At 37.5% G+C, this 62,916-nt stretch overlaps 1 protein-coding gene across 2 annotated transcripts; it reads right to left on the reverse strand.

Moving 5' to 3' along the window:
• Window positions 1–9,662: 9,662 nt before the first annotated feature.
• LOC145985148 (BTB/POZ domain-containing protein KCTD3) lies at window positions 9,663–33,133 on the reverse strand. 2 transcript variants are annotated; one of them, XM_083118811.1, is made up of 12 exons: window positions 33,031–33,133; window positions 31,281–31,594; window positions 27,967–28,395; window positions 26,872–26,965; window positions 21,227–21,420; window positions 20,194–20,397; window positions 18,950–19,066; window positions 18,163–18,302; window positions 17,457–17,643; window positions 16,441–16,537; window positions 12,063–12,244; window positions 9,663–10,540 (listed from the first exon to the last, which is right to left on the reverse strand). In XM_083118811.1, exons 1-12 carry the CDS (start codon window positions 33,114–33,116, stop codon window positions 10,320–10,322), a joined length of 2,265 nt encoding a protein of 754 aa, XP_082974937.1. In that variant the 5' UTR covers window positions 33,117–33,133; the 3' UTR covers window positions 9,663–10,319. The 2 variants fall into 2 exon arrangements, with proteins under 2 accessions (XP_082974937.1, XP_082974938.1); XM_083118812.1 differs by having other exon boundaries at window positions 32,788–33,133.
• Window positions 33,134–62,916: the final 29,783 nt, after the last annotated feature.

Below are 62,916 nucleotides of genomic sequence, written 5' to 3' on the forward strand. Positions count from 1 at the left end.
AAACTTGTACATGAATCTGATCTTAACATCACTTGGACTGGACCGGACAGCTCTATGAAAATATATGAAACAATCACTACATTTAGGATGTTTTATCGAAGTGGTATTTATAAATAATGTGTGCGTAAGATAATTCTTAATGAAGTACATAGCATGTAGTAGTACATAATTACCTAAGTTTTGTTGTTAATATATTGAGAGTGAAATGCAGGTCAAAATGGTTGTATGGGAGGGATTCAGAATAATCTAGTCACCCTAAGTCTGTCGATAAACATTAGGAGTATTGCTTCAGTGAGTTAATTTTCTCACACAAAAGCACATTGATAAATTTTGACGTACAAGAAAGTAGCAGCATGTCGCATGCTGGATGCAGGAGCAGAGCACAACACACTAAATATCTGACACGAGCCTTCCCGGGGTGTGTAGTGATAACTAGGGAGTGGATTTTTAGGTAAAAACACATTTTTTCTGTTGTTTTGGAAGTCAACCAAACTCGATAGGAGTGCTGACCATATAGTTGTAATGTAATCTGCGAAGTCTTATTTCACATAAAAATGCATAATTTTACTTTCACATAAAATACATATTTTTAAGGAAAGAACATATTGTGTACATGTTTTAGACATTCCAGACAAAATAATGTTTCCAAATTATTTGTGGAAAACATATTTTGTAGTTAATTCATAAAATAGACTAAATAGAAAGTAATAATGCAACAAATAATTTTGAAGCTTTTGCGTCTGTTGTGAATGAGTTTGAAAAAATTGACACGTCGTCCATTGCAGTACTTGAAGATTTATTGAAACATGAATCTTTACAAAACGATTTGGCATTCCTGTCAGTAAATCTAACCTTTTTGTGTGGTGTGATAGAAAAACTGAAAACTTCCACGCAACTGCTTTGCAAAACAGTGAAGGATGTTAGTGCAGTTGAAAGGAAATTGAACTCTCTGTCATGGACACGCATGCAAGTGCTTAAAGACAAATTCTGAAATCTGTTCGAAAAGAACAAGCATACCAAAAACTATGCAAAGTTGCTTAGGTTCTGGAGAGTGAACATGTAGGTGAAATTGATGGTGTAAGTATGCATGACATCCCTCAGTTCAAACATGCACCTCTGACTGTGTGCTGTGGAAAGGTCATTGTTCCAAACATGCACGTCTGACTACATGTGATGTGGAAAGGTCATTGTTCAGAGATAATTGGCATGCATTTTCAATGAACAATTTGGAAATATGCTTTGTTGTTCATTGTAATCAATAGAGTGCAACAAGCATCTAACGTCCTGCTCACTTGTATCTATTTATTTGTTTGAGTCTTTGAATAAAAATGTTTTTGACTTTAAACCACATGTTTCCACTGTTTGTAGAACATGAAAAATAAATATTTTTCAATTTTTGAGCACCTAAAAATCTCCTACCTAGTGATAATGCTGTTACCTTATAATCAAGTGGTCCCAGGTTTGATTCCCAGTGGAAGCACCTCGTACAGTGTATCAGATCCCACTTTAAACTATAGGTCCAGTGACGATTAACCTATTTGAACATAAAGTGGATTTAAACTTTTGAAAACCCAATGTTTCATGGATTTCTCATCTACACTGTCTGGAACAGAAAGATAGGATAAAATATGTCTTCGCATTCTTCATTTGCATGCCAGTTTTAACCTTGATTCTGGTCTTTGATAATGCAGATGAGAAACATGGATTTTTTTTTTTGTAGTGTGTGCTATTTTTTTACTTTGCCCCTGTACTTTTGCAATTAACAACAAACACACTTGATTTAAGTTGGCGTGCAGTGGAATTTCTGGTTATTCTGCAGAAGAAAAACAAAATACAAATAGAGATCACCTTACATGATGGTTGTTGAATATGTATGTCCGGTAAACAGTGGAGATTCACTTGACTGGCAGCCAATCCCTGTCACTTCTATGGAAGATGCTTCTTGAAAAGGCATGGCCACCAAGAATTCCGGCAACATCACTAGTCTGTCTCCTGTAGTGTTTCCTCGACCTGTGCTGCCATTCATCATCCCATCTGGCTCCATTTATAGAGAAAAATAATTTATGTATAACCTAAATAACAACAAAAAATATGTAGCACAAGTAATATTTTTGAACTTGTACATTTCCATGATGTTCCTATTGTATTTTCATTGAATTGTAAAGTGAAAGAAGCTTGTACTTTATAAAAAAACTAATTTATTTACGAAAATCTTTTTTGTTGGTCTAACATTGCATCTGTACGAGTTCATTTCTTGTGTAATGCATAGACCTTCACAAATTGCATTTATACCATTGTAGCAGTAAATTATATTCAGATATTGAGATCTGATGTTCAGTTATTAAGCAGAATTAAATGTATACTTTTGATATCAATATCTATGTAGTACTATTCAGTTTGAAATGTGGTTTTTGAAGACTGTTTTTGTATAGTGTAACATATTTTGTATGTGTATATATATATATACATAAAATTTAAATGATGAGTGGTACTTCCTTATTCTTGGTTCCTTGTAACTATGCTGTAACTGGTAATTAGTTTTTAATGCAGTCTTCTTTTTTGAACATTAACAAATTACATATCCTGAATTCAACTTGGAACTGAATTTTGTGGTGTTCTTTTTAAATTTGGAATTTGTTACAAAAAACCTATTATATTGTAGAATAATTTTCAAGTACAAAATTGAACAGTGATAATATTAAATTTGTATAAAAAAGAAAATAATAATAATAAAAATATTTTAGAAATTTATTTTCCTTTATTATATGTAAATGAAGGTGAATGTAGATAAATGCATTCTGCTCTTTATGAACCTTGCCTAACTCCATCATTTAGAACTGTGTGAGTTGGATCTATTGTGTGTTGTAATCTGAGAATGTAATGTAGGCATAAGGCAAACTTATCCACGAAAACTAAAATAGAAATGTGTGGCAGTGTTGCACTATGGAGATACCAAAACCCTCGCAACTGAAGACTTATATATTGTTACATTGAGTATGACACGTGAGTTGGAAATTTAATAGTGGCAACACTGCTGTATATATGCCATGAAACAACCAGTGCTTCTCACTTATACCACGTGGTAGTTTGATACCTAAGCTATCTCCCAGTAAATGGACTCTTCCTTTCTACACTAGGCGCATGTGTATGTGCAGTGACGAGAGGAACAGAATATCGTTGGAGTTGGCAGTCTAAAGTTGTGTGGTCGGAACCCCACTAATGTGAAAGTTCTGGTGATTCTCGCCATACCTCCAGGACAGACCATCAATGTGCAGTGTTACCGTTCATTTTTGGAACATAACCTGCGACCTGCATTGCAAAAGAAGAGGGGATTATTTCTGCTGAATCTTCCCATCATTTTGCAGGACAGTGCTTGGATGCATGTAGCGCAACCTGTGGCTGATTTGTTAGCTTGATGGGACTGGCAGATGCTCTACCAGCCCCTGTGACTTTGATTTGATCCCTAAGATGAAGCTTCTGAACTGTTCCAGAGATTCTTCAGGCAATAGACTGCTCCAATGAAACCATCAACAGAACAGGCACTGCTACAGAAATACTATGACTTTCACGTCGCTGGCAACGTTGTACACAATGCTGGTGACTACGTCGAAGGGCTGTAAAAGTTTCACAGAGGTATCTCCTTTGTATCATTTGAGAATAAATAGTTGCCACTATTAAATTTCCAACCCACGTATGTGTTTCAATATAACAGCCGATGCCCATACATCCAGAATTTTAACAACATACTGTGACACTGTTATTTCACTATTCTTTGTAATTTCATACATTTTATGCCCACCTTGTGTCATGCACACAACAAAGTAATGATCACTTATGATCCTTAGTTATTGACATAGCTTAGCAGCAGTGATCTAACTAGGTTGATCAGTTTAGGGAGCCCAAATGTAAGAAATTAACAAAAACAACCAAACAGCAGTGTGTATATGTGTGAGAAATTTACGGAAGAACATGGGAAGATGATGGTGATTGATATATTGAACATGCACATGAAAACAATTTAAAATGTTGTATGCCTGAAACACCACCATATTAATGGGTTTTGATTTAGTTTATTTTACCTCGCTTTTCTAGCACTTTTGGCTGATTGGGATGATGTGGATGAATGGTGATAAGATGACATGATGAAGGGACAGTCTCAAACATACATGGACATGACAGCATGAGCCCCACAGATTATACGGACCTTGGGGGTCTGAAATGCAGTTCAGGGTGTACTATGTGGGGGAGAGGTTGACATTTGGGTTCATTTCAAGAGTCACCCATTCCATTGCAACCCACAATAATAATGGGATTAAAGCCGCAAGAAAACGTTATCAGCAAAAATACATTGAAACATAAGGTCAACTAACTATTCAAGAAGTGTTGGAAAGCTACAAAATCATAATGCAAGCTGCACAATCATGGTTCTTCCAAACAGGATGTACCACATTTTAAAGACTAAACTTGTTTTGTTTACGTGTAATTTAATATGTTTTATGATATCCTTTGCATTGTTCATGTTCGTTATTTCTTTCGGCCACTGTGTCCCATTTGTTCCAAGCAAAATCTACAAAGTAAAATTTTGTGGACTCATAGTAATAAGTACGAGGGTCACTATTTATATTTTGAGCCTAACAATGAAAAAACAGGAATTTGGCATTGAAAACTGCTTTATTGTTTTTTGAAGTATTCTCCTTTATGGTCAATACACTTTTGCATTCGTTCGAACCATTTGTCAAAGCAGTTTTTCCAATCTTCTTGAGACACCTCCATAATATGGTTTTTGAACGCATCAACGGCATCTTCCGCCGACGAAAATCATTGTCCACGCAATTTATTCTTGACATTCAGGAACAAGAAGAAGTCATTGGGTGCCAAATCAGGACTGTACGGCGGATGACCCGTTAATTCGATTTTTTGACTGTTCATAAAGTCTGTTGTTAGACGAGATGTGTGACAGCTGGCATTGTCTTGATGAAGAATGATCCGACGGCGTTTGTTGTTTTCTGTATTTGACCGAAGACCTCTGGCAAACAAATTGTTGTGTACCATTCAGAGTTGACCGTTCTACGTTCCTCTAAACGCACAGTTGCCACGTGACCAGTTTTCCTGAAAAAACAGGCGACCATTTGTTTCGATGTGCTTTGAGCGCGAACAACTTTTGTTGGATTGGGTTCATCTTGAAACACCCATACAGTCGACTGTTGTTTACGTTCCGGCTCATATGCATATATCCGTGATTCGTCACCTGTTACAATCTTATACACATCTTTTGAAGCACCACGATTGTATTTATTGAGCATTTGTTTGCACCAATTGACGCGAGCGTCTTTTTGAGTTTTTGTCAAATTGTGTGGGATCCAATGAGAACATACCTTTCTCACAGCTAAATGATCATGTAATATTTTATATATGCTGGTGGAACTAATGTCTATGGTTGCCTCAATCTCACAGTATGTCACATGACGATCTTGCAGTATTAGGTTTTGCACAGCATCAATGTTTTCTTGAACAACAACTGATTTTGGACGACCTTCGCGAATCTCGTCGGTGAGCGAATGGCGGCCACGATTAAATTCTTTATACCAGCGTTTCACAGTGGCAAAGGATGGGGCTTCATCGCCAAATGTGGAAGTAAGTTGATCGATGCACTCTTGTCTTGATAATCCACGTCGAAAATCGTAAAAAATCATCGCACGAAAATGTTCACGAGTTAATTCCATTTTATTGTTGTCGCGCAATCTCGAAGGCAACATAAACAACACAAATCAAACTATTGACAAAACATTTGAAGTACGTTATGGTCAATAATGCCAGACGATTCCGTGCAAACGTCAAATCGCGCCTAACTTCAATCAGTGTTGCCAAGGCTCAAAATATAAATAGTGACCCTCGTAAATGAAATGATCTCAACCTGTCGGTATGCAGGAGTGGAAAATTGTCAGTAAAATCTGTAAAGGTTAGTATTTTCATCTTGGTCAAACCAATGACCAAGTTGTCAATTAGTCTATTTTCGTTATCTGAAATCTGAACTTGACAGAAACCTAAATTGGAGCATCTTGAATTTCTTCTCTTATCTTCAGTACTGTTTCATTTTAGATGGTCGAAGCATAGTTTCTTTTTTTGTGTTCAATCATCTGAGATGTTGCATGTGGCATATTTCTCGAGGAATTGCTTGAAACACTGATTGGTCATGTAGAAATTTTCAGCGAAAAATGCAGGCTCGACCAGGACTCGAACTCGCTGAAAATTTCTACGTAGTACATCTCCTGTGTGTGCCTAATCTTCAATACTGATTGGTCAGTTTGTAAAGATGTCAGCAGCAGTGAGGACAAGGCACAGGTCATGTTAAAATTCAACTTCACTCTTAAGTTGATTGGTTCTATTAGAAACGGCTCTATCTGCTTGGAACCACATAGCATGTTTGCCTGGTGTTTACCAATTGAAGTGAGCACCAGGAACCTTTTACTAAACGTCATTTTAATTTTACGGAAATTACAAAATAAGTGTGTTACAGTCAGCTGACAAAACTTCCATCTTTAAACACTGAAATGAAACTCTGAGTTTTAAAGCGATTCATTGTGCTTTTCTCGGCATTGTGATGGTTACTGTGAAAGTCCTGAATAGATAAATAACAAAACGTAACTGATTACAAATTGTTGATTGTTTACTTTTCTCTTATAAGCTCTTGGCTGTCCAAATTTCACTGTGAAACTTGAGCTTGCATTCTCTGTTGTCAAGATTTAAAATAGAGTACAAAATGAACAGAATAAAGATGAATGGCAAACCTTTGGTATTTAAGAAATAAGGTAAAATATAGGAGTAGCATGAAAATGGAACCTGTCAGGAAATATTTGAAAATATGTAAAATAACAAAAAAAATATGTACAAGCTAATAAATGTAAAAATATGGGGGGGAAAGTAACATTTTTTGAGCTTGCTTACCATGATTCTGAAATTCATTCTGCTAAAGTTGAAGTTTTATGTTTCTTAGACTTTTCCATATTTTGGAATATTGCATGTATCCACATGACATGGAAATGTGCAGTATATTTCAATTTTTACTGATTAAAGCATGCAGAGAGATTTGTTAAAGTTAGTTTCTGAAAGTGAAGCAAGACGTTCACTTTATTTGTTGCCCAATGTGTAAAAATTTAATTTCTTTAAATAAATATCTCGAGAAATACTATTTTTGTGCCTCATAATTGCCCAATCAATTTTACACCCATGAGTAAATATATATGAATGGCTTATTGCAGAAAGGGACCCGAGTCACATTTTTGAGGTATCGGAGTTAATTGTATTTTTGATTTTCCTAGTTACAGACACATCTTTTAGTGCAGAAAGGACGTCAGTCACACGAGGCTATAGCCAAGAAAATGCACAGTGAAAAGTGTATTTTAATGCAGAAAGGTACCCGAGTCACTGACTCGGGTCCTTTTCTGCAATAAACTAAGCCGTTTTTATACGTTGTACGAACTGTGTACGCTAATCTGTGATGCAGCTCGGGTGGTAAAAATACTGTCAAACTTATTGACACCAGTAACATTATTGATCTCTCAACGTGGTGGCCTCATGTGTACAAAAAAGTGGCATCTGTGGAAACTACCATGTGTTCCTACAAGAATAGGCAGTATTTTCAGATTTCCAAGTATCATTACTTTGAATACTGTGTTGAACATAAGGGTACTGTCAAGGTTTCCGAAGTCATCAAAGGTTTGACGTTTCACATCTTCTATCTGCCCAAAGGTGCAAGAATTGTAATTCCTACGCCATGTACGTTCCCAGTTTCAAGTATGCCGATCAAGCTTACTAAATTGAAGGACATACGAACTGCCTTGTCGTATGTACCAGACGACGTCAAAGGATTTTATGAAGATATTCATCAGTGGCCCTCTACACTCGCCAATGAAACAGACTCAGATGTAGAGTAACACATGCATGTACGAGCTGGTACATTATTGTACTTCAAACACTGACAATAAAGTCGAGAAATTTCAGTACACTGTCATTCATTGATGAATCTATAATTTTCTGTGGCATATATAACATAACCTAACCTAGCTTATGTGGCAACGACAAACGGGCGTTTGTAGGATATTTCTCGTCTTATTTCTCAAAGTTTCCACTTTTATTGCAGAAAGGTACCGGAGTCACAACCTTTTCACCTCAACTGTCTCTAGCAGCATACTGCAGAGGGGTGCATTGAGGGTTGCAAAATTAACTTTTCTTTATGCTGAATATTTGAGCCAACAACGGAACATTTCTTTCTTACGCTATCAATATTATACAATTTTTCTTGTTTTTCTCAGAATTGTGCAAAAGTGACTCAGGTCCCTTTCTGCAATAAGCCATTCATATATAGTATATATATATATATACATTTTTTCCCTATATTATAAATTCCACAATAGCCTATGTGACAATTTTGATGTAAATCAGAATAAAATTATGTTCTGGGCACAAATGGGTTAAACATATTAGTATGGTCACTCAAAAAAAAAAAAATCCTATGTAATGAACAATTTTAAAGGTTAACATTGGCAATTCTGTTCTTATGTCAAATTAGGTTGCCAATGAGTTAACCTCAGTGCACTTTAAGGAAAACACTATCAAAATTAGTTTAGAATAACCTTGAAAAATAAACGCACATATTGTGAGTGACAACTGACCACTAACTTGCAGAAACAGACAACACTAACTACCAATCGAGACCTTCTTATCTCAAGTGTCAAAATTCTGGATTGGACATACAGTTTAAAGTGGGATCTAAACAACTGTCTCCATAGGTGACCGAACCCAGGATCCCTTGACTACATAGTGACTTGGGATTCGGGTAATTCAGGACCTCTCCTTTCAGATTGTGAAATTTGGTAATCCTCTTTGTGATTAGCCAAAAGTGGCAACAATGTAAAGTAAAACGAAACAATCAAGAGAGCTTGTCAACAATGTAAAGTAAAACAAAACAATCAAGAGAGCATTATCTGAGTTCGATTCCTGGTGGAAGCACAAGTGGTTTGGATTCCACATTAAACTGTAGGTCCAGTCCCGATTAGCCTAACTGTGCATAAAGTGGACTTAAAAAAACTCAAATTCAAGAGAGCATTATCACAATGCCATCGGGGAGGCCCATGTACAGTCATGGAAAAAATACTTCCCCCATAGTACTTCCCCAGTAGTCTTATGGGGGAAGTATTTATTTCCATGACCATACATCAAGACAGCACATTCGCATAGCTATAAAACTGTCCCAGGTTCAATTTCTGATGGATGCTCATTGCATGGTGATTCAGAGAATCTCGCTTTAACCTAAAAACACACTCTCAATTCACTGCTTAGCTGACGTAAAGTTTCATTTGCAAATTTTTTGTACTGCTCTATATCTGAAGAACTGACATAAGCAGTGCACGTGAGAAAATGTTGATATTTTACCTGTGGAGTTTAGAAACTTTTAACTATATGACAAAGTTTCATGTTCTTATAACATTCAGTGCATTGTGTATGCTCAAAAAAAGAAAAAACACAAACAAAAAAAATGCACTGGATGTTTGCATCTATATCTAAGGTTAGCAACAAATTAAACATGATGAACATAAAGTTTATTAAAGAAATAAACTTTGACTTTGACCTCTCCATGAGGAACAGTTTGAAATAAAACACAGTTTTTATGATATCAAATATTGGTAATTTTCAGTTAGAAACAATTGCCTTATAATGCAAGTAAAAACAACAGCTTTAATACATCACATTCTTACAAAACTCAAAGCGGTATAAAACAATGGAACATGTCCAACTAACTTACACTTTAAGGATATGTAATAATTTTTACACGCTACACACATGAAGGGGCACAACACTTACAAAATTCACATAAATTAATATGCTTTCTACTTTTCAACATTTAGATACATGTATATCCCAAAGAAAATGTTAACAGACAAATTACACTGCTAGTGGATCACAGCCCTGAGGAATCTTGATATGCAGATGATGTGGAAGAATTAATAATGCTCATCTGCACTAAAGGTAACAGCAATTATTTTAATACACAAAAATCTCGAATTTTCATCTCAATGGCAAAAGCATTACGTACAACCATCTTTGGCTCAAATATTCCAACTGCTACTTGTCATGTGTCAATATCTTTAAGACTTTATATATCACAGTGACCAGGATACACCACCATAGTACACGAACAATCCTGTCTACCAGAAAGAAAGTTTCCTCGTACTTATTGAATACCAAAAATAATATGTGTGTGTATATATATACATATATATATAAAAATAATAATAATAAATAAAAGTAGATGATATGTGCTAACAGTGAACACCATGTCTGTCGTCAGCCTCTGAATCTTGTGGTTCCTGGGATTGATTCAGAAAGGCAACGTTTGACGCCTTGATTCTCGCAGCGGCGTTTGCAGCCATTGATGGGCAAGGAGAGATGCACGGTGTGGAGCAATGGGAGTTGCTCAGGTCACACTGGTCCAGTAGCTTCAGAAGCTCCTCAGCTGTGGGTCCTCCAGATGTTTGGGTTGCTGAAAATAAATTTCATGATTACACCATAGGTTCTCAATGATAGCAGGCACACATAAGCTCACAAATGATTTCTGATACTGAGGCCAATAAAGTGGAACTTAAGATTCCACAATATTTCCAGTATTTCAGGAATTAAGAATACTTATGACACATGTTATAAACTATAAGAAAGAAAGAAGCAAAGCATACTCTGCTAATTTAGGTATGTATAAATGCAGGATGGAACAAACAGACACTACTGGGATTGGCTCATGTAAGCACATCAGTGTAACAGTTCGTTGGTAAAATTATGATAAATTTACCAATCTGATATATTGGATTAACCTGTAATTAAATGCATAATTCTGCAATTATATTTTAAACAACTTTATTTTTAATGTTAATTCACTGTATTTGTATTTGGGAAATGAATGACGCAGCAGTAGATAAATACACGAGAAATATGAAAAAACAGTTCTGCTGAAAGAGTGCTAGTTTATCATGTATTTACAACTATATATAGTTATAAACAACACATTAATTACTTTTTAACAGGTTACATTTCACAAACTTCTTATTTGTAACATCAGACCCAATGGAGTTGGAAAAACAACACCTGTACTGCATATTACATAGTTTGCTGAATTCAGTTCCAAGATGTCCAATTATTTATTGTAACAAAAATTATTTAATCTCACTGTTGCCAGCTTTTACGCTTAAGTGCCATTTTTTTATCACTACATGTTACTGTCTTGATTATTTATTTTCCTAAGTGTTGGTACCCAAGTGAAATAAAGGTTTCCAAATTCATTGTTATTTAATTTTTTTTGTTTTTATAATTCTAATACCTTTTATATTTCTTTCTAATTTATTATTGGCACTGTGATCAGTTTTACTTTTTCAGGTGCTGAAAGTCCATTATGTTTCCATTACACATCCTGCATAACCTGAATATTTCACTCCTTATTTTATGAGAATAAAGGTATAATTTATTTATGCTCATGTTTTATAAAGTAAATATGTAGTTTCTTTTCCCAAGAGAAGACCCATTGCATTGTCACACACACATTAATAAGGAGGCTAATAAACCATTCATGTTTGACAAGGATAAAGTGGAAGAGGAATGGCTGGTTGTATTTCGGGCAACCTCCCTCCCCTACCTTGTGATGGCACCTATTAGCAATTTATTTCTTATAGCACTGGCATGATATTGTATTGACAGCAGCTTACTTCAAACTTGGGACACTTGCAAAGAACTCAGGTTCATCATACCACTAAAGGAAAGATTACCAAGAACCTAACAAGAAAAACATACAGTGGAATGCATAAATATTACCTGGTAAATTGTCCATCACTGCATTCATTCACTTTACTTTCAGCAATGCAAGGTTCAGGAATCAATATAAAACGCGAACAAGCAGTTGATGACCTCTGACGCACATTATTTACAAGCTTATTAATTAAAAAATATCTATAGGTGGACAATTTGCCTGGTAATATTTATGCACCCTCACTGTGTTTATATGAAACTGCAATACCCACCAGGTTCTCCCTTGGTTGCAAGATCCAAGGCCGTGGTGAGATCCCACATCTGAATGGCCCCGTTGCTGTGACCAGTGAATATGAAGCGACGTGGTCTTGACCCCATACGACTGGAGCCTTCACACTCATGGACACAAAATGAAGTAATGGTTGTATTATCGACCGACTTTATCACACACACTCTGGAAGGAAAAACACAGTGTGTAAATCTGGTGTGAGATCATGCATACTCTATGTGATCAAATGTATCCGGACACACTGCAAAACGTGTGTTTATCATAGAGGGCGACACAGTACTGCCATCTACCGCGTAGAACACATAGTCAGCGAACTCAGTAGTCTGCAGACAGTGTGAGACAGCAGTATGGGATGGTCTGAGGAACTCGCAGGCTTTCAACGTGGTCTGTTGGTTGGGTGCCACTTGTGTAGGAAGTCTGTGTGTGAGATATCCACCCTCCTAAACATCCCTCTGTCCACTGTTTCCAATGTTATAGTAAAGGGATGTGTACAACCCAAAAGCGTGCAGGCCAACCTCCTATGTTGACCTCCAGAGACCATCGAGTGTTGAATAGGGTCGTACAACATTATCGTCAATCATCCATTGCCACCATCACACAGGAATTCCAAACTGCATCAGGATCTACTCCAAGCACCATTACTGTTTGGCGCAAGGTGCGACAACTTGGTTTCCATGGCCGAGCAGCTGCCCATAAGTCAAACATCACACAGACAAATGCCAAACGCCGCCTCGTGTGGTGCAAGGAGCGTCAAAACTGGACCATAGAATAGTGAAAAACCGTTGTATGTAGTGATGAATCACAGTACACAACCTGGCAATCTGATGGTTAGGGTGTGGGTGTGGCGAATGCCTGGTGAATGACATCTACCATCCTGTACAGTGCAGACAGTGAAATTCGGAGGTGGCGGGGTTACAGTTTGGTCATGTTTCTCCTGGAGTGGGCTTGGCCCCATTGTTGCTTTACATGGCAATGTCACTGCACAAGCTTACATTCACATTTTAACAGCTTTCATGCTGCCTACCCACAAAGACCAGTTTGGGGATGACCATTGTGTCTTTCAACACGACCGAGCACCCATCCATACTGCAGGGCTTGTGGGGGAGTGGTTTGACGACATCATCATCTCACTAATGGACTGGCCTGCGCAGAGTCCTGATTTGAATCCCATAGAACATATCTGGGACGTTTTGGAATGCCGACTTCGTGCTAGACCACACCGATCCACATCAATACCTCTTCTCATTTTGGCAGTCTGCGAGGAATGGGCTGCCATTCCTCAGGAAACCTTCCGGCACCTGATTGAAAGTATGCCTGTGAGAGTGAACGCTGTCATCAAGGCTAAGGGTGGGCCAACATTGTATTGACTGCCAGTGTTCCCGATGGAGGGTTGCCCAACTTGTACTTTATTTTCAGGTGGGTGTCCGGATACTTCTGATCACATAGAGTCCATGCCGATTTAGTTGCATGTTATATTCAATATGAAAAGTCAGTAAAAACTGCAGTAAGTCCACGTACAAATCATGGTCCCCCCTCCCTGCTCCAACATATTTGCTCTCTGCATATCTCTACACAGGATTGCCATTAGGAAATGTAAGGTCCTTATATTTTGAAAAGTGAAAAAATTATATGCTTAAACAATGAACTTGTTCAGTTTATTCCTGTGTAAAGTAGTACACTTTTTCCACCTACAATTTTGCAGCAGAATTAACGCTTTCCCTGATAGGAAGGCACTTACATGCCACCTCTGTCCTGGCTGGAAATTTAAGAAGATGGGGCTTTCTAAGCATGCCCCTATGAAATGTGCAGCAATGTGAAAAATAGCAGAACTAACTGTAATAGAGAGTTGAAGTCTGTTTTGCCTTTGTGCTGAAAGACACAAGTTGAAGTTATAAAAAGAGCAAGAAGAAATTTGATATTTTACAATTTTTTTTTTTGGGCAGGTCACTATGGTCATCACAATCTTCTCTATATATACGTGGGTGAATCAAAAAGTAAGTAAAACCCCCATGTACAAAAAACAAACAAAACACATTACAAAGATAATAATTATTGTACAAAAATGCATGAACATTTAACTTTTCGACATAGTCACCAAAGTATTCCAAGCACTTTTTGAATTGTGTGACCAGTTTTTTTATTTCTTGTGTGTAAAAATTCCATCCAATTTCAACTGAGTTGACTTTGTGCTCATCAGTTAACAATCGCGGCACCCAGTGAGAGCACAGTTTACGATACACCCAACTGGTGATGAATCAGCATAGACACACTATTGTAGAATATGTTCAGTTCACTTACAATCTCTTAATTTTCACGTAGCGGTTGGCAAGGATGTTTGCATTCACACGCTCCGTTTTGTCGATAGTGTTCACAGTTGCAGGCTCCCCAACACACTGTTCGTTCATTCCTCTTCGAACATCTGGCACCATTTCCTGATCCTGAGGTGTGACATTGCATTCTCACCATACACCTCGACAATTTGGCGATGGATTTCACCCCAATTATGCCTTTGTACCCACAAAAATTGGACGACGGAGCGCACCTAAATGTTGGATGCCACCTCAATACGACGTGCCATACTCACACTGTGACTACTCGCATACTAAACCAGCTGAAGCACGGCTGCTTCTGGTGTGTGAAGAAAACATTCCACACAGTGTTGCCACCAAGCGTGATTATTTTATCTCTCTTAGTACAGAAACATGGGTCGGGTGTAACTTACTTTTTGATTCACCCTAGTATAAAAATGGATGTACGTCTGTGGGTATGTATGTTTGTTTCTGCATAACTCTCGAATGCCTGGACCAATTTCAAGCAAACCTGATACACGTATCACATCACTTGCAATCTGGAAATAATATTTTGGGGGTAAGATCCCCCTGGCATCCTAGGGGTGGAGTGGGAAGGGGTGACATGTAAAAATAATCCAAAATGACAGATATTAAATTCTACACAATGATAGTGTTTCTCGGGTTGTCCAACATTCAGGCTGTGTTGCGAAAACAACCAATATTAGTGTGGCATCCATAGTTTTCGTGGCAACCCTCAATGCGGTTCAACTTCAAGTTCATCAGCTATCGGCATGGGGGGTGAGAGGGGGTGAAAAATAAAATGCCACAAATGACCTTAGATTAGTGTTGAATCCATAGTTTACAGAGTCGCTAAGCTAATTGGTGACATTGACAATCACATTTAAAATTAGTTACATTTTACACTATAGTTAGAATTTATTATTTTCCTGTCTAATACAAGATTGAGATAAATAAATACTCGGGCAACGCCAGGTAATCAGCTAGTAAACTGTAAAGAACAAAAAAAATATATGTAGTGCAGTAATGTTTCTATAAGCAAGCAGGAAAGGAAAGTTATAGCAGTGCAATGCCACTAAATAGAACTTCCACACATGGCAATGCAGCCATTTATCAATGTTTGTGGTTGAAACCTATTCACTCTTCAACTGTGGCATATCAAAGGACTGAAAACAAACTGCTGTAAACTTTACAAGTGTCACCTGGTAAGAGGAAAATGAAGCTTTGTGGTGATGTTGGATGAGGCATACATTTACCTACATTTCAAAGTGTGGCGAAACTCAAGCCATAAAATACTGAAAACGTGATGTGAAACTTCCTCATGAATTTTTTTTGCCACTGCAAGTAAAGTTTCCCAAAGGGATTCGTGGTTATTGCTCAACTCTGTTATGAAGGATAGTTGGTCGTTCATAAGGTTGCCCACAGTGCAAAGGTGAATGCCACATTCTTCAAGGGGAACATTATGACCCTTTTGTGTGTATGTGATGACACACCACATTTGTATGGACAGGACACCATTCGTTCGCATTCATATGGGTAAGGCATCAAGTCATATAGCAAGAACCTCCTCAGGTTTTCCCAATCAATGGAGCAGAAAACATCAATTCGTGTTATACCCTTCACACAGACATATCAACAAGTGACGAGCCCTGATGCAGTGGAAGCTGTGTTGTAGAACGATTGTTCACAATGTTGGTGGTATCATCACACAACTGACGGTGGAGGAAAGACCTACATTAAGGTGTGTACTGTTTCTTAATGTTCGCATGTATCTCGACAAACTATATGCACTTTTCTGCACATGGCACCTTCTCTCATTTGAAGCAATTCATAAAGTAACATATATATAAGAGATAAAATATTATAACAGTTACAATTTTATCACAAAATCCTCTTTTGCCATACAATTTTGGAGCAGAAAGTATTGGATACAATCACTGATTAAATTGGATCCCATATATTTCCCTATACAAGACCATGATGTCAGCTCCTCTATTGTAGCAATTCCCCCCCATCGAGCATAGAAAAAAATAAACATGCACATACAATTACCTTTTTCCATTGGAAGCCAATCTTACAAATAATTGATCTGTTTCTGGAACAACTTTTTGAACAAATACTTGTTCATCATCCTGCTCACCAAATGGACCTACAAATCAGAAAAAAAAATATTTAAAAATGAAAGCAATAATAATTTTCTGCATTAGGTATAATTTTTCTACTAGGTATGTACAAGGGTTGGATAAAAAGTAATGGCAACACTGCTGTCCCGTGAAAGGGGCGAGTCACAGTGCCACAACCGTTTCGTGGTTGATAAAGGAATGTCAGACGAGGAAGTATAGTGAGTGGGGTGCGATTGTATGTTATTCAGTCAAAAACAGCAGTGCTCTGAAGCAGAGGACGAGAGTGCAAGCGCCCTAACAATATGTTTAGGCAAGAAGAACAACGTCTCTTAGGCAGACGGTCAACGCAGCCTACTACTGCACCTTCTTGCAACACCACCTTCGTCTCGCATTAAGAAGGAAGCGACGGCACGTTCTGGCACGGTGTCCCATCATCCTGCTTGACAATGCAAAGTGTCACACTGCGAACACTGTGACGGCACTCCTGCATAACTGGTAGTGGGAGGTACTGGAACATCCGCCGTATTCACCGGTATGAGACCGTGTGATTACGACCTTTTTGCCAAAATGAAGGAACCACTGGGCGGGAAGCACTACGAGACGCGCGAAGCCATCATACGTGCTATAGGGCGGTCACTGCGGGACATCGACAGAGATGGACGCGCTGACGGTGTACGATGCCTTCCATACGTGTGGCAGAAGGTCGTAGAGATGGGGGGGGGGGGGCGATTACATTGAAGGAATGTAACACGTGCTCCTCTGCCAATACAGTCAAGTAGCAATTATACCAGTGTTGCCATTACTTTTTATCCAACCCTTGTAGGTATGAGATTTTGAAGGGAAAGAAAATACAGAATAAAATGCCTTATTTTTAAACTTCCAGAATATTCAGGTAAAGAATAGCAAATGCATTTTGTAAAAATTTTGCAGTCAGCAAGTACTTACCGCAGTCATTTCCAGCAGAATAGCTGATGTTTGGTTCTACTTCTTCGAGAGACACAATTTTGAATGAAGCTACAGGAGTTGACCCAGGCTGGGTTGAAATCATGCCACGAAAACGAGTCACACTCCAAGTTCTTACATGGTTATATTCGCTGCACACAGACACCAGAAACTTCTCTGATAAGGTAACCTTTAAAGAAATAATTTAAAAATATGTAAAAAAACAAGTGCCAGTGTATTGGAATCAGTTGATGCCACATCAGTTGAAATAAATTCATGGTTACCAGCTGATATTTTCCTGGTGTTGGGTATTTTGTGGGGTCTGTTAAAATGTTGCGCTACACTTTCATGAAATCTAATTATCCTCAAAATTATACAAAATTCAACATGATCATTTTCTTTGCACCAGTATTGTGTGAAAAATGAACTTTGAGATTAAATGACAGTTACTTTAATATTCCAATGTAATTCCTGAACATTTAAAGCAAAATGCTGGCAATTTGGTGCATATATTAGCAGGGAATACTTACATGTTAAACTTTGAAGCATAGGTACCAATTGATTGAGAATTGGGAATAGTATCTGCTCAGCACTAGTTTTAATGATTTCTTAACAACAGTAATTCTTTGACAGTTTCAATATGGTATTATATTTGACATGTTCACTCAAAATTAATTTCTCAATAAATTTCACACAGTGTTGAACTTACTTTGGTTACTGGACTCTGGTGTACCGTGAACGTCTGGAAAAGTTGAGGACCATGGCCTACAGTTTCAGGGTGCTGAACAATCACACGAACTGTTCCTGAGCTTGTACCATAAGCTATCTCAATCCAATTTCCACACAAACCTATAAGAGAACGAGGAAAAGTAAGTTAGAAATAGTTATAGCGAAAGTATTGTGAGAAGGGAGTGAAGCTCTTTGCTAGTCAGCCTGTTAAACTTGAGGAGGCATGGCTAGGTCTCTTAAATGTCACAAGGAACTTCAGAATCCTTTCAGCATTTCTGTAAAAAAAACTACTATGTACATGTCACTATTGATACCATGTGTCTGAATACAAATGTAGATTGACACTTTCAGTATCCCTATATGTATCGTGAATTATGCAAATTGTGTGTTTTTCATTAATTCTGTGGTACACTTAGATTACATTATTAAAATATAGCAGTTTCTAAAGACAGCTTTCAGACCAAAGTGACAAGCTACGAAGAACAAGCATCAGGGCCCAAAATGTGCATGCACAACCAACAACCACAGTGACATGATTCACGTTACTCACAAAACTGATCAGTCCAAGCGACACACACACAAGTGATAAGCAACGTGTGCTGCTTGCATTTGCAATACAAAAAAGTTGCATTTTTATCTGTAGGTTTGTTTCCAAAGGACACATGTGGGAGTTACTTATAGCTTGTCACTTCAGTCTGAAAGCTGAAATCCCCTAGTCCTAGTTCTTGACAATTTCAAAACACACGTGGTAATTGATATTCACTTACTTGTTTTAGGTGTTAGATACACTGAGATAGCTGTAATAGGATCATTTGATGGATCACGATACAACTCCGTTACCAAGAGATCATTATCCTTCATCCGAAGAGGAAACTTCTGCATATCTGGAAGAGAAGAAACGTTACTACAAACAGAAAAACATAAAACTAATTCTTTTATCTGATGCCTTCTTGAATATATTGACTTTCATACTGAAATAACAGGGGTTCCCACTTATTTTGGGAAAACAAATTCCCAGACTTTTCCATGTATGTATTTTATAATAAATTTCCACACCATTCTGTTGTGTTTTGAACTTATTACAACTAGGTTTACAGCAAGAGTTGAAGTTTTGCTGGTAACATGATACAAACATTATATCTTGGGAGATCTGCCAGGTTAGGTCAGCATTTGCTTTCAACTTATCGAGTGCATATATTTAAAATAAATGCCAACCTAGCATGACTGATCTCTTTGAGAGCACTTGCTTGTAGTTTTACAGAAGAACAATGAAATCACTGACCCAAAACATTTACAACAAAAAATTTTTAATACTGTAAACTGATAATGATACTTAAACATTGTAACAATTTAAAGTGGATCAGAATATTTATATATGTTTAATATTTGAACTATATAGTACTATCAACCTACCCAAGTTCTGTTTTTCAATATTCATAATTTCACATGAGATACATAATGGACTCTATTTAATTCACACTCCAAGGGGACATGAAAAGCGTTCAAATTATCCAAAATTAAAATTAACAATAACATGTATCATTAAAGACCATTTCAAGCGTAATATACTTCTGTTGGAATGACTGAGTAATTCAAAATTATCCAAGTATGAATTAAAAAGAGTCCACTGTATATTTAATCACAAAATTCATTTCTCCCAACAATTCTCTTGCAAAAATAATGAAGATTATTCATTTTGCATAATTTTCAGGATAATTATTAATCTGCAAAAGTGTCATGTGGCATTCTTTTGGAGACTTCACGAGACACCTGCACTCTGGAAAATATACGCCAGTATTCCAAACAATACTACCATCAATGGTACCAGGTATACCTAAACATCAGCTCAGCACTAATTTTTAATATTCCAGAGTTTTCCAGCTCAGTGGGAACCTTATATTTGTTATGAGATTTCAATCAAAAGTGCCAGTGTTTTTACTCTGTGATAATGTAGTCAAAACTAACAAAATAATTCAACATTTTTAAGAAGGTCACAAAATAAAGTTCATACCTATGTAATAAATTGCACCGTTGTTGCAGCCAAGCAACAGAAAGGAACCAGCTGTATCAAAGGAAGCAATTGGAACGACGTCTTGAATCTGCCAGTGCTGGGTCATTGCATGCCACACTCCTATCTTTCCAGTGGGAGACAATGCTACCAGCTGACTCCCAATGAAGAATAAATACTCCACTCTCACATGAAGATTAAAAATTCCTGAAATCAAGATTATCGTGACATTTTATTCTTAACCCATGACATTTAAATATAACCTTACTTGTAATTTTTAAGGGTGAGTGAATCACTATATAGTTGAATGAAATAATTGTTACAATAACCAAATAAATCTTGGTTCAGCCCAAGATCAACATTTCCAGGGTTTAAACTCAATAACTACGGTCCTATAAAACTTAATAATAGGTAAAAAAAATAGCCACCCCACCTTCTGCACATGCTGAAGGCATGTGGGGGATGTACAGGAAGGCCCCACACATTCAGGATTTTGGACATTCATGAAGATGATGTTCTCAGCACCATGCTCTGGCTGCCATTATCTTTCATGACTATAATGGAAAAATCCCACCAATGACTGATTGATTTGGTCTTTTAAGTCCACTTTATGCACAGTAAGGCTAATCGGGACTGGACCTACAGTTTAAAGTGGGATCCGAACCCCTCCTCCACCAGGCATCGAACCCGGGACCCCAATTCCATCAATGAATCCACTATTAGCTCTTTTTATTGATTTGTTCACAATAATGAAGAAGAGGCAGAGGAATGTTACTACACTACAGTAGATCCTCAATTGTATGTTTTCAGTGGACCAAGCTCAAAAATCTTAAAATGCAGAAAAATGTAAAACCCAATAAAGTAAAATAGGGTTCCACTGTACTTTTACAACATAATTTACATATGATATAAATATTATAAATTTAATAACAGTTAATATTTCACATTTATGAAGAAACTCCATGCAGAATTCTTATCACCAATATTCCCCACATACTTCTCAGAATTCCTGTATAGTAATCCTAACATTACTCACCAACATTACTTCTTGTGCCATCCTCAGACACGCCCCAAAGTCTAACTTGGCTGCCGTAAGATATAGCCACCATTTTTGTAGCTGCCTCCCCACCGGAACCTTGACCCATTTTGGCATTGATGGCAACCCTTTCAATGCAGCTCTCAATGTGAGGACTTGTAAATGCATGCTGCCAGCCACTGGAGTCCTTGAGCCTGTTAAAACAATAATGTACAATTTCAGTTCATTTGAATATAGTTTCTAACGCTCTGTATTGAAAATACCATTTTGATTTGACTTATTATGATGCTATTATTATATAAGTACATTTTTCTACATACATCAAATTATTTACAGGTCTACAAGCACTTACTGAAGGAACTTATTGCATCTTTTGTGCAGAATGATTTTCTGTTGCATACACTACAATCTATTAACACTTACTTTCTAACAAGTGTGCTGACTTTTACCTGGGATACACATTAGTGCTACTATCTGCAAGTGGTACTCTCACCTCTAATTTGCATGTTTTATAATTAAGATAACATTGTATTTAAACAAGTGTTCTTGGGTTGAAAGTCAGGTTAATTTTGCGTTGGAGTCCAATGTTCAGAATGAACGCATTGCTCTAATCAGTGAATGTCGCTTGGAGACCAAATTTAAGAATAAATATGAGTGGATGAGGAGGCAGAGCATTGACCCTGCCATATGATTGGTTCACTCTGGATCAATCCGGTGTCTTATTAGCAGATGTCATGCTTTTACGGAGGAGTGGATTCCAGGCATGATTGAGCTGGAGTTCCACGTTCCAGTTCAGCTTTGTACTTCTGTAAATTCACAATGTCCACCAATCAAAAACTCACTCCTACACTAGTATGTTAAGTTTGGTTCTCTTGACACTATAATTCTAAGATTGGTTTGCTTTATTTTACTTCACCTTTTGTGCCACTTACAGCAAATTTGCAAAGATGGGGATGAGTGATGATGATATGATGAAATGGATGAATGGACACTCACAAACATCCAGACCTGGATTCGAACACGGGACCCCTGGCGTCGTAGTGCAGTGATTTATCCACACACCCCTAACACCCCCCCAAATTTTGGTGAACACCCCCCAAGCAGAAAAGTGGAACACCCCCCTACAGGGGGTGTGTAAATATGGATGTTTATATCAACAATACAATGAAAATACTTCAACATTAACAGAAAGGAATCATTTGTAGCTGAAGAAGCGTAGTCCAATGGACCTTTCGATCAACTAAAACCAAATTGTCAAGGAAGGAGGGTGAAATGTGGAGCATGGCCATTTGTTGGAAACAGCAGCTTCCTTGACAAGGCTTCGGTCAGCTCTAGGGAAGGGACACTGCCATCTGGAAAATGTCAAACTGACCTCTCGCCCTCCTTCCAGGGAGCACATTCCGCGCACAGTGTTGACAGTTCAGCGTTTGAATACCTTATATATTTCTTAAATATGTTACAGATTCATAAATTCAATTATTCAACCCCTGAGTCAATGAGATTTACATCTTGTTGCATTTTCCTTTCGATTCTTCCATGTGAAAAATGTACAATAAAAGTAAGGGAAGAAATTCAAAGATACAGGTTTGACTCTTTGTAGTGAATTCTGTTACTATGGTTAGCAACACTATTTTCTGTAACTTGGCGAGATGAATGATTTTGGAGTGGTAGAAAAAAGAACAGTCAAATGCCTTAGGTCAGTCTCAGTGTAGCATCTCCTTTCGTGTGTTGTCGTTCTGTTTAGTGTACTCGTATAACAATGTCTGAAACTTTACTGCAAAACTGTCGAAGAAGATAGAGAAAATGAAAAACCAGACAGAAAGAAACCGAAAGTGGTGAGTAGAAAAGCAGTGACACTATATGTAGGTATAATTTCTTCCAACCGATATTCATAAAGTACCAATATAAAATTTACTGACCGAGTATTCGATATAAAATGGCAAGTATTTCATGAAGAACCTAAGTGATTCATTCACGTCTATAGTTGATGACCATTTTTGTGGCTCCAAGAGTTCTTACCTTTGTAAAAGAAATTATATACTATTAGAAAGAGAGTTGTAAAAGGGAGAGGGTCCACGTGGGGTGCTTGCCTGGGCGCTAAGTACAAATGGGGTGCCGAACAAGCAAAACGGATAAAAATAGAAAAGCCGTTAACGTCGTGGTGCCCTGTGAAATTACTGGCACCCTATTAAATTAAAGTTCTTGTCAGTTTGCAAAGATATAGCTTTAGTAAAAATTGTCTTTCTCTTTGTATCTAGTCGGTCCCTGACAGAATGACATGTATAAGTTTATTCAACTTTTCAGAGGAAGCAAAGGAAGTATAAGCCGGCCCGTAGGTAGCTATAGGGGGGCAGGGGACAACTGCCCGCCTGAGAGCCTGCTTTGCCCCCGCTGTGAAAAATACAGAACGCCTACAATTCTCACTAATCTTTAGAATTACTCTAGCAACATAACAAACACACTTATTGATTTTGTGATTATTGAACATGTGGGGGATTCAGTATAATGTCGTATCAGGATTGGGAGGGAAAAATGTCCTTTTTGGTAATAGTGATTCATGTGGTACAGAGGGAGTGGATATTTGATTTTTGTTACTTAGCGTTGCTTTTCTGCCTCTTATAGCTAATCGCAACAATGAATGATGACGTGAAATTGATGAAGAGACACTCATAAACAGTGCCGCAACCACAGGGTTTTCAAATTTTATACAAATAAAAATACATTTTGTAAAATTTTCTTGCTCACTTCGCTCGCAATGCCTTCTATTCTTATAGTGCAAGTACACGGCCATAGCTATATGGGGCGGTGGGAGTCGGCCCTGGGAGCCGAACGATCTATATGAAAAAAATATCAAAGAGAATGCCATGGTGCTCCGTAAAATTATTAGCGCCCTATTAAAACAATTTCTTTCTATGAAACTTAATATGAAATATTAATGATGACACTGTAATCGAAGAAGTCATTGATCAATCAAGGGATTCCCATTTGTTTGTCAGGTGTCAAAACATGTATTTCAACTATAATATAATACAATTCACACAATATTTTGCAAAATGGTTAACGTAACCAGTAGGCAAACATTGTCTGTAGTGATGCAAGAGTCTCTCCTTTGAAGGAAATAGAGTCCGTGGTGGACACCCATATTTTAGCAAGTACAAAAAAAATGTATTACAAATTTTTACATAGTTCATCAAAGTGTAGATAATATGTAACCATTATTATTTAATTAATTCGATTTATCTTGCATAACAGAACACAATGGTGTTGTTGGATTCTCGTTAGATTCCTTTGTGCGGAAAAATCTTGCATACAGGAAACTAGAGGGAATCATTATGAAGCATGATTTATAAAGGGCTCCCTTAATCAGTTCTTCAGAGAGGCCCATTAATCGTCTATTCCTATTAACATTATCAACTTGTAAATATCAAGTAGTTACAGTCCCTATTAGCCTATTTATGTCAAACTTTATATTCTTTGCAAATCTGGAAAGGTCATTATCGAAAAAAAGCCATTTGATGTTGTTCGAAGTTTTTTTTTTTTTGTCCGTTGCAGTTTCAAGATATCATCCCTTTTCTGTTACTTATCTCTTTTGGGGGAGGTGTCAAGTGTCTCTGTGTACCCTGCTATAGCTATCTGCCAATGCGACACAACATATTAAAAATTTGCCCCCTCTAGGATTGACGTTGCCCCCCCCCCCCCTACAAATAATTCCTGGCTACAGGCCTGAGTGTAAGGAATTAAACATAAAAGAAATTTAATTTACATTAAGTCCCAAATTTATATCTGACCATAGGCGCACCAGTGAGGGCAGAACGGCGCTTGCCACTGCCTGCTGGAAAACGTGGAGAGAGAAAATTTGTTTGGTTCATTGTGCTCTTTGTGTTGGATAGTGAAAGAAATGCTATTCAATTTTTAAATAATTGAAAATAAAATTAAACATTGCCTCAATTTAGAAGTGAAAATTCCTTGCCTTCCTTTTGCAGTTAACATGCCATGCGTTTATTTGTACATGTTATTTCGTTCTCTTTTAAGGCAGAGAGGCACGTGACTCCTAATTCCCTAGAGTCTCTCATTTAGTATTTGAAAGATAAACTCTCAAAAGTGCCAAGCGTATTTTCCAAAGTTTTGTAAGGGTATAATGCATATGCATATTATTAATTAAACATAGCGACAGTAAGATGTTTACTCTTTACAATCTTGCTTTGCTCGTTCGGCATCCTCTTTACCTTACCACATGCCCCCTGTACCCTCCTGTTCTAACAGAAAATATGCATGTATAATTTTAATAGTTCTATGTAGTGAGTGAGTTCCAAATTCTGCTGGTGTTTTCAAATCTCTGTTTAAACGATGATTCACAAACTGAAATAAAGTAATGAAACTCGATATATTTAGAGCATGGCCATGAAGACGTTAAAACATAGTGGGAAGTTGGGATGCACGTTTGATGGATACCAGATATTGCTTTTGAATGAAATCGGTCAAGGAATTTCATATTGAAGTCTTCAACGAACGAGCAAGGCAAGATTGTAAAGAGTAAATATCATGGGATACTGTCACTATGTTTAACTAATAATATGCATAATCAATTTGCAAAGAAATTGTTCTAAAAATTTCTTTGCTCGTTTTGCTGGCAGTGTCATAATTTATTTAAGTCTACTGCATTTATTACTACTACTTCAGACAGGCAAGTGCGCGCACACCCATGCAATGCATTCTCACTGATATTTCAATTGGGCACCCCCAAGTTGAACTCCGAGTTACACCTACGGCAAGAACGATACAAATACAGTTAAAATATTGCGCAAGTATTCCTCATTTCTTTATAACTAGCTTAAGAATTGCATGAAATGATTCCTGGTAATAACATTTTAAAATTTTGTGTTTTTAATGTCATCCCTTGTTTTTTGTCCAATGATTGATTAAATGAAGTACTAAACATTATTGGAAGGAAAGCAATACTCGAAACGTTAAACTGAAATGTTAACATTAATCTATTTTCCATCTTTTCCTGTATTTGACATCTTTTTTCTTCTGAAACGTTATGTGAAGGGAAGGGGGGGGGGTTAATCTCTAGAAACATCCTTGAAGAAATTGAATGAGGGCGAACATTTTTAAAACGGTCCAAAATATGCACTTAATTTCCCCAAACTTACACCCCCCCCCCAAGGGAAAAATCCTGGATAAACCCCTGTCGTAGTGCGATGTGCTAACCACTCCACCACGTGGGGAGGCTATAATTCCAAGAGAACACAGTGTTACTATTTATACATTTTTAGTAGTGTTAGGTTTCATTGCCTTATTCTGCACTTTCCACCCTATGATTCACATGGGTGCAAGATTTTCCATGTGGACAAAAAAAGGGGTTTCAAATTGACTGGTCCCACATACTTTTTACAGGCTGACTTCTCTCCATGATATCCACGACTTATAAATATGCAAATTTATTTCTCAAATTTACAAAAATTATATTTTGTGATTAAATGACCATCCTGTGTTCAATTATGAATATTTTAAAGGAAAACTCTTGTAGATTGTTGTGATAGTTCTAATGGAAAACTTATATCTTAATATATTATTATAGGCATATTTGAATCAACAGTACTACATGTAGAAGTGTACAACACATTTCACTTATTGCTGTTTACCTGTAACAAGCAACAAAATGAGCATAGGCAGCTACTATCCAATTGTGATGAGCTTTGATTACTTGAACACGAAGAGGATCTGTCCATCCAGATACTGAAATAAAAAGTAAACTGTATAAATGTACTCAAAACATCAATCCATCAAGATAAATCTGCAACTTATATGATTCTGAGTGCAAAATTGTACTGAAGAATGGAAGTAAGGTGAATTCAGTGGAACACCGATTTTACGTTTCCCTGCATTATACATTCAATCTTTATGGTCCCAACATATACAAATATTATAAAATTTTCCTGTATTTTATTTTTCTTCAGCTTGGTCCCCTAAAAAACATTTAATTGAGGTTCCACTGTATTTCTATTTTTATTATTTAGCATCACTTTTCTGCCACTTTTCGGCTAATTGCAATGACAAAGATGAGTGATAATTGTATGAAATTGATGAAGAGCATCATGACGAGGTCGGAACTTGTACCCTACAGCATTCAGGCAAGATTGAAAATCAACCACTTCCGCAAATATAACTGAATCTAAACACACACACACTAACATGAAGGCCATATCACATTTTAATGACAATAAAATCATCCAAAATTCTATAAAGAATTCAATAATTGTATAAAACTTTCAGAACATAACCTTATAAATACCTCAACACTTAAATGTTATTTTGAAAGTGTAGCATACAGTAAATGGCTAAAAACAAATTGTCCATTGCTACTTTTGTTTCTTTTTTATTTATTCTACATATTATGATGTTTGTGTTTAGTCTACTTTGCACTCAGATATGCGAATTCGGACTGGATCTACAGTTAAAAATGGGATCTGAACCACTGTGCAATGCGGCTCCACTAGGATCAAACCTGGAAATCCTTGAATACAAGCTACATCTTATGTTGTTTCAAGGAATTTAATTTTACTGTAGCTGAAGTGGATGTCATGCTCTGTTTATTGTTATTTTTATCTCCTTTCAGTACTCTCGCATTTGCAGAAAACAGATTGATTTAACTTGGAGATGGCCAATTTGCCTCTGGCTACTTTTGGAATCTATTGCACCTTAACGTGCGAAGTAAAAATAAATAAGTATATTATTACCCTGTTGCCCTCCAAACAACAATCCCACATCATTCCTAAACAACTTATTGAGATCTGCTGAGGAATTCCGAGCATGCCGTAGATCCAAAGAAGCTGCACGAGAATGACTAGTCCGTCCCATGTTCCGCAGATCCGTGGAGCTCCGAGAAACGTTGCCTGACACTCGAAGATCCAGCGACGAGTTTCGTGAATGGGAAGGTCGAGGATGAGAATGATTGTGTGCGAGAGAATGTGACGGAGCAGATGGTATCGAGGGAGCAGGAGTAGGTGCTGGGGCTGGAGCAGGAGGGGGTGGTGGAGGTGGAGCGGTTGCGTTGGTGGCACCATCTGGTACACGGACTATTGATCCTGGTCTTGCAGAGTCAGCCGTGCGAGTAGCATGAACATCCCCTGATGTAGAAGCGACAGCTGGGTCTTGTAAAGGAATGCCTGTAAAACAGAAAGGAAAATTTTGTTTTTCATGCCTGCTGTAATGGGTATTATTCAACACTACCATAATACAACAATCTGATACAAGGTGTCAAACATTAACCTTTAAAGTCCCATGGTGCTTATGCAAGTTTTACCTCTGTCCCAGGCCATTTAAACAAGTTTTGTAAGGTTTAGTAAAAATCGTTATAGCTTCCTTCCTATGGCAGATAATTTAGTAACTAACTAACTCTCTAGCCTTCTTAAACCCGAAGGTTCATGGCTGCAGCAACACAGGAATTCCATCTGTCCCTATCTTGAGCAAGATCTATATACTCTTTTCCATCCCTACCGATTTCCTTTAGGTCCATCTCAACATTGTCCCTCCATCTTCATCTTGGCCTTCCTACAGGTCTCTTACCATCAGGTTTCCCAACAAGAATCCTGTGAACTCTTCTTTCTTCTCCCATTCGTGCCACATGGCCTGCCCACCTAAGTCGTCTTGATTTAATTATTCTAATAATATCTGGACATGCAGATATTCCAGATAATTTAGTGAAACAAGAAACATTTTACTAAGAATAAAATGTACTTTGACACAGAAAAGACGAAGTGTTGTTATGTGTATGTATTTGTTATGATTCGTGGCTTCAAATATGAAAAAAAAAAAAAAAAAAAAAAAAAAAAAGACAAAATTTTGCCCCTTCCCATCCCTGTTGAGACATGGTACAGGAACAAATTCTATGTCCTATTTGCAACCACATGTCTACATTATAATTCAATATTTGTTTTGTTCCTAATGCCTTTTGCCATCCGAAGGAAAAAAAAACCGAAGTGCATGAGTTATTTTCGACAAGAGTTGGCAACACTTACAATGAAGTGCATGAGTTATTCTTGACAAGGGTTGGCAACATGCACAATGAAGTGCAAGAGTTATTTTTAGCCACCCATCCTACCTCTTATGCCCCCCACTTTCATTTTCCTTCCGAAGAAGGAGTGGTTGTCTTCTGAAGCAAGCATTGTGCAAATTCCATTTCACCTGCTGAGGAGTTATCGCCGCAAACACTTATGACAACAATGTCCCCTCCCCCTCCGACCATGGTCTGCTTCGGCATGAGATTGTAAACAAGCATCTACGACGACCCCAACTCACTTCTATGAGCTTTGTCATTCGATGCCTCTTTTACTGCACCGACAAAGAGGAGGTGAAAATTTAGCAGCTTCAGCTGCCGTCATTAGGGAGTTGAAGAGCACCAGCATTGCTGTCAATGTGTATCGACTCTTGGATTCAAGTTCAACGCACTTCGAGTCATGAGCATAGAAAATGAACAGGGTTGCAAGGTGACAAAAAATGGTTCTGTTCCATTGGTCAGCACATGACCGATCGGGACTTTGGCCAAAAATGCCATCGGTCAGCATATGACCAATCAGGACTGTAAAGGTTAAGTTCACAACTTCAATTGAATATGCAGCTCCATAAGAAAGCATGTAGGCAGGTGGCTCTTATAAATTTTGTATCATAAAAATAACCAGATATTTTGAAATATATAATCTTCTTCTATGTACATATTGCTTGTATTGTAGAATTATATAACTTTGATTATTCAAACTAAGAATAAATGTAAGATGAAGGGATCATGTGTTCTCTCGAAACATTGCATCAAAAAATGAGTTTATGTGCTTGTAAGAACTTTAAACTAAAGATAAATAATTTTGAAATGTTTATGATGCAAATACCAAGAAAGTACCAACATAAATATTATAATAATTCTCAATCGTAAATTATGAACAATCCTTGAAGAACCTGTATAGTTCATTCACCTTCTTAACAATGTATGTAACCAGATGATTGCATAATTTTTTTCTTACAAAAAGAAAGTGAATATTTAGATGTTTGCTTAATAAAACCAAGGCATATTTATTAACAATATAAATAATTGGCAGACTTTAGAAGTAAATTACAGGTTATTTATAGAAATATATTATACATCAGCTAATACCAATACAGTATTAATTAATATGTCCCAAGCCTAACACAATGTGTACTAATTTTGTCTTTACATAAATAAGATTAATGATACAATTGGAGAAATATGTCACAGCCTGTTTATGTAAATAAGAGTATCACAAAATTAATACCAAATATACAAATAACACATGTGCAATTATGAACTGATAATAAAAATTCCATACTGTTGCAAATGTATATAATATTTAGTACAGATCCACAACCGCATCTGAAACACTGATATGGAAACAATGGTCCTAGTGTCAGTAGTTCAAGTCATGGGGAAGCCTGTAGTTTGCATATTTTCCTAAGTTTCAGATATCTTGGTGCTAGTATAATCCTCTAATCATTACCATGCAATTAAATAACATGTACAGAAGTTTTTTTGTTGTCTTTTTTTTAATTTTTAATTAGGGTCAATTTTATTTATGATGTTATCACTTTGAATGTAATTAATGATGCAGTTCTAGAGTTTGGGTTCTTGGCACAATACTACAATGTCTGTGCACTGAAAAAAAGTTTTCCCCATTCTTTTATCATGCATCACGATTTTTGATTCATGTTTTTCCCATGTGTGTTTGCATCAAACGGGTGTATCCACAATTGTGGACCACTTTGTATATTTAAAATAATTCTAAGAGACTTAAAACTATGAGTTTCTCAAACAACCACAATAAGGTATGTTGTAAATTTATTTTTATTATCAATTTGCAATGAATTTGGAAGCACATACAAAATTTAAGAATTTTTCATAGGGGGCTTTGTGCACACCTTGTACAGTCATGGACATTTCTCAGTTGTGAGGATACAATTGGCTTTCAACATAATCTTTACAGCCCAGAAGTGTACATGACTGTACAATATTCAAAATTTGGAAGCTCTTGGAATGAAAACTTACACGGAGGAGGAAGGTACCCATAAAATAACACATCCCCACAAGATGACTGACTCAGATCTTCACACAGGATAAGTCGCTTCACCAGTGGAGCTATTCCATAGTACTCAGCCTCATGTCGAAGAGCTCTAATGTCAACACTTTTCAGATCAATATCTCTCGTTCGTAAGTAATTTAGAATGGTGGCAAACAGCTTCGGATCCCGATCAATGAATATTGCTCCGGTCTCATCCCTGAAACTTGATATCCTTCCACTCAGCAATGCTGTGAAGAAGGAATCTGGTATCCACATGAGTGTCTGGCGTGATGTGGAAAACCTGGAATGGAAATTGATTATGGTATAGCATGATATCACAATTAATAGCATATGCGGTAACGTTTCCAATTGTTTTATGATTTTTTTTTTTTCAAATTCTCCCAGCAGGAAGACTAATATCGTAGAATTTTGGGAATCATTGTCACACGAGATTTGAACCTTCCTTCAAGTAATGAGCACTGTTTGGATTTCGAAAAAAGGTTATTTATATTGAAAAAACGGTAAACTTCAAAATTACCTTAAGCAAGCATGCGTGCTTCCCATGGACAATGTTTTTTCTGTTATCAAGCGACTGTAAGTATCATAGACTAGTGTGAATCAATGTAGAAGTAAATAGGAACCTTAGTAGAATGCATTTAGGGATTTTATATTAATGCTAAGAGAACTAAACCTGGCCTGCCTAACCTAACTACGAAAGCATATATTGAACAAAATCTTAAGTAAACACTAAAGCTCCGCAGTATGTGTTAACAGAAGTAAATTGTAATCCAACCATGTTAAAATTGCATTTGTAGCACAACAAAATCGCAATAAAACAAAAGGAACTTGGGCCAAAATTATTTCTTGTGGGAGCCTTGCATTAATTTTACATGTAACAATAAACAAAAATGTCACTCTAGTCTTACAAAATCAGGAAAGAAATGTTTGCATCCACATACACCCTTTAAAATTCCATAATTTTTTAAACTATAAGCATTTTTTTCCATCATTTGCATTTTTCAAAACTTGAGTGAACATCTATTGTCAGCTATTTTCTACACTTTACAGTCAACAAAGTTTTCAAGTTACAAGCAATAAAATTATATTTTGCAAATACGTGAACTCACATAAGTGTGCCTCAGGATCTCACTTTAAACTGTATGTCCAATCCCGATTAGCCTTACTGTGCATACAGTGGACTTAAAAAAACATCTCAAGCAATCAGTCAGCCTTAGTTTTCCAATCACCGATACCCACACCACAACAAACAGTGGAATAAATTAAGAAAAGTGAAACAGTCTGTAGATATGAACGGGTTGCAGCGATCCGTTGCAGATTTTCACTGGTGTGTAGATATACATGTATACATGAGAACTGTACAATTCTGTATGAATTCAATTTTCCAAAAAGGATTTGAATTTGATGTAAACATGTCGTAGTCAATCCGAATTCAAGATACCTCTTTTTTTATAATTGTTTTAGTGTGGTTCTTACCTTGTTCCACCTACATTGAGATGAACAATATCTCCACTGTATGTTGAATGTGTTGCCATCTTAAAATATAAACTATCCTGCTATTCCTCAAGGAACAAAAAAAAAATATATGAAAGTTCACTTCACCCACTTCAACTTATGTTGGCTGACATACGTCAGCTAGGAAATAGCCAAGTAGCATTGCTACTAAAAATGTTATCTTGGATTTACGGAAAAAAACAAGCGGCTCTGCCAAAGACGTACACTAAATACATCGAGTTTTTGCTTTGTGCTACTTTTAAAAAACACAGCTGTAAATTCCTTACGGAGACCTCCACAAAGTGCCACATTCATTTTTTCCTCCTCTTCTTTTAACTTGTACATTTTTCTTCTTCTTCATAATACATAAACAAAGGCCGAGTGTGCAGCCAGGCGCGTGTCAGCAGTAAGAATACCCGGTCCACACGGGCGGAAAGAATGCTTAAAAAGTGCATAACGTCTAAGCATTCTTTCGCATTGTGTACATAAGGCATGCAGAGAAAATGCTGACACTCAGCGGAAACTCTTTACGTCTAGTTTGCCAATGAACATGGATGATCGTCACAGTGCAGTAGGGGTGTGCGGGATCCCGAAAAGTCGGGACCAGGATCGGGAAAAAAATTTCTCGTCCCGATCCCGACTTTTCGGGATCCCGAGCAGTCGGGAAATACTGAATGATAATTTCAAAAAATTGTTAATTCTGGACGTTTTCTACATTGCCAGTGTCTGGAACTTTTCGGAAATTGTTTGTTTTTATTACAGAAATGCAAAACCAATCACTTAAGTTAAAAATGATTTAGAATTCGAGATTTCCAGAGCTTCGGGAAATTTCGAACATTTCCCGACTTTGTCGGGAAATTGCGAATTTCTCCCGTCCTGAATGTCGGGATTAAAAGAATTTCCCATCCCGACCAAAAAAATCTGTCCTGCACACCCCCTAAGTAGTAGCGTACTTAGGGCCGGTTGCACCATCTCCGCTTAACGTCTTATCCCCCACTTACCACCATTTTGCGGTTGTTCAATGTCCGCCTAACGTTACCTAGCACTTAAAGTCCCGTGTAACGTAAGTGGCGGTCGGGGCTCCGCCTAACGCGTTAAGTGCCAGGTAAACATGGAAAAGCAGTACACTGTGCAGCCAACAGATACGTGCAGCACCTAGTATAATCTGTGTTTACACTTTTATAGTTGATAAAATGGCAAAGTCTCGATCAGCTGTTGCAAATTGCGAAAGTTTGCTGCATGTTTTGCATTACCAAATAACAGCAAAAAAAGGCAGATTTGTTAATTATCCCAGGAACGGCAATAAATAAAGCAACGTTTGTAAATATATGTGTAGAACTGAATATTAGATGGTCATTTTCGTGTGTGTTCCGAAAATGTTGTATATTGATATTAGCATTAGCAGTTTCACTAATTTCGTATGTAGGATTTGAGTGCATGCGGATACAGAAAATAAAACCAGGTTAAAGTAATGCGTTTGATGCTTGCAAAATTATATTAAAATGCCGTTCCAAATAAATGAATGTGTGTTTGCTGTAACAATTTTTTTCAACCAAACGCAATAAACGAAATGTACACCATGCATCAGTTGCTTTTTCGCAATCCTGGTAATTTGTAACCATCGCCATTGGTGTGAATGTAACATTGCAAATAAACAAGTAATGTGTTGTTTCCGAATAACAACTGGCAAAGAATGCACGTATAATATTTAGCAGTAGCTACTCTTACCGTACAGTTCATACATATGTACGTACATGGAACAATTTCCGAATAGTGGTGTGTTTTTTACAAACACACACATTTACAATAATAACCTTGCAAGAAACTACATACCTAGTAGTACATAAGACGTAATACCAATCTTTTAAGAAACGTATACATTGTATATGTGTGATTTTGTATGTTAACTTCCAAAATTGGCAAAAAAAAGTTAACTGTTAACAAGCATCCTTACGATGTTGACATACATGTACAAGGAACAATTTCCTACTGGTTTTGTACCTAACCTAACCAACCCTACCCTAATATTCATGGGAGAGCATAAGACGTAAATGCCAAAGTTTTTTTTCGGTATTTACTACTTAGAGGAAACGTTTTATGCGAAGTAACATATTTTTAATTACATTGTGCGAGATTTTGTACTTTAACTTTAAAACTGGCAAAAAATAATAATAATAGAGACAGGTACAGCAGTATCTTTACGGCGTTGATACGTATATACAAGGAACAATTTCCGAATGGTGTTACGTTTCGTAGATACAAAGAAAATGCACTATTGTAATAAACCTTGCACGAATCTGCATGCCTGAAGATGCATAAAACGTGCACTCAAGTTTTTTCTGTTGTTTTTTTTAACATTCATATGCAATACACATGATCTTGTATTTGATTTTTCAAAATAACTGGCCTAAAAAGACGAGCGGCTAGGGGCAGCATTAGTACCTTGGGAAATACATGCTAACAACACCAAACCTGGCCTGCCTAACCTATCCACGTAGGCATATAATAGCATAAATAAGCATGTAAATAGGTTTGGCAAATTATAATTTGTTTATTTGAGCTATTATATACATACGTGGATAGGTTAGGCAGGCCATGTTTGGTATATTTTCCTGGTGAATATTACTGTTTTTTGTAAAGAAATATATACGTTCATGCATTGCACTAGCATATAACGTTGCACGAAACTACCTATCTGAAAGTATATACAGCCTGGAGTTTCTTCTTTTTTCTTAATAAGAATAAAACATGCCTATCATCTTAGCACAAAAGGAAGAATCAAATAGTAATGTAAAGTACCGAAGTACATACAGTACTTCGGTACTTTACATTACTATTTGATTCTTCCTTTTGTGCTAAGATGATAGTAATTCCCAAAATGTACCTTGTACATGGAACCGTTGATTAACGATTTTTTTTGTGCTATTCGAATTTGTTTTGAATACAAAAATTTAATTTTCATCTGCATCGTTAACCAACTTTCACAAAAGCTGTATTATAAATAAAGAAGAAACCTATAAGATGGTCAACGTTGATAATACTCTATTCGCTAAAGAAGGGGTTACGGATTGATAAATTATTAACATAAACGAATGAGAAATTAGTAAGAGCAGAATAGAAGATTGCTCTTCCCATTCCGTATATTTACACAAACTCAGATATGTCAGCCTTGCACTAAAAATTGAATAAATGTAACTTGCATTTGTTACGACTTAGTAAAATTTTGGTCACTGTTTAGTAGTGTTTAATATTTTTGAAAAAGTGACCGTATGTCTTACTGAAAGATAAGACGAGGAATATTCTTTTATGCATTATGTTAATTGGAGTACGTAAAAAATAAATTTAAAATTTTGTAAGCTTCCCACTACTTCGAAAGATTACGCGTTATATTGTATCATATAACATACATTTGATATTATATGACAGTACGACACATGCATTACCTACTTCTATCAGATGTTTCATTTTATTGCAATAAATATTTAGTTTTTTTAAACATATTTCAGTTGAAAAAGCATGCATTTGGAATTGACAAGCAGATATTAGCACGTAATAAACAAACAAAACACAATCGAAAACACAACTTTCTCCAGTTTCTGTTGCCAGGTCGTACGGCAAGCAGGAGAAAGTTCCACCTTACAAGGCCGAGGATAAAAATGCTTGGTGCAACCCACCGCCGCCTAAATCTTCCGCCTGTCGTTATCCAGCACTTTGTAAAGTGGCAGATTGAGTGGCGATGGTGCAACCGGCCCTTAGGGCTGCAAGTAATAAAGAGACGCAGGAAAAATATAGAAAGTATTGGGTACATCCAATAGTTAGTTGCCGTCTGACACAAGGAACTTTTTATTTGTTGTTTTGTTAGCTTCGGGAAGATGAATTTAAATTTTTTAACTACTTCAGGATGTCAACTGCAAGTTTCGATGAACTATATCATGCACTGAAGGACACACTGCAGAAGAACTACACAAACATGAGAATGGCTGTACCTGCAATTGAAATGCTTGCCATTACATTCAGATAAGTTAATTTATTTTTAATTAATGAGATATAGCCCAAAATTATCATTAACTCTTAGCGTTCACAGATTTATTAGTATCATTACTTTCTCCTAATAGAATTTTACAAACAGAGGCGTGAAAGGAAAATCTTATTAATAATTATTATTTGTAACTATTTAGTAACAACTTTTAGAAATGATTGAATTTACAGTCACTTCGAAAGTTCATTAGTAGTGCTGTGTATCATCTGAGAACACAGAAAGCGTACTACCCGTTGTTGAAGCATTGCAATCATGGGTATCAAGAGGTCCAGTCGTTGGGCTGGATACTGAAGCTGCGGGTTCTGTGGCTGTCATGCTCGCGTGATGAACGACAAATCCTCCTCCATGCTGTTGAAATTGCGTCTGGCCGCTTTGAGGTGGTAAAGCTTGATAGCATGAACCTTCATCTCGTTGGTGAAATGTTTGATAATAAGTAGGATGAGCAGAATGCATTTGCATTGTTGGAGGCTGTATGTTTGCTTGATATTGTGCTTGGAAACCATAACTGGTTGCAGCTTGGCTTGTCTGATGCGCTGCAGTGTACAGTGGCGCAGGAACGGGGGGTACAGGGGTACATTGTACCCCCTCAAATTTTTGAAGGGGGTACTGTACCCCCCTAAATCCGTAAATCGTGTTGTACCCCCTTTGGTAATTTGACAGCAGACGCAAGGTGCTACTGTTAGAGGAACCTATTTTAAATTCGCCCAATAAAAAAGTGAATATTTTTTATAACTTAATCTTCCTTACCCAGAAATTCAAACCATTGTAAACTGATTCTACTACATTGTGCTTATTACTAGTTAGTTCATTGACCTATGTTCTTGAAAACATCTTTAAAGAGATGAAAATTGTTTAAAATGTGTATGGAACGATGGAATCAGATTTGCTCTCAGAAAATCACACTGCAGACGAATGCTGCTTTTCGTAGGGGGGTACACTTTTCTAAAGAGGTTGTCCCGTCGATTCGAAGATAAGATACAAATCTTCATCTGAAGAGTGTATGACTGATCCCATTTTCTTTTGAATATTTAAAATGGAATTTTCCGAAACGAAATACTTACCCGAACGAGATGAGACACGACAGACCAACTTGGGGGGGGGGGGTACAATGTACTACTACTGTACCTCACCCATAGTTTTCATAACTTTGCAAGAGGGTGTTCGGAAAACTATACTTAAACCTATATACTGTATTAAGAGATTTTTTATAAAAGAGTCCCTAGGCTATCTGAGCATGAAATGGATCAAAAATGTGTTTTTAATAACTTCAGAGTGGAAACCGAAAGAAAAATAAACACAAACAAGAACGAGAAGGACCTCACCACACATGAGACTAGATGAGGCTGTGATAATTCTTGACTCATCGCATCGGGATATCATTCCTAGGTGAAATGAATTTTTCCTAGACATTTAAACAGGATGCAATCTGCGATTATATCAGACGGGAGGTTTTTTTTTTACCTATGTATTAGGTATACGCGTACTAATAATATAATTGGACATTATAGCTTAGAATCTGATTTTGGTATCGAATGCAACACAAACACAACGCCATTTTAAGTTAAACCCTAAAGTCAAACTGTAAGAAAATTTCATTAGTCAGATGAATGCACGAGATAAATGAGACACTGCAGGTTCTATTCGTAGATTTTGGATTGGATTCACAAAGTCATTGAGTGAGACGGGAATGTTTGATTGATATATTTGGTTTATTTTACTTCGAATTTCTGCCACTTTTAGCTAATCGCGAAGATGAGGATGAGTGATGATATGATGGAATTGGTGGACACTAACAAATAACATCCATGCCCAGGCTGGGATTCGAACCCGACCCCTGGCGTCATAGCGCGTTATGCTAACCCTTCCACCACGGAGGCCGGCGAGGCGGGAATGTGTTTTAGATTTTCTTCGTAGATTCAAAGATCTTTAACTGTGGCCTGCATGCTTTTGTTTACATTAAAGTTTACCTAGGTGGCCGCGGTGGCTCAGTCGGTAACGCGTCTGACTACCATACTAAAGGTCCCGCGTTCGATCCCCAGCCGGTTCAAATCCGGGAACTTTTCTAACGATGGAAGCGGCCCCGGCGCCCACCCAGCGTCGAATAACATGGGTACCTTGGCCGCCTCTTCATATTGTCCACCAAAGATTGATTGATTGAAAAAAAAAAAAAACAACTTTTGAGCGTATGGCTTTCCTTGCTTTCTCAGATCTGAAGGATTTAGGTTTTGTATATGTAATGATAGTACTTTCAGTGCTTGAAGAGTGTCATTAGGTACAGCTAAATATAGTATAACAAATAAATGCTTTGGCAAATTTTTCACAAATATTTCAAAGTTAGACTTCTTACGAGTTGATCGGGAACCATCTCAACTCAGTTTATTTTTCTTTTTTAATACAACGCCCTATAGATGTCTGAGTAAATACGAAATACATGGTTTCTAAAGGGCATTGGATGTGGTACACATCTGCCATAAATTGTTTAAAGATATTTTTATGAGTAGCTATGGGACTTTAATATTAGAATGAACTGAACTGAAGTGGAACTCTATAAGTATGATATATTCAATAATGTGGTTTCTATATCCAGTACGTGGGAGATGATTATTCCTGGGTGACTCAAAATCCTTATCATCCCCATTAATCTCAACCTGCATTAAAATGAATAGATGTATCTTTGTTCACAATTTTCACATTCCAAACTCCTGATTTTCCGTTCTGTTAAATCCAAATATGCCCAGAACTAGGTCCAGAGCTTTATATGTTTCAGAATTGTTATCAGGTTTTAAAATCTATTTGGGGTAGGGGTCCAAGGGGTCTTACCAGAAAGACTTACCAAGTAGTAAACGTAAATAATCAAAATATAATTGTGTAGCATTAGATATATAATTGATGATTATTTCCGCTGAACTTATTGGAAGGTAAGGAAATTGGCTCATACGGCTTTGAAGGGTTCCAAATATTTATGCACAGTACTAATGATAATATCCATAAAATATTGATCAGCAACTTCACTTTTTGTTGATTGGATCTAACTCCTTTTTTGTTATTCAATAAATATTCAATTATTTTTCTATTTGACATTAAATCCTTGCCAGGGCAGTTGTTTTTATGCAAATCTTGGCGATCTTAACTACACGAACGCCAGATAATGAGTACGTGCTGTTCTGTATATCTATTCTTTTACTATCTTTTACCTATTCATGTAATAATAAAAATGCAACATTAATTAATTTACATATTCAATTAATATTTTAATTTAATTAAATATTATTATTATTATTATTATTGCGACACTTTGTTGGAACCTCTCCCCAAATGTATTTCAAATTTCTACGTACGTGCCTGCTAGGTATAGTAGTAGTAGGTGTGTGTGTGTGTGTATATATATATATATATACAGCCAGCGGCGGCTCTAAGGGGAGAGCCGCCGTGCCATGGCTCTACCCTCAGAAAAAGAAATAGCACTTGCTTTGCCAAAATATAGTTAAATTAATACATTTACGAACGAGGAGATTCGAATCTCGTAAGCGTTCCAGCTTACGGCCGCCTCAATTCCTTCGCCGTATCCCCAGCTGTTCTCTCACTTGCTCTGGGCCAGCAGAGGCATGCGCGGAGGCATGAAAAAGTCTCCGCAGTCAACGAGCGAGGAGGTGGGGTGGTAGCCCAGTGGCAGCTAGCTATAAGACAATCAACCGAGCCAGGTCGCGTCGTGGCACGACGCGAGAGCTTTCGCATTGTGTTGACATAGTTGCAAACTTCACAGAGAAGTGACTAATCCTGACCGATTTGTAATACTCGTTGGAGAAGTAATTCGCGAGAAAGATACTTTCCTGCATACTTGTCAAGAGCAAACGTAATATCTTCCCCAAATTTATATAACCATTTAGATAGATGCGTCTAAAGAGCCATCCAGACTTTTTTGTTATCGATTTCTTCCTTAAGAAAAGATATATCCCTTGCTCTCACGCACACAGGCACTCATGTGTTGCAACTGACGTTGACAACATTGAAGACATTTACTGTAAGTACAAAAGAATTGCCTAAATATCAAAGGGAATTCGCATCACCAGGGGATTTTTTACTTTAATATTCGTAAAAAATCACACGGAAAATCTATCAGTATAAGAATTTAACTCACTTGGAGATATAATTCAATTTCTTGCATTGAATTCTAAAAATTGTAGATCTACAGTTCATTTAGCAGATAATCATATTTCAGTTGTTAGTAACACCGATCGTTGATGTACCGTCTGCCGTGCTGGGGTTGCAAATTATAAACAAAGCAAGGCGAGAATACCGATCGACTCGGTGTCTCTAATTGTCCAGTGTTTTTCTTTTTAGTGAAGTGAAAGTGTCCGATGGTGTGTGAAAGGAAGGATAGTTAGTAAAGATGAGTCAGATTAGAGCATTATTACATACACCGTTTTCCAAGGAACTATACGATATTAAATTAAAAGTTAAACAACTTGGCTGTCCCACGCTAGATTTAAACATCAATTCTATTTAAAAATATCAAAAAAAATGGTAAAGGTGACAGGCGTCGAAATTTTAATAGTCGCATTTATTGCTTAGAAACTCTGGTTGACCTCCGCACAGCATGCTTCGACGCCAGGGATTGCGGGTTCGAATCTCGGCCTGGGCATGGGTGTTCTATGTGAGTGTTCACTCATCCTTATCTTCGCGATTAGCCAAAAGTAGTACAAATGCGAAGTAAAATAAACCAATCTTAGGAACTGAACTTTTGTCTGCAATTTTAGTAAACAAAGTTCCATTAAAATTATCTCTTTCATTAGATTTCTATGACATATGCTAGCGAAAATTTTTCGATTTCTTGATCACGTTGGCACTACCCATCATACTAGCTGCCAGCCGCCACTGTATATATATATATATATATATATATATATATATATATATATAATATATATATATATATATATATATACGGGAGGCTGAATTTTGTACCCCCCCAAATAAAAAACGTTCCTGCGCCACTGGCAGTGTATGTAGAACCTCTGCGCGGAACTCTAGTTTTTGGTCCGTGTCAAAGTTTCTGATAGTAGGCAGCAAGGATTCCAAAAATGACCTACCTATCTTCATCTTCAACTTGAGGATGGGGCACTGGGGGATTGTCTAAAAAGTTTATAAGCTTTGCTTCAAGGTCAATTTTCTTAGATCTTAATATAGGTGTATTTGGTACATTTTTCGAATTTGTCGAAGACCTTCCAGCGGTCCCTGGATGAATGAGGCTGTTTCTCAACACCGCCAGCATTGGTTTCTACTGGGAATTCTTCGGATGACTCCATTTCCATTTCCTGGGGTACGCCTTTCTGTAAGCTAGATGCTGATGCGATTCTCAATTCCAGGACAGGCGACAAGAAGTTCAGTTGGTCAGAGTATGTATATTTGAATCTTCTTATTGCTCCAGAGCCAGACCGTTGCACTTGTTTCGTGTACTTCCGGTAATATTCTCGGATGTTACGCCATTTTTTTAAACTTTCAGACCTGAAGGAAAAACGGGAGAAAATTAGAAACTTCAATTTAACACCTTTTTGTGCACACATTTTGCTACTTCTTTCGTTTCAGGTATTTGGCTACTGGTTGCTCCCTTATTGAGCTGCACTATGCCTATAGAATTGGCAAATATACGGCCAGTGAGGTGGTCAGAACAGTTTGTCGTGCAATATGGGACACTACAGAGCCAGTGCTTTCCTCAACCAACAGAAGAATATTGCAAACGGCTTCGAAAATGATACTAATTTTCCACACTTCATAGGAGCAATAGACGGGAAGCACGTACATGTGATTAAACCAAAGATGAGAGGTTCGTTGTACTACAACTACAAATACTTATTTTCAATTGTTCTCCTTTCTGTTGCAGATTCAGAATGCAAGATCGCTTTTGTTGACATTGGGTCATGTGGAAAAGAGTCTGACAGTGCAATTTTCAGACATTCAGCTTTGTGGGGAAAAATTAATGAGAGAACACTAAACTCCAGCACCATTACCATACAATGATGGCATTGTAACAGCCTTACGATTTTGTTGGTGACGAGTCGTTTGGACTGTCAGAAAATATACAGCAGTCGTATGGAGGGAAAATGCTATCTCACAAAAAAAGGATTTTTAACTACCGGTTGTCGCGGGCACGAAGGTGTGTGGAATGCGCTTTTGGAATACTGTCCAGCAAATGGCGGGTTTTCCATCGCGCCCTGAACTTTAGTGTGCAATTTGCTGTCGATATCACAAAGGCATGTTGCATTTTACACAATTTTGTACGTGTGAGAGATGGCTACCAAATAGAAGATACTCTGATTATTGAAGGTTTTGAACCATGTACCAATCTGGATGACAGGAGTCGAACTATTTCAGCATTACAAATCAAAGACGTTTTTGCTGATTACTTTGTTAGTGAAGTTGGTAAAGTGTAGTGGCAAGACAGCACAATATGAGGTTTTCCCTTCTTGTGGTACGGGTGTGACTTTGTTGTGGCATATACAATTGTAAACGTTGCAACGTGTTCTGCACAATGACCTAAATTGCCAACCGTACTTTACTAGCACTGTACTGATACTGTATCTAATAGTTATTTACACATTTTCTTCTCGTATGTTTATTTTAGTAACAGACTCGATACATCCTTTTGAAACATTCTTGTACCTTCTGCTTCCATACCACTACCACTATACTCCGTGCCAGTACAGCCAAGTTCAATATTGTTTGTTATTAATTATACTACAATTTACAACGGAAAACGCCATTCCTATTCCCAACTCGGTGAGTTCTGGCGAACACTTCTAACCATTGATGGAGCTCAAGGAGGGGTGGGGGGTGCGACGATTTTTTCCCGTTTTCTGGATCTTCTCTATAGCCTACTAGCTCTAGCAAAAAAAACAAAAATCTTCTATCCGAAAGTGTGAATTTTTGTACAGTGCGTTTTCAAATATTAAATGTGATTAAATACATTTTTCTTTTTATTTAGGTTAATTTATTTTACGTTGCTTTTCTACCAAGTGCGCTAGTCGTGACGATTGAGTTGACAGTGATGAATTTATGAAATAGGTGATGGTTGATTTACTTTATTTTATTTCGCTTTTTGTTCCACTTTTTGCTAATTTGCAAAGATGGGGATGAGTGATAAAATGATTGCCACATGCGTGTCAGCAAAATGAATGAGCGTCAAATTTGCTCCTGCCACGTAGTTCGTCTGCTAAAAGGATGTTACAAATCTTAAGAACAGATGAAGACGAGAAAAATGCAAGTTTATGATTTGTGGGAATGAATGTACAGGTAATTTAGAACTTTTTTTTAGAAAGCATTTAGCGATATTATTTTAATGCTAGCAGAACCTAACCTAACTACGAGAACATTTAGATTTATTATTAGAAGATTGCTAAGAGACCTAATCTTAAAACATTTTTGTGTAAGTAATCGCTAAAACTTCACAGTATGTGCTACAGACGTAATTGCATACATAGTATGATGAAATCACGATAAAACAAAGACCGAGTCTAATGCCACGCGCATGTCTCTTTTGGGTTACAGCAGAAAAAGAACGTGGCAGCAGACACTACCTAAAATGATGAAATTGATGAATGGAAACTCACAAACATCCATGCCCAGGCTGGGATTCGAACCCAGGACCTCTGGCGTCGTAGTGCAATGTAGGTTAAATAGGTGATTAGTGTTGCCCACGGGACGAGACGGGACAGGCTTTTAAAAATTCGTGACGAGACGAGATTGACCATGTGTCATAAGACAAACGAATATTTTCGAGACGAGACAGCATTTCCACGAGGCTCCACGAGACGAGACAGGCCAAAGTCTCGTCTCGTGGGCAACACTAGGTGATGATGGCACACTCAGCGGTAAACACTCCCTTTGAAAGTAGGGAAGAGCAAGGTAAAGCGGTATGCATAGGCTAAGTATTGACATTGGCGGATTTTGCTGCACGGGGGCACGTGCCCCTCCCAAAGTAAAACACTAAACGTTTTGAAAGTAAAGATAACATTATATCCCAACAAACAAAAGATTGGAACAAGATATGGTGAGATTCTTCAATCATCACATTTCTATTATACTCTTTTCCAGACAACCAAAACAGAAAAGAAACTAAGTTTAACACAAAAGGCTCTCTCTCTCTCTCTTTCACAAACACACACACACACACACACACACACACACACACACACACACGCACACACAGTGCCGGATCGACGAGCCGCAAACCCCCGCAGTGCGGCGGGCCCCGGAGACAAGTAAGCCTTTACGGGGGGCCTCAGCCATTGACATAGGAAAGCGTTCGTATTTGCGTATGTAAAAAATGAACGTAGATACTAGGGGCTACAGAAACGAATACAATATAGAGTGCATCACACATAAATTTGCCGTTGCGTAGAAACGAATTTTCGTTTCGTCTCCCTCTCTCTTAGCATCACGTGTTCTACCCTGCTCGAAAACCTTCGCTATTGTTGCCATATTGTCATTCCATTCCTGGACACACTCGCGCAAACATAATTGAAAACAATTGAATAGCGCTCCAGCTCGCGGTTCACACCGTTCGGCAGGGACGGTAATGTGGCAATATAGCACGGCGTAGTGGTTGCTTCTTTTATGCAGTGCATGTTCATTGGCTAGCTAGTAACTAGTGTTGCCAACTGTAATAATGAAGCACTATTTCTGTCACGGAAGGGGAAAGGCAGGTAAAGTGGCGGTGAGTTTTGTTGGATTGGAAGCACCATATTTTTATTTTATACTAAGTATTTGACCGGTTTGACGTTGTGTGCGTGTATTGCGTGTGTGTATGTAAAAGTGTGTGTTTGATAATGAACGTTAAATTCCATAATGCCTCCAGTTCTGTCGAAGTTGAAATCAATAACCTTGCATAGCCAAGCTCGGGAAATTCTAAGCAACGTGCACGAGTTCATGAAGGAGGAAGCCAGTGAAGGTGTTAGCATCCCAATAACTTTAATAAATACTTACTTTTACATATTTAAGGAAAATATACTTAATTTTACATATTTCAACAGGTTTAATTCAAAAATTGTTCATATTTCATAATTTTGGAATTATTCAAAATAAATAAATTATGTGGCTCCAACATCAATTCAACTCTGGCTCCGGCACGTGTTCTTGTAGAAATAGCATAGAGGAGGCTGTCATTTTTGCTGCTTATTGCGATACATATTGTTTTCTGTGTTAAAATTGCCTTACTTTGATGGGTGACCAAGTTCATAGCAGGGCCGGCGGAAGGGGAGGGCGAACCGTGCCATCGCCCAGAGCGGCAAAATTTGAAGAGAAGAAAAAAATAAGCCTATTGAAAACTGTGATCGAGCGAGATATTCTTTTGCGCTGAATAGTATTGAAATAGCATAAGAAGTCTCATTATTTATTTTATATTTTGATGTTTTAGTTAGGAATATATTGATTTTCAATTTTCCGTTGCTGCGTAATGACCGGGAGGGGGGGGGGGCGAAATAGAGCGGCATCTGCCGCCACCTGCCAGGGAGGCAAAATGACTAGCGCCGGCCCTGGTTCATAACAAAAGAAAAAGCCGCGCAGCTTATCTTCTAGTGGCAGTATATGTACTTGTTATTGTTGTGGAAGCCGGCATCCTTTGTAAATGTACAACAAAGGCAACCGACTGTCGCCGATCTCAGAGAGGAAATAATAATACTGCTTGAGGAGGAGTGTTATGGTGCAATTGTAGCGGTTTAACACGTTGTCATGTTATTATCTGCCGTTGCAGTTCCATACCAGTGTAAACGGGTTTTGGGAGTGAAAAGTTCAATGAAAAATAATATATATATATTTTTTATTTTGTTTGAAATCACTCAAATAAGGAATCGTATGAAGAAGTCTTCTTTGCAGCATTTTTGGTAATTTTACTTATGTGTTAGTTCATATTTTGCGAATTTTTAGTCCATATGTATGTAGCTACATACAAAGCCACTTGTTAGTACATATTAATCCTAGTCCTGGTATAATGCATGACGTTTAAAACTCAACGTTAGATAGACCTGAATTCTCTAATTTTATTGTTGTACGTAACAGCTGTGCATCGGCGCACTGCAGCGATTTTTCTATCTGCTCCATTAGCAACACTGCTTCTTTAGTTGTTTCGCGCATCGCACGGCAGAAATATCTGCGCTCGACTCTACGTATACAGGTAAAAGTAAAGTTAAAGTTCCCTGTGCATTGCACCGTGCCATGAAGGCACATTTAGGGCGTGTGGGGGTAGGGTCTCACATATTTTCGATGTCAAACTTCTTGGAGGTGATATGATCAGCATCACGCTGCGGCCGCCTTTACTCCCCCCCTCCCTCGGTACCATTTGATTTGATGCTGGGTGGGCCTTAGAGCCGCTTTATGTGGAGACAAAGTCTGAAAAATTCCGACCTTAGATCACCCACCTCGGGTTTTACGCTTGGCAGTCAGACTAGAATCAAATCAGGCTAGAATTTCACAAGAAATGAAGTATCTTTAATCAGGAAAAAATTACGACTGCATAATTGTAACAAATGTAGAATCATTTTCCATGTCATATATGTATATATATCACATCACCTCCTTTACATTTATAAAAATTGAGTTGAATTCAATATGGCAGATGTCCGCTTGGAACACACCAATGTGGATCCCCCCAGGAGTGCCCACAGGGGGGTTTCATGACGCGGTAATTTTTTGGGGGGACAAATTTTTATATCAATTCTATATATCTTCACACAAAAATGGGGGGGGGGGTCGTATCGTTTGATTGACTTGACTAGTTTTGGTTATTATGTATAGTTTTTCTACCTACCTGTGGGTGATCGCGGCGATAGGGTTGAAATGAAACACCACCTCTTATGCCTTTAGAATCGGTATGGATGGAGGGGGGGGGGTGCTATTCCCATTAATACAAGGTTAGTGGAGCAGACAAACTGTGCAGAATAAGGTTGACTAACAATGGCTGTGAGCCTAAAGTATCTAAAGTAAACATATATTGCTTAAATATGTTTGCATTATACAGTGACGCAACCACAGGGGGTCGGGGGTCATTGCTCCTCTCAACCTTCGACGAATGTCAATTCTAGGATAGCAAGGGGGGACAAACATTGACGGCCAAGGGCACCTGCAAGGGGGGGGGCACAGAGGAGCAATTACCCCTTCAATTTCAAATTTTATGCAAATAAAAATACATTTTGTAAAATTTTCTTGCTTGCTTCGCTCGCATTATCTGCTTTTCTAGTTTTTGTCAAGTTCAGAGCTTTAGCTAGGGGCGGCGGGAGTCGGCCATGGGCGCCTGTTTGAAGATACCTTCCACGTATCAACATGAAAGAAAACTAGCATCTCTGAGTATGACGCCATATTGTTTATCTTACCATAGGGCTGGATCAACGGATATAGCAACAAATTCGTATATGATATAAGTCCTTTAATTCACTTGGTACTATATAATAATTAAATGCGTTTGCACACTGAAATAATACAAAAAGGCCCACATCCGATAGGCTAGCTGAAATGTTCTCCCGCTGCAGCGAGCCGACATGCACCATGCCGTTGTTCGAATCACACGCTCTCAGCATTCAGCGTTCTTGCCAGAAGCTCCAGCGGGAGTAAAATAAAAACAAATGAGGAGCGGAAGGCACTACTATTTACAATCTTCAACATTCTCCCCCCCGTTGGAATGCACAGCATCCAAACTAAATCATGGAAGTTTAATTTATCTTCCCATCTGGAAGAGGCACAATCTTACTTAGAGCCCTGCGGTACACTCCATCCTTGGTACGAACCACGGCTACACGAACTAAATTGTCTTTCCCTGGAAACACTTCTTCTATAATGCCCATTTTCCAGGATAATGGGGGTAGGTTGTCTTCTTTCAGAATCACAAGTAGTCCTGGTTGCAGGTTGGGCTGCGTGGTTGTCCACTTCTGACGCTGTTGCATACCATGAAGATAATCTCGGGACCAGTTTCTCCAAATCCTTTGTTGAAACTGTTGAACTCGTTGCCACCTGGAAAGTCTATTTTCCTTGAGATCAGTTAAGTCTGGTTGAGGAAAGGAAGTTAGTGGACCACCAATAAGAAAGTGGCCTGGAGTGAGGTAATTAAATTCTTCATGAGAGTCAGGTAAGGATGTAAGAGGTCGAGAGTTTAAGCAAGCTTCGATTTGGCACAAAAGAGTTGACAGCTCTTCGTATGTCAGTACAGCATTCTTGGCGACTCTGCGAAGATGGTACTTCATAGATTTTATGGCGCTTTCCCAGACACCACCGAATGTTGGGCTACGTGGGGGTGAATTTTTCCACTGAAAGTTTTCTTGTGCTGCATACCTTTGAATGTCTTCACTGAATCCTTGCGATTGAAATAGCAATTGAAGTTTCTGAAGTTCATTCTTCGCTCCTTGAAATGTTGTGGCATTATCGCTGATAATGGTGGAACACTTGCCTCGCCTTGCTGTAAAGCGTCGCAATGCTGCTATGAAAGCTTCAGAAGTAAGGTCTGTTACTAGTTCAAGATGTATTGCTCTCGTGGCTAGGCACGTAAAAAGAGCTATGTAGCATTTCTTTGTGATTTTACTCCTGATTGACCCTACTTTGATGACGTATGGTCCGGCATAGTCTATGCCCACATGATTAAATGCCTTGCTAGGTGTAACTCTGATGGATGGGAGCTGTCCCATTAGCTGATGTGCTGCGGATGACTTCAAACGATAACAAGTTAAACACTGATGAATGATTTGCTTAATAACTTGTCGTATTCTAGGTATCCAGTACCTTTCTCGAATGGATGAGATTAACAATTGGGGTGCTGCGTGCATCAATCGTTCATGCTCTGATGCAATTAGTAGACGGGCGAAGTGACTTTTTGGATGCAAAATGATTTGATGCTTGCTGCTGAATTCCAAGTTGCTATTTTCTAGCCTACCTCCGACACGAAGAATTCCCTGATTATCCAGAAAGGGGTGTAAGTCTTTAAGGATACTTTTGTTGGATACTTGTCCTTTGGCAGTGAGATCATTTATCTCTCGATGAAAGAACGAAATTTGTGTCATAACGACGCACGTTTGAGTGGCATCTTCAATGTCAATTGAAGTAAGTGGATCGCATTGTTTGTTACTTGCATTTTTACAATTGCGAATGAATCTTTTACAGAGCGCTACAATCCTTAACAATTTGAAAAATGTAGAAAAATCGTTTATTATTGCCTCTGATTGCAGATGAGACACCAGTGTGGTTACAGGAAGCTTTCGTTGTTCAGGAACATGTTTGTTGTTAAGACTTGTGTCAGATGATGATGATGGCCAGCACGTTTCATCTTCTTGCAACCAAGCTGGACCATGAAACCATAGCGAATGATGATGAATATCTTGAGGTTTAACTCCACGGGAGATTAAATCCGCTGGATTATCCTTGGACGAAACATGTCTCCATTGATAAGTTTGAGTAAATTCTTGAATTTGCGCTACTCTGTTGGATACAAAAGGCTTCCATCTGCTTGCTGGCGATCTGAGCCATGCCAGAACTATTTGTGAATCTGTCCACAAATAAACATTGTCAATATTAAGTCTCAAAAGTGGGAGAGTCTTGTTGAGTAATTTGGCCAATAAGACTGAAGCGCACAGTTCCAATCTAGGAAGAGTGGTTTTCTTGATCGGGGCGACCCGTGATTTTGAGCACAGTAAGTGAACTTCGGCGTAACCTTCTTCGTTTGCTGAACGAACATACAAGCAACTGCCATAATTTTTCTCCGATGCATCGGAAAAGCCATGGATTTGTATATTCTTGACACAACCAGGTGTTAGGATGAAACGTGGTATTTGCATTTCACTGATGACTGGTAGCTGAGAATGAAGATGAACCCATTCAACTTGCAGGCTTTCTGGAAGTGGATCATCCCAGTTTATGTTGTGAAGCAACAACTGTTGTAAAAAATACTTATACATTACAGTTACTGGTGAAAGTAGTCCAATTGGATCAAATATCTGGGCAATAACACTGGCTACTTGACGTTTGGTTGATTTGTGTGACATCATGTTGACAGACTTGGCTCCAATGTTAAACATGAAAGTGTCTGCCGAGGGATTCCATGAAATTCCTAGAGTTTTAACACCTTCGGTACGAAAATGAATTAGATTTTGAGTCTCTCTCAGTGATTCTGGAATAGCGTTGAGTACTTCAGTACTGTTGGAGCACCACTTTCGTAAGATGAATCCTCCTCTTTTCAGAAGTTCTGAAAGATCTTGATAAAGTTGTAACGCACCTTGCACGCTACTGCTTCCTCCAACGTAATCATCAACATAGAAATCACGCTGCAACACTTGACATGCGTGTGGGAAGTTAACTGCTTCATCTTCGGCTAACTGCTTCAGACATCTGGTTGCTAAAAAGGCACTTGATGTAAGCCCATACGAGACCGTATTCAATTGAAATGCTGTTATGAGTTCCTGAGGAGAGTTTCTCCACAGAATGCATTGCAGTGGCCTATCATCTGGATGTATGTTTATCATTCTATACATCTTTGTTACATCAGAAACCAATGCCACCTTGTGAGTTCGAAATCTTAGAACAATTGAAAATAAATCCTCCTGTATGGTAGGTCCAGCCATTTGTATGCTATTTATTGATTCACCGCTTGTTGATGGCGAACTCCCATCAAAAACAACACGTATTTTCGTTGTACTGGAATCCTTGAAAACACAATGATGCGGAATGAAAAATTTTGTGCAGTCATTTGTTTGTACATCATTTAAATTCCCTATGGGTTCCATGTGTCCCAACTGGTAATATTCTTGCATAAATTCTGTATAATCAGCCTTTAATTGTGGTTGACGTTGAAGCCTCGTTTCTAATTGGTGAAATCGAGTTAATGCAGAGTGCGAGGAGTCACCTAACACTGAACGATCCTTACATAATGGCAGCCTGACCGTATAACGGCCACTTTCATCTCGTGTCACATTTCGCTGAAAATGTTGCTCGCAAGCAATTTCTTCTGGTGATTGCAGTTTCGTGTGGATCTCATCTATGATCCAGAACTGTTGGAGCTGCGAGCTGAGAGAATCTTCCTTTCTCGTGAAAAATGACCTAGTAATACTGTTGCTAGAAGATGTTGCTGGAATCTTCCCTGCAATAATCCATCCAAACTCTGTGTCTTGAAGAATGGGGAAATTTCCTGGTTTTGTTCTCTTTTCAGGCTTCATAACGGTAAAGAAAACCTCTGCACCAAGCAGAATCTGTATTTTGCCCGGCGAACAAAAGTTTGGGTCTGCTAAACGAATATCTGTTGGAATGTTCAATTCAGATGCATCAAACTTTTCTGAAGGCATTAGTCCTGTAATGGTTGGCAACACTGAGCACGAAATACTTGTCGTAAAATTGCTATTTTTAGATCTCAGACGGATCTCTACTGAATGACTCGATTCAGCTGACGAATTGTTGATTCCCTGAATGGGAACTCGATGCTTTACCTTTCTAAGACGATTACTTTGAACAACGTCTTCAACAATGAAATTATTCTGACTCGCCGCGTCCAAGAGAGCACGACAATTGACCCAATTGCCCGCTATATCTTGTACTTGAACAATTGCCGTAGCAAGTAACACCTGTGAAGTACTTTTCTGCTTAATTGAACAATAAGAAACCTGAGGTGCTTGATCTGAATGCTGTGAAGAATCGCTTGTATTGTTTAACATCGATGTGTTCACGTGACCCCCAGATATTTCTCGTTGCCGGTTTACATTGGATGTACCTTCATCTACATGAAGTAAAGTACTATGCTTCTGTTTACATCGCTTGCACACTCCATATTTACACTGTGCCGAAACGTGATTGTTGCTGCTAAGACAGTTAAAGCATACGCGATTCTCACGTAAAAATTTATACTTTTGTGAAATAGAAGCTTTCTTAAAGGCTTCACACGAAAATAAGCGATGTTTGTTTGCTTTACAAAACATGCACAATGAAGAATCTGTTGTAACATATGACTTCGAAGATTGTTGACATTTAGCACTGTACTGTTTGTGCATATTTGTAGATGATTTTGTTGCTATCTTGTTACCTTCACTCGTAACTGGATTAATCTTTTCAAGAGCCTGGCATCTGTGCTCTAGAAAACTAAAGAGCTGATCTAATGTGCTAAATTCAGTATCATTACTTTCTAGTTCAAATGCTCTTCTCGTTGCAGGATCGAGATTTGAAACAAAATGCTGAACTAAAATTATATCAGTTAACGACGTGTCTTCAGCTATCATTTTGAGCGCTGAAATAGAGCTAACTGCAGTGTTTGTAAATGCACGAAGTTCCTGACAATTCTCCTTTACAACTGGATTGATATGTAAAATATCATTTACATGTGACACCGCTATCAACCTTTTATTGTCGTATCGCTCATTGAGTTGCTCCCAAGCAATAGCGTAATTTGCTTCTGTCATTGGCAAATTTTGAATTAGATGTAAGGCCTCGCCTTTCAACGATACGCGCAAATACTGAAACTTCTGAACATTTGAAATATCTACATTGTTGTGTATCAGCGACACGAACGTGTCCTTGAAAGACACCCACTGCGTGTAATTACCGCTAAAATGTGGTAATGCAATTGCCGGAAGTTTCACCTGCGTACTTCCTCGTGATACAGATTGTTTAGTTTCAGGGGAAACTGGCTTTGTGACATGCTTGTCAATCAAAGTTTGCATTCTTGTTTTCAAATCAAAGTACATACGTTCAATTTCTTCTCTTGCCGCGTCATGTTCACCTTCGACTGATTGTAGTTCAATGCTGTCTTGAACTTCCTCTAATTTTAGCCAAACCTCGTTTAAATGCTCCAAGCGAGTCTTGATTGTTAGAATGTTGCTTGATGCTTCATCGTAAGTATCAACATACGAAGCTATACGTTTGAGTTTGCGCTTGCATGCATTTCTCTCTTTGATAAGACGCTGAATGTCGGCCATGGTTGCAAGGTAAGGAAAATACAAGGAAGGAAATGTAAAATGAACCAGACTTACTCACCGATTGGCTTCTTTGATGCTCGCGTAGAAAGTCAATCCCTCCTCCCACGACGGTCGTGAAGAAACAGAGAATGCATCATCCTACGACGAAACAAGAGTTCCTGAAACAGCTGATTCCACCGTACCGTGACGATTAATGCTACTGTAATCGCAACCGAGTTCAAGGTCACTGCAAAATGCGTTCAAACAATGTTCGTTACGAAAGCGCGGAAAACATGTATGCGTGCAAACCAAAAACACTGTTTGTTCTGTAAAACTGTCACAATTAGCACTGTCACAACTGATTATCACTGACCTGCACGAAACAAACTGTCACTATATCCGGAATGCGGAGGACCAAAAATGTTTGAAGATACCTTCCACGTATCAACATGAAAGAAAACTAGCATCTCTGAGTATGACGCCATATTGTTTATCTTACCATAGGGCTGGATCAACGGATATAGCAACAAATTCGTATATGATATAAGTCCTTTAATTCACTTGGTACTATATAATAATTAAATGCGTTTGCACACTGAAATAATACAAAAAGGCCCACATCCGATAGGCTAGCTGAAATGTTCTCCCGCTGCAGCGAGCCGACATGCACCATGCCGTTGTTCGAATCACACGCTCTCAGCATTCAGCGTTCTTGCCAGAAGCTCCCAGCGGGAGTAAAATAAAAACAAATGAGGAGCGGAAGGCACTACTATTTACAATCTTCAACAGCGCCGAATGATCTAAAAAAAAGTTGTAAAAGAGAGAATGCCATGGCGTCCAGTGAAATTATTTGCGCCCTATTAAATAAATATTGTTTTCAATTCAAAAAATGGATCTAAAAATTTTCTTGTTCGCTTCGCTCGCATTCTCCTTGTTTTCTATAATGTAATGTATTTAAATAATAAGTGTTGTATATTTGTATTGAAGAAGACTACTGTGGACAGGAACCAAGCAGACTTCCATGGTCTAGTGTTTAGCATATTGTTTTGCAAAAATAAGAGTCCAGGGCGGGGAAAGATTATTATTGAAATTGCTGTTTGCTTTAAGTACACTTTATGCACAAATATGCTTTAGGGACTGGAGTTGAAGTTGAAACTACTGTAGATTCCAAATCAAAATGTTCCTCCACCAGGTATCGAACCTAGGACCCTTTTATAATTCTTCCCATTGCCATTGTGAACTGAATGATCAGACATGATAAGTAATGTGAATAACTAATGAAAACAAAAACCTATTTTCTCAAGGGGTCACCTTTCAAGGCACATTCCACAGTGGTTTGGATCCAAATTTAAACTGTGGATCCAGTTTCGATTAGTCTGTCATGAGCATATAGTAGGTTTAAACTTTGTGATGAAACAGAATATTTTGGTCTTCAAAAAATATTAGGAATAATAATATACAAAAACCTGGCAATTGGGAGGGGTGAATGCCCCAATCGTTCTCCCTGTAGGTGTGTGCCTAGACCCATCACTTCTTGTTTTTCTATTTTTATAATGCAAGCATTTTTAGTAAAAGTTGAAAATAAATCACACTGTTCCCTAGGGTGTTCTCAATGTTTATGTATTATTTTTGTTCATAATGTCATAAAGTAACTCGCATAGGAGGAAAAATTCAATTGGTGGAGCTGTGAACGCCCCCACCCTCTTGCGCATGGCAGTGACAGTGTACGTACAAGTGGTTGGTAAATTTTGTAATTATTGTAGTTACTATATATCCTCCTCCGTAGCCGAGCGGGTTAAGGCGTTTACTCGTCTTGAGATCGTTCGCTGCGGGACGGCGTAGGTTCGAATCCGGCTCTGGTCGGAATTTATTCGGCCTACGTGTAGGGCCGGTGGCAACCCACCATCTTGAGGAAATTGAGTGAGTGAGCGTAATCCGGTCGCGAAGTCCTACAACGGCTGGGGGTCGGTGCGCCTGACCACCCGTCCCCCTAGTCTGGCTGCAGATCTCCACGCCCCCTTGGTGGCTCGCGTGGGAGGGAGGCCAGCAGTCGGTAGGTAAGCCTTGGCCCGATATTGGGCTGTTGCGCTATAGGATTAATATTATTACTATATAGACATTAATATGATTTTTTGAAGTTTAGTGAATGATAAAATATGTGTACATTCTTTTAATGATTGGTTCTTGTTTTTTTATTAATGATAGTAATTCTTTAATTGTTATAGTACAGTGCTCAAAAAAAGTTTTGCATATTATGATTGCATGTGGTTTGAGTCGCGATATTCCCAAAAGGTATACAGTGTTCATTATGTGAGCATTGCCCGAGACAGAAACCGACATAATGCCCCAAGTGTGTTCGATATTCAGCAGACAGAGGGCAGTATTTGCCACATGATCCCTGAGCAGATTTGAAAGTAGCCCGATGGGAGGCATTGTCAGTAGGTGGGATAATACTTGACGTCGTTTTTCATCGATTATCTGTCATTTTTAATTATGATTAATGGCTTTTTTATTCATTTTGAGGGGTGACGCTATTGTTAATTAATCTAGCGACACGTGTCGGGGGTGGAGGAGGAGATGAGTCATCGATGACTCATGCACACGTGTGAGTTTGAAATTAATGGTTTTCCATTAGTGCACAAAAGATACTATTATGTATTCCGTTTTTGACCTAAGCTAACCTTTTGTTGTATATTATATATGCGTTTCTGCCGGATATGAGTCACAGATGATTTATACAGACGTTGGAGTTTGGAATTAATGGTTTTTCCATTAAGGTACAAAAGACACTATTGTGGAGTTCATTTTCGGACTATTCTAACACTATTGTTATATATTATATATGCGTTTCTGCCGGATATGAGTCAGGGTGCTTTATGCACACGTGGGAACTTGGAATTAATGGTTTTTCCATTAATGTACAAAACACATCCGGCCATTTTGGCGTCGATGGTGAGTTATATTTGGTATAATTAAGGATCCGGATTTACCCGAATTCAACCGGTGTCGATGCGTTCGATCGGAGGTAGAAGATATTATAACACATGTTCGCTTTAAAGGCGAAGAAATTGAACGATGTATTCTATATGAAAACGAAGTATGCGAGCGGAATCCATGTTATTAATATTAACCTGTTATGGAAGAACCTGTTATGTGGTTGCATTCTCGGCACCCTCAAACCGCGCGCGTTCATGGATACGCGTGGCAGGAAGAAAGGGTCGCCATTGTTACGGCCCCCTTCGCTTGGTCTTCTTCCGAAGTTGAATGGAAGTCAAGTGTCGCCAAATTTTTACACACGAGTATTGATTTTCTTTGAGGTTCCAATTTTATTTGGTGGAAGTAATCTACGCGGTATTTCTGCCGCCTTTCGTAACATTGCAAAGACTATTTGACCAAAACCGTAAGGAATTTGGCTGAACTAAGAACATTCAGTTCCAGTATCTACAAGTTAAAGTGGATGCCAGCCACTATTTGCCCTTATTTCGGGGTTGCGAACCACGGACCATTTGATTATTGCCTTATATACATCAGGATTCACGTAAAATTGACCAGATGTTTTTACTGTTAGGGACAATATTTCGCATTTTTTGTGTATTTTTACTCAGAAAACGCTATTTGAACGATTCAAGCAAGAGTTCGCATGGCAATTTAGACACACAAACTGTGTTTCTTCAACTTTAGCTGAAATTTAGGTTTATTTTTTACTCTATTATCACAATTTCTTCTATTCAGGCAACATTTTTTATTAAATTTTGGACTCACAAAGACATTTTTCAACTTTTAACTTGTTATTTTAAAAGTTTATTTCCATTTTTACTCTAATATCACAATTTCATCTATTCTGGCAGGAGTGTTTATTCCAGTTTAGACTTGCAAAGATAATTTTTTCAACTTCTTTTATTAATTTTTCTATTTATTGCCTTTTGTATCTTATATTTATTAATTCTTAACTTTGAGTTTTGTTCTTTATTTAAAAAATTTCTCTAATCACTAAGGAAGAAGTACTTTTAAGTAAAACTGTACCCACAAACTTTATTATTACTATTATTATTAGTATTATTATTATTGTTGTTGTTTTTGTTTTGATGTAGTTGTTGAATCTTGTTGTTGTTGTTAGGGTTTATTGACTTCCACTACGCTATTTTTGGTTTGCTTCGTAGGAAAGTTTGCTTATTTTAGAGTTTCCTAGGTATTTTCTTACTGTTAGGGTAGGTAAAGTTTCCTAAATATATGAGTAGGGTTCCATATATTCTTGTTCTTGCATGTTTTTCATATGATGTGATCACCACAACTCTCCAAGGGCTTTTACTGCATGTTTCCATTTTTATTGAGGCTTAGTGATTCCTAGAGCCACTTTATGCATGAGAGAAAGCTTGAAAATTTTGATCTCAGATAGCCGTCAACCTTATGTCAGAGTATTTTCGAGTATATTTTAGTCTTATTATGGCCCACTAGAATATCACGGCTTGCTTTTTTTTTTTAAGTATGTTGCGCAGTTATTGTATTTTTGCTTTTGCTTTCTAGATAAACTGTATGAAATGTTTAATATTTGTACTTTTTGCACTTATAAGAGGCCAAACTTTTACTGTAACTAAAATTATTATGTCTCTAGGCACTGAAACCCCTTTACCAAGAGTACTATAACTGCATGTTTATTAATATTGTTTCTTTCATCCCTCAAATATATCAATTTAACAATATAATGACTAATCACAGGACAAGTCGATGTTAGCAGATGACTACGTGGCTCTTAAGTCCACCTGCCAAACTTTTCTTACCATGCTATTTACCCTTATAGTCTTTTATTCGGGGTACGTTTCAAGTACTATTGAATTTTTGAGTGTTTGATTAACACCAGGGGTTATTTGTATCTGTTATGCTTTATTATTTGAGGCTTCTTTTTTTATTCTACAATCACTATATGTCCCTGAGAACTAAATTTCCACTGACTGAAGCTTAAAGCTTACGCTCTGCAGCATGTTGAATGGTTAAGCACTGGTCAATATGAATTTTACAGAGGCTAGTAGGAGGCATAGGAACACACGCCAGAGCATTATTAGCGTGCAAGAAGCACTTTCAGGGAGTACTACGAGGAAACGAAGTTGATTTTTTTGAGTGCTTTACCACTTACACAGCCAATATTTGCTATTTCAAGTAACTACATGTACCAGAACATTTTACAGCCCAACACTAACTAGACTTCAATTTATACTATATTAGGGGCTAAATGTAGCAAGAACACTGATTGTACATATTTTTGAGAATCCAGCTATATCAGGATTTTTTCTATGTAAGTATATTTTTATTGATTACTAACTTTAACAGACCAATCAGGAAGACAACAAAATTCACTAAACTTAGTACTATAGTGTAGGTGATTGCATGAAAAGTAGAAATTATAACATCCACAAGATTTCGCTTTTTTTGCTTTTGTGACTAATCGTGACGCGGAGGATGAATGGATGGCCAAAAATCTTAAGGACTGGATGTATTTTACCACTACAGACGCCTATGTAGAAACACTAGAGTACTGTTAGCTTTCAAAATTGAGGATATACTGTACTGTTTCTTAAATATTTTGTACTTGGCACGTTACAGTTATATCCATTTCAGGACAAATATTGCTAAAACTCTCAAATTTACTGGTACAAGTTGATATTTCTGCTATCAGAGGAATTAACAACCCTATTTTACAAACAAATGGTATTGTTTACACTTTATTTACTTCAATCTGAGACTAATATTTTACAGTAATTGAATCATTCAGCCCTAGTCAATACTTTACTGCATCAGAAAGTTTGTTATTAATCTAATAAGTATGCTATTTTGGGATATTCTAATGCAAACGTTGTTTAATTCACTGGTTATAATGCAAACTTTTGCACAAATTCGATATATTCACTACCTTCAAACCAAACAATTGTACTTATTTAGCGCATTTCATTTATATTTCTTGTAATTAACTTATGTTTCTTATAATTAACAAACTAAACTAATTACTTTGGCATGTTAAAAACCTTATTTTTTACTATTTCCTATTCTATCAGGTTCTATATTGCTGTTTTTATCAATTATGTAAGACCACACTCTGGTAAATGCCTATATATTCTCTTTTATACACACGCACGCACGCTACACACACACACACACACACATTTACACACTTATACGAACATACATCTGACGTTTTTCAATATTTTGCTATGAAGTTTGCATCCACGCTATTCAAACAAGGGCAGGCAATGTAGTATTTATGAGTATTAGTAATCCCAAAGTGGTGTTTTTGGTGTCCAAGTTCAGATGAGAGTCTGCTATGTGCCTTTTGCAGGGGATTGCATGTGAAGTGTATGCATATTGAGCATTATTGAGTGTGTAGGCTTCCAAGTTTTGCTGTTATTTTCCTATAATTCTGCGAGACTGTAGAGAGTTCTCCCTTTTCAACCAGTTTTCTTTCATTGATTGGATACTTTTTGGGAACTTAGCAGTTTTTTTATGTTATGAAGCAGATTGTTGTAGAATATTTTGCATGGTCTTTTGTGATATTGAGTGCCTACTGTAACGGAAGTAAGTATCTTTCCTTCTTGTGTTGATGTTCTCGTGTAGGTTTCCTATTTTCGGTCATGTTGCAGTAGGGAACTTAACAGTTTTTTATGTTATGAAGCAGATTGTTGTAGAATATTTTGCATGGTCTTTTGTGATATTGAGTGGGTGCTGTAATGGTAGTAAGTATCTTTCCTTTTTGTGTTGATGTTCTTGTGTAGGTTTCCTATTTTCTGTCAAGTTGCAGTACTTAGAATAATCGCTATTGTCTTATTGATCTACGAAGCTCCTTTGAATAATCATTTGCATGTGACCCTATACTCCACGCTGTACTTTGTTCTGGGAGCTATCTTTTGAAGCCTTGGCATTCTGCTAGTACAGCATTATTATCGTAGAGGTAAATTAGTTCGTGAAAATATGTATTTTTCTGATTAACTATAATCGCTTAGTTGTTCTAGCAGGTATAAGTAGTTACTGCTGATGTTGTTAATTTTCTATTCGCAGGGGCTATGTATGATGTAGCGTATTTGTGTTGGCTGTCCCTTTTATTCCTATGTTGTTGAGTTTCTCCATAAGCATGTCCTGTTTTACTCTATTCTAGGCCTTGTTGCTGCTAGATATCTGAGGTATGTTGCTGGTTCATATCTGAGCTAGCTTGTTTGACTATCTATTATTTTTGCTATGGCTGTGGCTATTGATGTCCCTTTCTGAATTCCATGTTGGTTTCTGTTTATCCTTGTTGCTGCTTGTTATCTGAGTTAGGTTGTTTGACTTCAGGACTATCCTTTTTTAACTTTATTGTTGATTGCTGTTTTGTTTATTTCCTTATTTGTTTTTATTTGTTTACTGAATCTATTTGTTTTGTGTCTTGTAATATTATTTACTATAGTAACAAAATTATTTTCCTTCCATCCCACATTTATTATTCTGAGCAACAGAACTTCTCCTTCTTTCCCATATATTTGATTATTTCTGGTGTAAAAGTACAATTTTTCAAAGTGAATGTTTTAAAAGTACAATTTTTACAAAGTTAATGTTTAAAAGTACAATTTTTTCAAAGTGAATAATTTAAAAGTACAATTTTTTCAAAGTTAATAATTTAAAAGTACAATTTTTTCAAAGTGAATGTTTTAAAAGTACAATTTTTACAAAGTTAATGTTTTAAAAATACTATTCTTTCAAAGTTAATAATTTAAGAGTACAATTCTTCTGCTATTTGAACTTTTGTACAATTTTGTTATTGTTGTTAAAATAAATATGTTAGTTGATATAAAATTACAGTAAATTTTCATGAATTTATATATTAAATTTCAAAATAGTGTTACTTGCTAAAGATAGCGGACAAAATAAATTAAACTTTGACAAATACTGAACAAGAAATATACAAGTATGTTGATAAATATCAATTTTTAAAAATAATTTTGTTACTATAGTAAATAATATTACAAGACACAAAACAAATAGATTCAGTAAACAAATAAAAACAAATAAGGAAATAAACAAAACAGCAATCAACAATAAAGTTAAAAAAGGATAGTCCTGAAGTCAAACAACCTAACTCAGATAACAAGCAGCAACAAGGATAAACAGAAACCAACATGGAATTCAGAAAGGGACATCAATAGCCACAGCCATAGCAAAAATAATAGATAGTCAAACAAGCTAGCTCAGATATGAACCAGCAACATACCTCAGATATCTAGCAGCAACAAGGCCTAGAATAGAGTAAAACAGGACATGCTTATGGAGAAACTCAACAACATAGGAATAAAAGGGACAGCCAACACAAATACGCTACATCATACATAGCCCCTGCGAATAGAAAATTAACAACATCAGCAGTAACTACTTATACCTGCTAGAACAACTAAGCGATTATAGTTAATCAGAAAAATACATATTTTCACGAACTAATTTACCTCTACGATAATAATGCTGTACTAGCAGAATGCCAAGGCTTCAAAAGATAGCTCCCAGAACAAAGTACAGCGTGGAGTATAGGGTCACATGCAAATGATTATTCAAAGGAGCTTCGTAGATCAATAAGACAATAGCGATTATTCTAAGTACTGCAACTTGACAGAAAATAGGAAACCTACACAAGAACATCAACACAAAAAGGAAAGATACTTACTACCATTACAGCACCCACTCAATATCACAAAAGACCATGCAAAATATTCTACAACAATCTGCTTCATAACATAAAAAACTGTTAAGTTCCCTACTGCAACTTGACCGAAAATAGGAAACCTACACGAGAACATCAACACAAGAAGGAAAGATACTTACTTCCGTTACAGCAGGCACTCAATATCACAAAAGACCATGCAAAATATTCTACAACAATCTGCTTCATAACATAAAAAAACTGCTAAGTTCCCAAAAAGTATCCAATCAATGAAAGAAAACTGGTTGAAAAGGGAGAACTCTCTACAGTCTCGCAGAATTATAGGAAAATAACAGCAAAACTTGGAAGCCTACACACTCAATAATGCTCAATATGCATACACTTCACATGCAATCCCCTGCAAAAGGCACATAGCAGACTCTCATCTGAACTTGGACACCAAAAACACCACTTTGGGATTACTAATACTCATAAATACTACATTGCCTGCCCTT

This window comes from Lepisma saccharinum, chromosome 3 (genome assembly GCF_977018435.1).
Source record: "Lepisma saccharinum chromosome 3, izLepSacc3.1, whole genome shotgun sequence".
Lineage (NCBI taxonomy): Eukaryota > Metazoa > Arthropoda > Insecta > Zygentoma > Lepismatidae > Lepisma > Lepisma saccharinum.

Excerpts from the sequence above, each read along its gene's own strand:
- LOC145985148 (XM_083118811.1), bottom strand. The coding sequence starts at position 33,116 with ATGTGGCACTTTGTGGAGGTCTCCGTAAGGAATTTACAGCTGTGTTTT. Across the intron at positions 28,396-31,280 it reads TGGGTACCTTCCTCCTCCGT|GCATTCCTTTACAAGACCCA; the intron begins GTAAGTTTTCAT and ends TCTGTTTTACAG. Across the intron at positions 21,421-26,871 it reads CATTTTGTTGCTTGTTACAG|GCTCAAGGACTCCAGTGGCT; the intron begins GTAAACAGCAAT and ends TTGTTTTAACAG.